Genomic DNA, 72,089 nt, shown 5'->3' on the forward strand with positions numbered 1-72,089 from the left:
AGGGAGAGCTCGGTTACTTTTAGCTGAATAAAATTGTAATTAATAATAATAGGCACATTGTTTTAATTTACTTTATATTTTGATACTAAGGATTAGACGAATTATAAAGTTATTGAAGTTTTCCGAACAAATGACTTGAAGAAATTCAGACCTTATAGACTATATATTGAGGAGAAAATCAACCTGCAGTTTAAGATTTCACTAGTTCCCCCTTCTTTTTGAATCAGTATACCTTTCACCCATATAATTCGTTGTTCTTGGATCATCAGTTTTTTGATGAGAAGGTGTGGCGTTGCGAGTGTGAAGCAGAGAAGCTAGTGAACAACTTTGACCTATCTGTTGATTTTCTTTTGATTTTACACAATACTTTTTCATTTCCGCAAATGCAGCTTCTAGTGGAATAGCAGAGTATTAGTGCAGAATAAAAGTCATATTCTACTAGTTGTGAGATATATATTTTTTTTCTTATCGCTAAAACAGTATTTTTGTATTCAAAATGGGGTTACTAGTTTCGAATTTTCTTAAGGGGAAAAAATTGTACCACTGATAAAATGCTTTCGTAATTTTGATTTTTCTGCTTCTTATGCATTGCTTGTCCAATTTCTTGATGGCTAGTATTAGCAAATGTGTGCATGCATCAGTTTGTATCCAGGATTCAAATATGAATGGCAATTTTTAATTTAATACTCTAGAAGACGAGAACCCATACGCTGGAGGATGGAACGTCACTTTCCGAAATTTAACGTATTTTTTTTTTCTTGAACCATATAGCTTAAGCAAATTCAGCCAACAAATATTCTCATACATTTAGGTGCTGATGACTCGTCAAGCTGAAGTAGTTGTTTGGGATTTGGCTCAAAACTCAATAGTTCAAAATCAGTCGTTTTGGATTTGTCCATTTGTTCAGAATTCAAATAGAATCAAAATGCTAGCTAAGCGTTTAAAATAGCTTTCAATCCAAGTTATCACATTCCGTCACGTTTAATATACTTTGGCAAAGAGAACTAGCAGATCCCTGCACAATCAATCGGACAATCAGCCGTATCAATATCCATTGCGACCGTAATGACAGCAAGCGTTCACGGACTGATGGGCAGATGTAAATTACTCAGGTCTCCAAAAAATACAGGAAGAGAGAACATGCAAATTCAAGTGTACACCCGTTCCATTAAATACTCGACCATGTCTGTGACATGATCGAGTATATTACGAACGAGACCATGTCTCGTTCGTAAGCTTCGGCTGCAACTACCGTCGATTGTGTCAGTGAAGCATCTGAAAATGCCATCACAGAGAGACCTCCCTGAGTCTACTGTTTGGAGAGTCATTGGAAAACTAGACAGGTCAGTCGCAATGCCAAGTTCGCCTTAGTGTGTCACAAACTATCAGCAGCAGATTGTGCAATCGTAAGAAACCCAGACGTAAACGTTCAAGTCAGGGTCATACAGCATCAACGACGCCAAGGAACGATTTGATGAGTGTCAACCCAAACAATCCGAAATCGCCTGCACAGACAGGGCGCGCGCTTGTGTGGAACACAGGGCCTTCAGAGTTATCATACTGTAATTCTCTGTGTTTTTATGCGCCTCATTTCTATTACAACAAGGTGGTCGATCCATGTGCTTCAAATCTCAATATTCCTTGTGGACAATTTCTCATAAAATATTCTTCGTAATTTTGTAAATAATTTAATTTAAAGAAATTTATCTTAACTTAATACCAACACTGTATTAAATTCATTAATGTAACTTCATGTTTTTAGTACAGGGATGAACACTTAAATAGAATGGGGTGCAAGAATATTCGCTAATGCTATCGAGGCAGTGCTAGATGGGTCGGAAAACTGATAGCTTTATACACATACTAATACATTAATCACAGCCGCAGGCAGAAGTGAATGTGATTCATGCAGGGCTTATATTGAAACATGCAGTAGTCTCGAGTACAAAGTGTCGGGGATTTCAAGCCCTGCTGTGGGTCTTCATGAAACAAGCAAATACATGGACTGTGTTAGAGTAACTAAGGGTAATGCTAGAAGCACATTAAATAAATTTAATGAATTTGAAGAACTGATTAAGTCATGTAATGCAGATATCGTGGGAATATCAGAGACGTGGTGTCATTCAGACATAAGGGATGGAGAATTTGAATATGGGGAGTACAATGGGTACAGAAAGAAAATGTATGTATGTATATATGTAGGTGTACCTTGTCTGTGGTGGCTCCCAGACTATTTTCACCTATTGTCACTGTGATGAAATACAGAAAATTGCATCCACTGAAGGTAGTGCAAAACCAGTGGAGACACTGACCCCGTATCCAGGTTTCCCAGTCCTGAATACCATACTGTCGTAACCACGGGCCTTTTCAATTTGTGCGAGATGCACAAATTTTGCTGGTATCCACAGTATACCTGTGGATGCCAGCAAAATCCTGCACCCAGGCTGCCCAAACCTGGGTACCTGCAAGAAGGGGGGGGGGACTATTGATATTATAACTTTATACCAAAACCATAAAACTAAAGACAAAAAAGCTATTTCCTACAATGAAAATAGCTATAAACTTTGTAACCATAATATATATACAACTATAAACAAATCAAAATATGCTAAAAGTAACCAAGGACCAAATACTCTCTCAGGTTACTGTCCAAGATTCCAGTCTATTCCAAAGTTAGCAATGCACTAGCATACATAGTTCAGCAATGCATTAACATCAACAAATTCTATTTCAACACACAAAACTTAATTATGTTCATTAGAAAAAATCACGATGTGCGTGCTATAAGAACAAGTCTCTTCTTGTAGAGCCATAACATTATTGGAGTCTTCAAGAAGCACACTAACATTGTTCTCACTAACTCCTGAAACAGAGATGAACAAGTCCCTTCTTTCTTCCTGATAGGCAGGACAGGACAACAAAACGTACCTCCAGTCTTCCCTATCTCCACAAAAACACAGGGGAAAGATCTCAAGGCCTAGTTTAACACAGCCCCAATCTACCAGGCTAAAGGGAAGAGACATGTGGCTCACGTCACTCAATCTAAGCGAGGAGTCCCCTCCCGCCCAGACCGAATAAACGAAGCTAGAAAGATGCACAAAGAAGACACTCCATGGCAGACACTACAATGAGCTCCATCAAGGCCACATAGATAAAATGGCTTCCAATGCATAGATTACGAGCAGGACGCTCTTCCCCGAGAATGCAGGATTCATGCTCGCCATCCAAGACCAGGTAATCAACACAAGGAACTACAGAAAATACAAGGAGCCCGGCGTGACAGATGACACATGTCGATGATGCCACCTGGCCTCAGAAACGATCCAACACATCAACTCAGGATGATCACCCAGACGGAGTGGACTTGTAGACCACGTAGCTAGGTTAACACATCAGAATCTTGCGAAGAAATACCAGTTAATCAAAGAAAGTGTACCGGATTACTAGTACGAACTCCAGGCCGTACTCAAGACTACAATCCAGAAGGGACCGCGCCATAATAACGGATAAGACAATCCCGCACAACAGACCGGATATTAACACTTGTAGATAAGAAACTAGGGCTAGCTACCTGATCAACATAGCGATGTATTACTTGTTGCAACACTGGAAATCTCCAGAAAACCCACGAGGAAAAGATTACGAAGTACACAGACCTAAGATAGGAGATCATAGAGGTGGCATATGCAACAATAACGACAATCCCGATCCTCGTCAACTACAGGTTGTCAATTATACAAGAGCTTAGCAGAAATAAGTCTCCCAGAGAACACCTACAAGGAACTCCAGAAAGTCGCAATCCTGAACACCTGTAGGATAGCCAGAGAATTCCTCGTCCAACAGAAATAGCCGGACATAACAACCACCATGTGCACTTCGTACCAATATCCTTCGTGGGGTGAGAATCCCCATCAGGGCGCCTGGGTAGCCAGGTTGGCAGGAACAGTAGTGCGTAGCACACTCTTCTTGAATAGACCGGGGTTCAAGCCCGTGACCACCAAATACGGAGGATGCGGAGAGGTCAGGGAATGACCACCGCATATCCCCCGAGCAATATGGCCTTAGTGCTAATGCTCCAAACAACAACAACATTTGTTGTTAATCCCCATCAGGGAGAAACAACAACAATAATAATAATGCAATCCTGTTGTAACCCTACAATTGCCAATTTCATTTCTTTCACATTTTAACTTCTCCTACAGGCCTATGGACGGAATTCAGTTGAGCTTCGAAACGTCGGCAAAGTATTAAGTGTTAATTGATGTGATTCACTTCAACAAACATTTAAAAGTCTACAATGTGATGCAACAGTGTTTTTAATTTCCTTTAAATTATAGTTAATGGCAACGAATCGTCCTTCCCCCGCCCCCTTACACAATTGACATTTTATCATTTTTCATAATTCATGTTCATTTATAAAACTTCCATAATCTCTTCCAAAAAAAACATTCTATAATTGTTTCTAATGCCTTCTCAAATTTTGAAAATTTTGCCTTTTCATTTATGAAATGTAAAAAAAAAAAATAATAATAAATAAATAAAATAAATAATTAGACAGTCTGAATAAAAAAAAAAAAAAAAAAGAAAGAAAGAAAGAGTAAAGGTTAATGTTCAAGTAAATCAGTTCGGAAAATAACAGACGAGAAATGACACAAAGCTAAGAAATCAGTTTTCGTTTAAAGTGGTTTCCCGCTTTACAATGATCGCCTATCGTCTGTAAAATTAAAGGAAAATTCCTTCTTTGACCTTTAGCATTAGACAGTAAACCTCAACAGATGAATTACGGTAGATCTGACAGCAGAATTGATGAGGTCGGAACTTTTTTAATTGAAACTTGATTTTCTCTGGCTGATTTTATTTTCTAAGTAATTTTAGGTAGAATTACTTTATGACTTTACTTTATGGGAAAATAATGACTTTCTTACTTTACTTTATGGGAAAATAATTTAATACTTAAATGAATTTAAGTATTAAATTATTTTTCCCATGACTCAGAAATTTGTTCAATAATAACAAAATTATACTTCGCATTACAGCAACTTCAAAAGTTGAAAAAGCCAAATTAGAAGGTACTCTCTAATGCCAGAATTGAAAGCACAGCTTGATTTTGGATGAATGCTCACACTGATGCGCAACAATGTTTTAGATTTGGTAATAAATTATAAAAATCGGTCAACTACTGAGCGCCGGGCATACAGGATGAAGGGTCCGTAGTCACGAATGGTCATCAGTGTAGTATCTAAAATATAGAGCTATATGGTAACTGAAAAAAAGTTTCTAGTACCCCCGCTTGGCCTAAAACTGAGGAACTAACAAAAACGTTGTCTATTTGTGTCTTTCCAGTTATTGTGAATGACAAGGGTGGGAGAAGCAACTCCGACTTCTTCCTGGAGAAGCGATTAAAGTATCGGGGGAACAGCGACTGGCAGGTGAGGACCGTGCAAGACTCAACGCAGGCGCCTCCCCACCACCGCAACACTGGCTCTCTGTGATTGCCGGGACAACTCCAGCTTCGAAAATTGTTAAAAAACAGTTCTCGTCGCAAAATTTATAAATGACCTTTAGAGAATTATTAACTAACCATTTAGCAACATTTTTGTCACCAAAAGGAGAGTTACTTAGTACAAAGAAGCGCGCTATGGAAGTGAAATAATTTTTTTATTTTTTTTTTTATTTTAACACAAAGAGTAAATGACAGATTTCAATCGGAATAGTTTTCCCTTCATAAACATCGAATAACGCATAACTAATGTGATTTTTAAATTTTTAGATCCATTAGAGATGGAAATAGGGGAGGACACACATTTTTCTGTCTGGCGCCGCCATTTTTAATTAAAAAAAATATTTAAAATTATATTTTAAACCTACTCGTTGAGTCTTTCCAACGGTGTATAATAAGCTACAGGTTGTCGACAACATTTTACTCAGCCCCCCATTTCTCGGAATAAATTTTTGTCAACAACGATCAATATGGCGTTATGTTGATCCACCTGATGTACAAACCCACGCAAAATTTCAAGTCAATAGGTTGAGTGGTTCTAGAGATACAATGCTGTGACATACGGACAGACAGACAACCGGAGTGACATTATAAGAGTCCTTCGTTAGACTACGGACCCTAATATGAATTTCGCTGAGTGAAACAAAAATCAAATACACATTATAATACACTGCAGAGAAAAGCAGTATAAATTAGAAAAGAAAACAGCTAAAGTTCTCTCTCTCAGGTCCGACTCAGCCAAGTGATCAAGCGCGATTGATAAGTACGGGTTAACGATTGTGTTCATTGTGAAAATGATTAATTCTCCGACTTACTGGTCGTTTCCTAGTACTGATAGTAAATACTGTATACTGCAGAACAATAGAATATTACTCAGGAGAATTTACTGCATTGTTAATTAGACCGATTTTTCTACAAGGGAGCTCTCCAGTGCTCTTGACAAAGTAAAATATGGTGAGACCCCTGAGCTAGACGTTCTGGAAGATTCAGTTATTAAAAGGATGTTTAGACTAAGTAATTCTGGATATGTACAACTCTAACTTACGTAAGAATATGCACCGAGTCTGCTTTGCATTAGCAACGCCTACCTAATACTTCGTGGCGCTACCCTTTTGCTCATAACATAGCCTGCACACGTATTGGCATGGACTCCACAAGGTATTACACGGTGTCCTATGGTAGTGCTATCCATGCGTTGCGCAATGTGGCCAGTAATGCCAGCACATTGCCAGGTGGATGGTCGTAGCGTCGAATGTCCTTTTCCAGTAGGTCCCAAGTATGCTCAATTGGGTTGAGCTCGGCATAGGGCGGCCATGGAAGGATGAAGATTGCAAATGTCATGTTCCTGAAACCAATTAGCCAATTGTCAGACATTAACGGTAATTAGTGGATCCGGGGAATGCTCCATCCTACCCAATACCAACAATGCATCCGGGTACCCTCTCTGTTGCTTTCTCCAAATGTGGTTACACCCATCAGCATAACAGAGTTGGATAAGAGATTCACCAAGAGACAGAGTTCCACATGTCGGTGGTTCACTGTTGCTGCTGACGGACCCATGCAAGGTGCAAGTTCTTGTGTCTCGCAAATGAACAGGGGTAATCAGTGACGGCCGTCAACTACCATAGCCTATACCAGCTAATGTCCGGCTCATAGTCAATGTGAATATTGACTGGTCTTGCTATTACTACGTTGTACTGGATTGTTGGTTGGGCGACTGTGCTGCGTCACTGACGTGTTATGAGACGAGACAGACAACGGTCACCACGGGCGTAGAACACACGTGGTTGTCCCACCTGTGACCTTTGGCTGGGTGTTCGAACACTTACGCAAGTCAAAACAAACTCGTGACACCACAGAACGGGAGCACTTAACCATGTTGGCTGTTGTCAACTGGCACCTGCACGTCTCGTTCCATAATCATTCCACATTCGAAAAGATCTCGACTCCGATCAATTCTTCCTGGCAGATACTCAAAAACCGATCACCAGTGTGCGAACTACAATGTCATATCAGCCGTTCCCGATTCTGAGCCTTACCAGGCGTTGCAGACCAGTCCATTCCAAAACAAGAGGGTGTTGCTAATACGAAGACAATTCAGTATACTTGCAATCAGTGAAACACTGCCTTATTAAAAATTATCTTAAATAGCCTTGATGGATCTCCAATCGGCCCCTGGTTCATTCTGCCAATCACTCTTCTCCCTGTTATGGCAAAAATCTATGAAATGTGTATTGATAATTTCGTAATTAGACATAATCGTATGAATTGAGATTTGGATAAGAAGTATAGATTTAGGCCAAATACATCCAAGCATTCCACATGCATGGTACTGAATTATGTTGAGGAGTGCTGGTGGTTAAGGTTGTTTGAGGCGATTTTGATTTGATATTGTGGGAGGCAGTTTTAAAAAAGGAAAGAAGCCGAATGCTCTAAGAATTTATAATTAGTACTTCGTTACTATTTTGTGAAAGAAGAATGTACAAAAGGAACAGATTTACGGAACTTATTAGGAATATTTAAAGGATTTCCCACAGAGTTCAGCTCTAGGACCCTTTTGCCTGGAACATAGCACCGGATGAGTTTCTGCAAATTAAATTAGATGGGGCAAATTGTGGCATTTGATGGTGATCTTGCGGTTGTAGTGTGTGGAAATCGAAAAATCACATGGAAGCAACTACTTCTAACGTTTTAGATAAAATGTTAACATTGTGTAATAAATTAGAAATATCCGAAAGGCAGACTTTGCACATGCTACTTAGATTCAGGCTGAACCGTCATCCTGTAGTAATTACTGTTGGGGTTTGAACCTAGAGGAGCGTCTCTTTTACTGAGCATGTTAAAATTTTAAAGTCTAAAATAAAAGTTTATACTGTATATTAAGCCCCAAAGAGTTAGAAGGATTGAGTGGAGCATAAAGGGACGCTCTTTAAATCTGTTATATAACTGCCTATTTGTCCTAACACCCGCTTATGTTTCTGGAGCTTGGATTTTAAGAGCAGGTCATTCTATTATTGAAAACGTTGGCATTCGAGGTGCGTGGACGCGCTTAGACAGGGCTCCTCAGTTAAGTGGTTTACTTTTGGACAGTGCTTTTAAATATTTGATTTATTTAGATATTGTTGGATTATTTTGTTATAGGTTTTCCTGTAACTGTTTGATTTTAATAATATTATAGATATAATTTTTTAAAGTTACTTTCATTGATATTTATTTAATTTTATAATGGTAGTTACGAGATCTGCCTTAAACACGTCACAGGGTATCGTGACTCGCACGGAAATAGCAGATGGCGATTTACGGGTGAGTAATGATTTAATCCGTTGTGGAACCTGTGGAATGTTTTCCAAGGTAGACCTGGTGACTAATCCTACCTCACCTGGGGATTCTTTTCTTTGTGATCGATGTAAGGAGTGCACCGATCTTATATTACAATTTGGTGCACTGATGGAACAATTTGAGTCCCTGAAAAAACGAGTGCTTGCCCTCGAAAATAATGCATCTGGGAACTCGTCAGGGACTCAAAACTCCAGCAATCTACCAAGTGATGCACACCCGATTCGAGCCTCAAAACAGAAAAACCAAGTGCAAACTACTCTGGTTAAAAAGGACATTGTTTTATTAGGAGATTCCATTGTCAGGGAAACGGGGAATATTTTTTGTAATAAGGATAGGTGGAGCAGAACCAGGGTATGTCTGCCGGGAGCAACTACTGATGATGTCACTAACAGATTGTCAGATTTTAAAGGGGGTAAAGAAAATATGATTATTCATGTGGGGACAAATGATATTACACGTACACGATCTGACGATTTGTTGGAAAAATACAGGACCATGCTGAGGAAATGTCGCGAGCTAGGCCATAATGTCCATGTGTCTGCAATTCTGCCCAGACACGATAGGAGGGATTATATGTTAAGAGCCTTGTGGATTAACTCAAGACTTGAAGGAATCTGCAAGGCTTTAGGGGGTAAATTTCTATCAGCATGGCCCACACTTGTAGGTAGAAGGAATTTGTTTTGTAGAGACGGGATACACTTAAACAAAGGTGGTGCAAAAGTTTTTGCCAGTATTATTGAGGATACCTTAAAGGTTCAGGGAAACTGCTAGTTAGGGGGGGGGATGTGGGTAATACTGACACGCGTTTATCTGATAATATTGGTCAATGTAATGCTCTTGCACATACCTTAAGAGTTCTTATCTGTTACCCCAACTGGACGTATTATCTAGATGTTCTGGGGGCAAACACTACTAGAATAATTTCAATCATACTAAATTTATGTAATTATAAACAGAAATAAACAGTTTATTTATTTTGATAAGTAGTAAAGATTCAACTAATAACTAAATTTAATTCAATGTCTAAACAAAGCAACTGTCTTGAATACCTACAAGACTAGTTGTTAAAAGGGAATGAGTCCCTGATGACGCGCTTTTAACAAAAACCAAGAATTTCAATGCTTGATTTTTCATGAAAAATAGTTTTGACTGATGCTTTAAAAAAAAAACAAAAAACAAATTGATAGAGTTACTTCATATTTAAATAAAACTAAATAAAATCAAAAGTAGCCTGAAAAATGATTGATATATACACATCCAGTTTCACTTTTAAGGTTACCGCACAACATGTATACTTTCTCACTGCCTTCCTGATCATTTTTTGGATATCATAACGGATGGATTATGGTTACGACGATATAAATAAACTTGCTCAACCTGTGCGAAGAAGTACTTCTGATAGTCACTTTTGTAAATACAGTGTTTTACAACTTTTTAAAAATGTTTTTCAAATTAATTTTGATTGATATTTATAAATTGTTGCCGGCTGAATATTATTGTTTCTATTTAATGCATTTTAGTTATGTTTATTTACTTAATTCCGAGTCTCTTTGATACTTGATAGGTAAGTCAATCATTTATCCTTTTTGTTTCATACATGGTTTTTTAAAGTGTGACATGAGCTTCCCGGTTGGATGGGTGCCTGACAGCTGGGATTTTATTGTATTATGCTTGTAGTTATAAACATAACAGGTCTGTTTGTTGTAGAATTTTAGCCGCATAAACAACTTAGGCCATATTGTGCCGTATATATGTCTATAAATTGCATGTTCTGTTGTCGATTTGTTTACTGGACGAAAAACCAGAGTTTCCGGTAAACAAAACCATGCCACCACCAACACCAGAGCCCCACTATACTAACTCAGCCACGTTGTGAGAAAGGCCCATAAACGTTCCTGGTGTCATTGACGATTCAAACTCAGATCTTTTCCATACAGTGTGAGGAGGACGATGATTATATCAACTGTGCTACCCACGAGGAGTGTCGGTAGGTATTCTCATGATTTTGCCGCCTGTAGATTTTGTAATTACAGGAGTTTCTTTGGATTTATTCTAATATGAGTGAAATATTGGAGAGCAGGGGCGGCAAATGTTCGATCGTGATCGCAAAGCTTATTTTGGTCGCTAGTGGGGCATGAAAATATAAATACACTGGCTGATCATTTAATTCGCAGAATGATTGCGCCACCGTACAACAGTGAAGTTTCAGAGAACCACTGAGAAATGGTAAGAGAATGTGTGTTTATTTTAAACTAAAATTAAATACCTGCTGTATAAACTGGAAGAAACTGAAGTTACTGGTAAGACTACCCTGAACTGCATGTTGGATAAATCATAGGAGACAGAGGGTTGTCATAATGGTCATTCTTCAGGGTGGGTCAGAATAAGTGGAGTTCCTCAGGAATCAATGTTGGATACCCTATTTATAATTTTCATTAATGATAGTGATGTGGAAAATATGCACTTTAGTCAAGGCTTAAATAAAACCGGCACTCACCTCATGATCCGTTTAGTTTCACAAAATTAAGTTTCATGAATTAAAAAAAAAAAAAAAAAGAATTAACTCAACGTTAATTCATGCAACTAAACGGATCATGTGGCGAGTGCCGGTTTTATTTAAGCCGCCTTGACTAAAGTGCATATTTTCCGTCTTAACTTTCGGAATTTTAAGCTCTTGCTATTTTCAACTGTAGTGATAGTGATGTGGGTAATCCAGATAAGCTGCCATTATTTGCTGCTTATTTTAAGGTGGAAAAGGTGGTTAACAATACGAGCCAGGCCATATTGCTTCAAAAAGATTTCGATCGGTTGCATATACAGTCCGAAAAATGGCAACTAAAGTTTAATGCTTCTAAATGTAAGGTTATGTATCTGGGGAACAGAAACACTGTTGTCACGTAGAGAGAGTATCCAAATGTTCGTATCCTGACCTAGATAATAAATCACTAGAAAGATACCGTTTTTAATATAAGTTGTCTACATATTCAAGAACTAACGTGTGAGTTACACCTTGGCGCACCTCGACTGCGACGCAGTCGGAAACGATTCTGCGGGGATGCCGCAGTGCATTCGTGTACTGTTGCGAATGACGAAGTTACTCAACGTCGATGTAGTCGGAGGATACGTCTAGCAGTGCCTACAACCTATCGCACTATGTGCATCGCCAATCTGGTCTTCTGCCCCAAATTCGTACATAAAAAGATTCCTGGCAGTCGAGTACTGGGTAATGCGATGGATGAACAGAGTCACGGGCAACGCATTCACCATCTCCAGGGCTGTTTTATATACCAATTAAAATATTACTCCCTGGAGAGTTCACATTGCATCCAGGAATATTCTTCTTCTCTCTCAGATGCTTACCGATGTGATTGACGCCCCAGTCTTCGAGGACTTATCTCTACTGCACGTGCTGGACGCAGTAATGACAACCCCTACCTACCGTTACATTCTATACTGTCCGTTACATTCTATGCTGTCTGAAGAAATTCTTCGCTAACAACGTAGTCAACCTTTTCCATTCATTGGCAACAGACCCTGTGAAATACTCCGAAAGCAAGCAGTACAGAGCGAAAAGCCTCTCTGAAGCGCACAGCTTCATCATCATCATCATCAGCCATTTTCAATCCACTGCAGGATGAAGGCCTCTCCAGCAACTTTCCAGTTCCTTCTGTTTTGAGCACTGGCCATCCATTTACTACTCAAAAACTCATGAATTTCATCTATCCATCCCCGCCTTTGTCTTCCAGGTTTTCTTCTAGCTCCTCTTGGGTACCATTCTGTTATTTTCTTAGTCCATCTGTCATCATGTCTTCGAGCTATGTGTCCTGCCCAAGACCATTTTAGTTCATTAGTTTTAATAAGAATGTCCTTTACTTGAGTTTGCTGCCTAATCCATGTGTTTCTCTTCTTATCTAACAGTCTGATTCCCAATATAATTCGTTCCATTCTTCGCTGTGTAGTTTTTAGCTTCTCTTCCATTCTTTTGGTGAGTGCCCAAGTTTCACTTCCATAAGTCATGGTGGGGAGTATACATTGATTCATTATTTTACGTTTCAGACAAACTGGGATATTGCTCTTCAGTATGTGACTATATTTCCTGAATGCTATCCATCCAAAATTTATTCTTCTCTTGACTTCCAGCCATTTATCATTATTACAGCTAATAACCTGTCCCAGATAAGTATTCCACCTTTTCAATTACTGCTCCTTCAATCATTATTTCCCTTTCAGTGGCATACTTGTTCATCATTACTTTTGTTTTAGCCATATTCATCTTTAGTCCAAAATCCTTACTAACTGTGCATAACTGATTAAGATTTTCCTCTAATTCTTTTGGGATCGTGGCTTATGACCACAATGTCATCTGCAAATCGTAAATGGTTTAGGTACTCTCCGTTCACATTGACTCCTTTCTGCGACCAGTCTAATCTTCTGAAAGCTTCCTCAAGGGCAGCAGTAAACAGCTTTGGAGATATTGTGTCTCCTTGTCGAACTCCTTTCTCGATTTTAAATTTGCTACTGTCTTTGTCTAGTCTAATAAAGGATGTAGCACTCTCATATATTTTCTTCAAAATCATACTATATGGAGTATCTATGCCTTGTCTTTCCAGTGCCCGAAACATTGCCTTATGCTGTATGGAGTCAAATGCCTTTTCATAATCCACAAATGCCAGGCATAATGGTGTTTTATATTCATTTGCTTTCTCCATTAGCTGTGATATTACGTGAAGGTGATCCGTAGTTGAGAATCCTGTCCTAAAGCCAGCTTGCTCTTTCGGTTGTTTCTCATGAAGTATTCTTTCTAATCTGTTAGTAATGACCCTTGTGAACAACTTGTAGATATGGGATAACAAGCTAATTGGTCTATAATTTCCAATTTCTGATTTATCTCCTTTCTTATGCAGCAAAACTATGATTGCATTATTCCATTCCTTAGGTGTTACTCCTTTTCTAATGCACTTTGTGAAGAGCCTTGCCAGTTTTTATGTTATGTCTCTTCCTCACAATTTTAACAACTCTACAGTAACTTCATCTTCCCCCGGGGCTTTCCGATTCTTCATTTTCTTCAATGCATGTTCTACCTCATCAGGAGGAATATCGGGTATGTCGTATGTGTTGCTACTTTGAAATCCATGTTCCCCACTGCTGGTATCATTCCCTCGCTCCTTGTATAATTCTCTATAGTAGTCTTCTGCTATTTGAATTATGCCTTCTCTGCTGTTTATAAGTACACCATCACTATTCTTCAGTTTCAGTATCATTTGTCTTTCTGTATTACTGCTCATGGCTGCTGATTTAAATCCTTTGTTTTCCCTTAATGCTTGTTCTACTTTTCTTGTGTTAAATCTTCTTATGTCCTCTCTGAGTCTCTTTCTAATGGCTTTGCATAACTCAGTATACTCAATTTTCTCCCTGTCAATGTTTTTCTTGCTCTTCATTTGTCGTCTTTGGTTCATCATGACAAGTGTTTCTTGACTAATTTTTTCTTTTTTGGATTTCTGTTTCCCTATTGGTTTCTTGGGCTTTATCACTTTCAGAAAGTTGTAATATTCCTCGTCGATATCTTGGTCCTGAGCAGTCTGCAGAAGCTCAAACTTGTTCTTAAGTTCCAGTACATACTGCTTTTTCTCCTCCTCTGTTATTTCAAAGACCTTTGTATTATTTACTCGAGTCAGTTTTTTCCTTTCCTTTCCTACATCTATATCAAGTGTACATCTTACCATTCTGTGATCACTTCCAACATTTACCTTATTCAGGACGGTAACATCATTCACAATATATCTTCTGTTAGTGAGGATGAAGTCGATTTCATTAGTTGTTAATCCATTTGGACTCTTCCATGTCTACTTTCTGTTCACCCTTTTCTTGAAAAAAGTGTTCATTACTGAAAGTCCTTGAGATTCTGCAAATTCCACAAGTCTTTTGTCTCTTTCATTTCTTTCACCAATTCCAAAATTTCCTATAGTTCCTCTTTCTGCGCTGTTTTGCCTTTTTCAGCCTTAGCATTGAAGTGCCCCATAATAATAGTGTAGTGGGTTTTCTGCTCATCTAGAAGACTCTCAATTTCAGTGTACATTTCTTCAACCTCTTCATCATCATGGCTCGATGTTGGTGCATAAATCATTATAATCTTTAGCTTGTACCTCTTAGAAATCTTGAATATTAGTCTTGACACCCTTGGTGATGTACTTTTGAATTCCAAAATGTTGTTTTTAAAATCTTTATGGACCAGAAACCCAACTCCACCTTCACTCCTTTCACTGTTTCCATTGGTGTACAGCAGATTTCCACTTGATAAACTTATAAGTGATTCATTTCTTCTTCTTGTTTCAGCCAAACCGATGATATTCCAATTCACATTTTCTAATTCCTTTTCCAGCTCTAATATCCTGTCTTCACCGATGAGTGATCGTACGTTATAACAGGCCAAGTTCAGTTTTCGTGCATGGCAGCCTGGTCGTACCCAGAGATTCTTAGCACCCTCTGCTTCCACTCTGATCCTCTCGCTGCCGTAAGAGGGAGAGTGAAAGCTGCTGGGGACTGAGGGCCATTTGTATTGTTGTGCTCTCATTGCTGGAGGGTTTGGTCTTTTCCTCTTCACGCTGACCAAGCGTCTTGAAGAGAACCACTCTACACGTTCGTTGCCACCTAAGTGACGTAACGGGGCTTACCATCGAGAAGGTGTGCATGAGTGGATTTTAGGGAGGCAGGCCAACCGGACTTCTCCTAAATCTTCTGTAATAGAGAGATATTGGATCCATCAGTGTTTTAGGCTGAGTGTCTGATAACACACAGGATACCTGTTCCCCTCTAAGCGGACAGCTTACTTCAACTATAATCTTGTCAATAATTGCATTTTGTAAACAATATTGTAAATATACGCACTATGTAAATATTGTAAATCTTGCATTTTTGTACACTCTTCTTATATTGTAAATAATTGTAATTGTTACATTTTTGTACACCCTTCTAGCCGGTCGGCTAGAAGGGTGTACAAAAGAAGGGTGTTTATAAGGAGTGAAAGCAAACACGTGCTACTTTAATAAACGGATTTAATAATAAAAAATTTACTCCCGTATTTGATCATACACCAGAGTTGGAGCCCGGAATCTGAGGAAGGACGCTATGGTTGACAAAATGGAGTATAGAGCAGTGATCAAGTTCATGCATTTGCAGAGAAAGAAAGCTCAGGAAATTGACGAAGAAATAAAAGCTGTGTATGGGCAGAATTTTCTATCCTATGACACTGTAAAAAAATAGAAACGGGAGTTCCAGTGCGGTCGTACAAGTGTCTTTGACGAGCCAAGAAATGGAAGGCCATCACAACATCCACAGACAGTGAGACGGTTGCAAAGGTTGAGCAGCTGGTGCTGAGTGACAGACGTGTGACAATTCATTTCATCGCAAATGCAGTGGAAATTAGTTATGGGTCTGCTCACAGCATTTTAAATAACCATCTGCACATGTCTAAGGTCTCCGCACGATGGGTTCCAAGATCACTGACACCTTTGCAGAAGCCGTTGCCACCACCAGCTTTGTTGCCCAGTGCAGCTTCGAACTACTGCTGAACCCACCCGATTCCCTGACCTCACCGTCAGACTTCTTGTTCGAGAAATGAAGAAACCATTGCGTGTACGCCGCTTTCATTCGTTTCAGGCAGGAAGTCATCAATGAAGTGGAATCGTGGTTACGAGCAAAAAGTGCGCACTTCTATGATCAAGGCATTAAAAAATTGATTCACAGTCGGAAGAAATGTGTTACTCTACATGGAGAGTAAATAGAAAAGGATTAAAGTTCCTGTGAAGTTTCATCTTTCTAGGGCCATTATTTCTAGGTAAGGGTACGAACTCTTTGATATCCCCCTCGTATAAGCTATAAGTAGCGGAGCTAAAAGTGGTGTTATGATTCAAACCGACATGAAATTTCCATACAGTGTAAACAGGCGGCTAGGAAGGCACGTGGTGTCCTGTCAATGATGTAATGAAACTTTGTTTTTAGGGAGAAGGAGATCATTCTCTCATTACAAGGCGATATATAGTTAGACTGCATTTGGAATTTTGTATTTAGGTGTGGTTAAATAATGAGGTTAAAAAAACCTCATAATTTAACCAACCCATTATGAGGTAAAAACAACCTCTGGTACTGATGTAAATTAAATGGAGAGCCTTTTACACACGGCGGGAAAAAACAGCGGTTGCTCTTACACTATTAGGTAATATCATATTATAACTACATGCAGCAAAGCTTTTATTTATTTATCAGAATAGAACAGGATTTTCACCCCCAGGACAGCAATTTTGCTAGAAGGGTGTTCATTCTCTAACAAATTTTCAGTTATGCAATATACTATTTACTATAATGCCCAAAATTACATATCAATATATATACAAAATTTATATGCAGGTTGTTAGAAAATACCTCTTCATATATTGACAGTTCATAGGAAATAATCTGAAGACACTCAGAGAAAGAGAAAGGTTAATCAATCAAGCAAGCTGTTTAAGTTATAACTGGCAGATTCGCTGGATATAATCAACGGGAAGTCTAGAGTTGTATAAATTGATATACTATACTTCCTGCAGCATTGACGTCCTGTATTTTCTGTCAGAACAAAAACTCCTGGGATCAATTATATTACCATCCTCTCAAATCACGTGTAAATGTTCTGGGTTCGAAACTTTTCAGTGGAGCGAGGAACTTTCATGGGATTTTTCTGCACTATATCGTACTTGGTCTCTTCTGGGCGAAGGTACCATGGATTTTGGGTTTTGTTTCTAGAAACTCGGATAATTCGTGCAGAGATACAGACAAGCGATCATAAAATAAAATGACAGGTAGTACAATACACTGCTGATATGTGAGCTTTGGCTCGGGGAACTCATATAGGCAAAACGTGTGTTATATATATATATATATATATATATATATATCAATGAATACTCTCTAATCATAATCTCTAGCCACACAAATGTCACAGCTTTCATCATGTGAACCTTCACCCATCATTTCATCAATTGACCTTCGCGCATGGGTGTTAGATAATAACGCCCATTTGAGTGAAGGTTAATTGTTATTTTCTTCCTTTTACAATCTGCTGCTCTAATTCACTCAGCTTGTCTTCACCTAATTTTCTGTGAACCTTACATATACCTGTTGGCATGATTTGATTCTTAACTTTTCAACGTTACGTAACCGTTTTGAGGCCACGCGTTCTTCTGTGAAAAAAAGAAGGGCATCCACTTCTCTAAAAACAAATTAGCTCCCTATTTGCTTTCTTCTTTATGGACATGACATGTGGCACTCGTCAAAGAGGAACACAAGAATTGCGAAGCCTGCTGCTCTTACTTATTAAGGAGATGGGGAGTGGATTCAAGCTCTCGCGGTTGCACCATACACAAGCATACAGTGTACACAAAATGTCAACGCTCAGACAGTACCGTTATGAATTTATACAAAGAAAGCAGTAACAGATCATCGTATTAGCCACATAAATATGTGCAATATTAATAAATCAAGTCAAATCTTTTTGAAAAGTTTCAGATTCCATTATTTATATATCATGGATTATGTATTGTTTATACAGGATTTAATACGAAGTGCAATCCTCAAAAAAAAAAAAAAATAATAATAATAATAATAAATTCACACGTTAATTCAAACATCAAATATAACTTTGAGAACCCCAAAGCATCACGAAACGTATTCATCTTTTGGGCGATCGTTTATCTTGGTTGGAAGTGAAAGAAAATTTCCTTGCTTCTGGTCCCAAGATTAATGACTCAATTCCAAAACAGCTCTACTGCCTGAACATTCTTATCTGAAATAAATGACTACAAGAACTTATATAATGCTAAATTATTTTTAAAGTTGGAATTACTGAAATGCTACTCAACTACAATTGTAACGCCGTTTTTGTCCAATTCGACCCTACTTACATCGTTTCAGATACGGAAATTTTGGAATCTCGATTCGACTTGGTTACAACGCCAACATATATGTTACGCACTGTAGATAACCCAGAGGGCGTTTTAGGGGACTTTTTTTTTTTTTTTTTTGGCTCGCTTGAAAATGCGTAAAGCATATATTAGCTTCAGCGTCTATCTGTCGACATGTAAAAACTCGGCTTTCAATGAATGGATTTTCACGAAATTTTTCTTTGCTTATTTTTAGAAATTTGTATAATTTTAATGAAATTACGAATTTCATTAAAACTCGACAAATATAAATGAACCATTTTTTTCATATATATATATATATATCTCAAGTTATATACCTTATACAGTAAAGTATAGAGATAACTTATTTCCATACTCAATGCATTGCGCACTGCAATCAGATATATGCGTAATAATGGATGGATAAGCAAACCATGCTTGCCCACTCCTGTTGCGCTTATAGCTGCTCCTATTATGGGACCAACTTCGACACAAAATGGGACTTGTGTACAGGACACGCGCCCGGTAACAGCAGGTTCTCGGACAATCTCAAAGCATATAACTTGCTTTCTACATCAACCTTTAAGGGATTCTAACAGGCATCATTATTCTTCACCTACTAAAGAGTCATCCCACCTTATAAAGAGCCATCTACCACTAAAATCTTTAGTGGTAGATGGAGTCTACCTTAGTGGTAGTTTAGTGGTAAGGAGCCACTAGTCGACACGACCATAACATTCATTGTTTCACCATCTGTTTTTTTGTTCACGATCTGTTTATTCTCCATAGGTTCACCTCCCCCACTCGTACGGCCAGTGAGCTAGTAGGATGTACAAATATTTGATTATTTAAAATTATAACATTTTATATAAAAATTATAAAACAATCACAATAATACATTGATATAGAAATATATATGGATTGATGTTGTTGTAGTAGTAAGGTTTTAGGAGCATTAGCGAATAAGGCCATATTGTTTCGTGTATATTGTCTGTAAATTGCGCGCGTTCTGAGGACGATTTTCTGTTTTGCTGGACGAAAAACCTGAGTTTCCGGGAGAAAAAAACATGCTAACCTCGCCGGAGACCGACTAACTCAGCCACGTTGTGGAAAAGACCCATAAAAATTCCTCACGTCACCAACGACCAACGGGACTAGAACTCAGGTGTTTTCCCCTGGTGTGTGAAGGAAGGAGATCCTACCAAATGCTACCCAGGAGGGCAGGGATTGAGGCAAACAATTCTTTGAAATTGACATTACTATAACATACATGGAAATTTGGAGGTTATTTAAGTAGACAGAAACCGATTACATTTACATTTTTAATATTTAATGACAATTCTGGTGAAGTGATCCAAATTTGATCCAGAATATGGCTCTATATACAGTGAAACTTCTCCTAACGGACACCTTTCGTTAACGGACATCTCTCTACAACGGACATTTTCAAATTCCCCAACTCACCTCCATTGGTTTTAACGTGTTTGCAGCTTCTGTCTAGCGAATATTCTCTGTAACGGACGCGGACAGGCAATCTGCACTGTTTCGTTTAGATTAGCACTTAATTTGATCTCCCCATAAGGGACTGCGGGAGAGCTCACGGCCCTTTTTCTAGGAACTTTTCTTCCACGTATTGCCTCAATCGTGTGTTTATTTTCTATTTCCGATTCTCTGAATTTCATCAAGGTTTACGTCGCGGTTCTAAACCCTTTTTCAAGAATTTTAAGGCACGTGTAAAACTTCTGATGAATTCGGTGTGTGCAGGGGGGGGGGTTTGTCAGTCTTTCGTCTTTTCAGTTTTCAATTTTGTTCAGTGTCGTGTGAAGTGCACAGTGTCTTCTCGTAAACATTTAACTTTAAAAGATAAAGTCGAACTCATTAATGCGTATGACCGGCAAAAAAATAGTGTTCGTAATCTCGCTGCAAAATTCAAAATCGGGAAGACGCAGGTAAGCGACATCCTAAAGAAAAAAATGAACTGCTCAAACAATTTTGGCAACACGGAAATGATCAGGTTCAAAAATCATTCCCGAAAACTGTTGGACTTCAAATTGACAATGTTACGTATGAGTGGTTTTGTCGCGAACGTGCTAAAAAAATTCCCATTAATGGGCCTATTATTAGGGAAAAGGCTTTGGAGGTTGCGAAATCTATGGGAGTAAATGAGTTCAAAGCTTCTGTGGGATGGCTAGACAAGTTCAAAACTCGGCATAAAATTTCTTTGAAAACCGTAAGTTGTGAAGGTGGATCTGTTGATACTGGGGTTGTAACAGAGTGGACCGTCAAATTGGAAGATTTATGTCGTGATTTTGAAGCTAAGGATATTTACAACTGTGACGAAACAGGGTTGTTTTTTAAAGCTCTTCCTGAAAAAACAGAGTCTAAAAAACGAAAAGTGCCAGAGCGGAAAAATTTCTAAAGAATGCCTGACTGTACTATTGTGTACAAATATGCTGGGAGACTTTGAACAACCTCTTGTTATCGGAAAACCACAAAATCCTCGTTGTTTCAAGGGCATAAAGTTGAATCTTTTGAATATTGACTGGAAGTCTAATAAAAAAGTCTGGATGACACGAGATATCATGAGCGAATGGACAAGTCACTTTAACCAAAACATGATTCGTCAAAACAGAAAAATTATTCTTTTCATGGATAATGCTGCATCTCACCCGCACATTGAATTGTCCAACATTCAAATCGTTTTTCTGACACCAAACACATCTGCAGAGTGTAGCCCTTGGATCAAGGGATAATAAAAAAATTTAAACTTCACTATAGAAAACGTGTTTTAAGACATCTCATTGCAAACATGAACGATGTAAAATGTGCGAGTGACCTTGCAAAGAAAATCAGCATCCTAGATGCGATTCAATGGATTTCCTCTTCAGTAAACGCAATTAGAAAACAAACAGTCGTGAACTGTTTTGTAAAGTCTGGCTTCTGAAACGCAAAAATTGAAGTTGTGAACAGCAATGTGGAGCACCAAGAAGAACAAGAACTTCAACATCTATTGATAATGTATGATACTTCAGCTACAAGTGACCCTGGCTACAAAGATATACACTCGAACCTCACTACAGAAGATGGTGCTATAGATATCAACGACATTATCATCGATATTTTTCAAGAAGTTCCTCGTGAGGATGAAGAAATGGAAGGAGGTCATTCTGTCGAAGAACATATTAACGACGAACCACCGATGAAAATAGAAGAAGCGCTCATACAAATCAATCGTTTAAAAATGTTTTTCGCCGCTGAAGAAGATACTGAAGGACTTTCAATGGTTTCTTCACTCCAAACAAATGTTGAAAACAAAATTATCAGCCGGAAGAAGGTGCAGAAGAAAATAAGTGATTACTGTATGTATTTTTCTTAAGATAAAGTCATAATATGCATAGCACAATTGTATGTATATTATTTACAAAAATATTGTGCAAAATCTGTATATAATTTAATTTAATTTTACATTAAACGTTTAACGATTTTTCTTTCTTTCTTTCTTTCTTTTTTTTTTTTTTTTTCTCCCTCAGACTTCTTGTTAGCGGACACTTCTCTCTAACAGACACATTTTCGTTCCCCATGGCTGTCCGTTAAAGGGAAGTTTCACTGTATTTTATTGTCTTCGAACTTATCTCGTTCGACCTGTAAGATAATCAAATGCTGGATAATACTGCATGGAAACATCCCTCTTAATGAGTCCAGTTTGGTGAGTATTATCGGCAGTGGAAGATACTGATAAGTTTCGACATTGGGATCCAAGGAACGTTGTTTCCCAACGTTTCCCAAGATACATTGGGAAACAAGTTTCGACACTGTAGGATCCAAGGAACTTACAGTTCTTAGATAAAAGGTAGAGTTTTGAGTTTTTCTTGTAGGGGAATATATATTAGCCGTAGAAATAATGAGAATTCAATTCATTAACTGAAAAAGTTATATAAAAAACTGAAATTCCTAAGGCAAGGGGCAGTCAATAAGATTTTACCCTCACCTAGAAATATTTGAGTTAGCTATTTGATATATTATATAGTAGCTTTTACTCGAATGTATTGAATGATGCTGGCCTTTGATTGCATACTATTTTCAGTGTATCCTCATTAATTTTAGTGTGTGTGTGTGTGTGTGTGTGAGTGAGTGTGAGAGAGAGAGAGAGAGAGAGAGAGAGAGAGAGAACACACACAAAAGAATAAAAACAAATAATAATAATAATAAGGGAGAGAGAGGAGTAAGTAAGTAAAAAGAGAAAAAGGGAAGAAATAGGTAAAAAAGGAGAACGGAGGATATGGAAAAAACATATAATCAATTTAGTTAAGAAAGAATGCTGAGGACGCGGCTGAACAAATCACAACCCCTGTCTTCGTGTGTCAGCCGGAACTGCAAGAAATAACAGCAACGTCATGTTATTTCTTGCAATTCCGGCGGTTGACACACGATGAAGCCTAATTTCATCTGCCTGATTTTTCTATATTTTCATGAAGGTACACTGCTGCAACGAGGTCTAGAAAAATTAGGTAGCTGGACAGAGAAATGGCAATTGAAGTTTAACCTTGGCAAATTCAAGGTACTGCATATGGGTAGCAGTAGGATCAGTATAACGCAACAACTGTGTTGTTGTCGTTGATGGTGGTGGTTGGGTTTTAGGAGCAGCGGCAACTAAGGCCATGTTTCTCTGTGTATGTTGTCCGTAAATTGCGTGTGTGTGCTGAGGTCGATTTTCTGTTTGCTGAACGAAAGACCCCAGTTTCCTGGAGATAAAAACCATGCTACCCTCGCCTGACACCGACTAACTCATCCACGTTGTGAAAAAGACCCATAAAAATTCCTCCAGTCATCGACGGAATTCGAACTGAGGTCTTTTCACCCAGTGTGGGGAGGACGGCCATTCTACCAACCGTGTTACCCACAAGGGCTGCATCAACTGTGTGGTACTACATTCAGGGTGGTAGAAAATAAAAAGGATCTGGGGTAATTGTACAGTCTGATATAAAGTTCTCTGAACAATGCAAACAGGCGGCGAGGTCAGTGATATACAGGAATTTTCTAGCAGGGATAAGGAGGTGATCATCCCATTGTACAATACAAGGCAATAGTCAGGCCACATCTTGAGTACTGCATAAATGTCTGGAGGCCTCATTTTAAGAAGGTTGTAGAGCTGCTGAAACAGGTACGGAGAAGAGCAACGAAATTGACGAGGGAAACAAAGGGGATGCTCTTATCAAGAAAGGCTTTAGTTCTGCAAATTGCACGCCTGGAGACCAGCCACCTGCGAGGTGTTTAAGGCTGTGAATGGCTTGAACAAACTTAATGCTGATGGGATTCTTCCTCTTGCTCAGACAATTCACATGAGGGGGCATACATTCAAATTGAGGAAAGACAATTGTTGAATAGATGTGTGGAAATTTGCCTTCAGCCAAAGAGTGGCTGCTTGCTGGAACAAGCTTCCATCCGTTGTTGTGGAAGTGAATAGCTTTCTTGAGTCATTTGCAACTATTAATAGTAATCCTAACGCCACACAGCACGGCAGATGAATTTAATTATTCGGGTGGCCTAAAAATAATAGTTTGGATTTTGCCACCTGCACGTTTGCCTTCCCCCCTCCCCCCACAATCATTCCACGTTCGTAGTCGGAAAGATATCGAAGCCTACCCATTCTTCTTCGCAGGCACTCAAAAACTGAATGCCAAGTGTGCGAACTGTAATGTCATATCAGCCTTCATCAGCGTCAAGGACCACTCCATTTTCCTAAACAAGGAGGTTTTGCTTTGGCAAAGCCAATTCAGTGTGTGTATATATATATACATATACACTGAATGATTACTGAATGATGACCACCTACCTAATACTTCGTAGGTCCTCCTTTTGCCCTAAGTACAGCAGCTATCCAACGTGGCTTTGATTCAACAAGACGTCGGAAGCGTTCAGGAGGTATGGCCAACCAAGCTGTGGGTAATGCAGTCAGCAATGCAGGTATGGAGGTGATTGGTGTATCCAGACGCATGATATGAACTCCCCGATATCAACCCCTTAGAGCACTTGTGTTCCACAAGTGCTCTAAGGGGTTGATATCGGGGAGTTCGGAGGCCAATCGATATGCTGGAAGTCAGAACTGTGTTCCTCACACCATTCCTGCGCAACAAGTGCCCGATGGCTCAGCGCATTGTCATCTTGGATGACACCGTCGCCATTCGGGAAAATGTGTAACATAGCAGAGACTACACAGTCAGCAAGCAGTTGACGATAGCGGAGACCACTGATATGTTGTTCCACATGCACCAGGGGTCTAAAGTTCCTGCCAGTGAAATATGCCCCACACCATACAACCGCCTCCACGGCCTGCAATTTTGATGCCATGCATGGTGGATGAAGAGCCTCATGTTGTTGACGCCAAATCCGTACACGACCATCCACGGTGTGGAGTAAATAACGTGACTCATCCGACCATCACTCCTTCTTCCACTCTTCTAATGTCCAACTTGCATGTTCCTTGACGAGAAGACGGCGTCTTTTACGCCGTCTTTTTGGGTAGTCAACTCTTCAACACACTGTTGAAGAGTGCTGCCCTGTTCGTACAGGCGAACAGTGCTGCACCTGTTCGAGTCGTCGGACCCGGCGCTTACCTACATCAACCTTTCGCTGACCTTTGCAGTTTTGACGTCGGGTCGTTGTTTTGAAGCCAGTCCTGGCACACTTTAACTATGGCGGCTCTCGAACACCCCACCAGTTCAGCCGTTTGGGAAATCGAGGCACTTGCTCGTCGAGCACCCACAATCTGTCCTTTATCAAAATCCGATAATCCATCACGCTCGGAATTTTACTGCCTACTGAACCACTGACACCTTATCTGTGCTACGTAGGTAGACTAACTCCACACTCTCATATCTCATGTGGTCAACGGGTTGCATTCAGTTTTCATAGGGGTGTTGATAATTCAGTGATCACTCGGTGTATATACGCAGGCACGCGCACGCACGCAAGCACACACACACACAATATTAAATTCCATAAGTTAAAGTATATTTATGTGATTTTACAGATCTGTCTGTTACTGAACTAAAGCCAAGAATAGGAAGAGGCTATATGCTGTAGAATGATAAGGTATGGTCAGCTGTACAATTTTTCCGTTTGAAGGCAAAGCAGCAAAACAAATCAATGAGAAGGTGAAAGCTTTTTACAGGGATGACTGCCCATCACACGAGACTTAAATTGGAAAAGACAGTTCAATATGTGGGCAAAGAGAAGGAAAACCACACACTATGCCATTATGAATAAAGTGGAATAGCTAGTCCTTGAAAACTGATGTGTGACTATAAATTTAACAACAAATGAAGCGCACATTAGCCATGATCTCTTTGCACCATAATGCATAATACCCTGCACATGTCTAAGGTGGCAGCCCGATGGGTTCAGAAACTGTTGACATCTTCCCAAAACCACAGGGAAGAAGAGTGTTCCGCACAAGTGTGTTTGTAGAGAGAATGTTTCTGAATTTTGACCGGATTATAAACAATAAGTCATTTATCGTTCTTTAAAACTTCTCAATGGCTTTGTGCTCGACAGGTTGTTTCAAATAGCTGTATCTCCGTATTCATTGAGAACTGGTCACGTGTTTATAGGAACTTGGTTTACTCAGAATAATTGATACACTGTACTATAACCTCCCAAAATATTTACTATTCCTCCTGAATCGCACCCTGTATATATTCATTGCTTTACACTTCAGTTTTAATAGGCGTACCTCATGGGTTAAAAACTTCTATATTGTTCAGTACACACTTTTTGAGTACAATATAGAAGTTTTTCTTCCTTCCTGTGGATCCTACCTCACCACGATGGGTAGCCGTGAGGTCGGATCTATCTAACAGTTCTTTTTCAAATAGGGAAGGGAGACTCATTCACAGAGGATATGGGTTAACCCATCGAAATGAAGTTGGTAGAAAGGTCTAGAAGAATATTCTAAATAAGTCCTGAAAATATGAAAAACCACCCCATGAACCAACAAGTTTTGTTTATTCCTGGAGAGATTTTAATAAGTGTTTGACTTTTCCTGTGAAAATGCTCATGGGAAAGAGCTCTGCTCACAGCGCAACATTCCTCCTCTGCTGCGCTGAAGGTATTGCCACAGCTATACACAAGCCAATGGGATACTGCATACACTGTGCGGCAACAAAGTAATGAGACTGAATTCACAAAAACCAAAATATGGATGAGAAAAATACTTTCTTACTCGTCTCCCTCAAAACAAGACAACCGAATCCAGAATACTGTTCTTACAGCGTTCGTACATGCTTTGTAAAACTCGCTCGCTGTGATGGTATCACATTCTTCTAAATGTCATATCACTATCAAAGAATTGGTGCACTTTGTCCACCAATTCGGGGACGCAGGTCGTCTTCGGTCGTCCACTTCGAGGACTACATCCTCTCTGCCCTCTTTAAAACGCACACTTAAACTATCGAAATGTTTGTGATCAAGCCAGAGTCTGATCCCCATAAGCTACTAATAACATTTCGTTTGTTTCAGTGAGACTTTTCCCCAGCTTTACACAAAACTTGACGTTGATCCGTCATTCTATTCTCTGGTTTCTGGCGGTGCCGTCAGACATGACGCAGAAAGAATATCCGTACAAAAAAGCAACTTAAGGTGAACTACTTTGGGCTGGCGGGACTGTCAAGGTCACACTTTTATGCTTCTCTAGCATCCTTTCTCGAAGCAATACTCGCATTAGATTTTTTTTTTTTTTTTTTCCCCCAACTCAGTTTCATTACATTATGGCCTGAGAGATTTCTGTCTATCCAAATGCTAACTAAGGTACAATTACTGGACCTGAATCAGTTTGATAAAAATCCTACGGAAGGCACATAATTCTCCCCTTATCCAATACTGTGATGAACTAAATACACGGATGGAAAGACTTACTGTAAAACGAGGTAATACTGAAATATGCTATGTGATAATTTTGTAATGGGTTATCTTTCAACTACAGTACTAAATATGAAATATCTACTTGTGACAGCTATTCCTAATTTGTACAAGTATCTCTCTGTCATAACTGTTAAACCATTAATTAATCAGTGGGCGGTACATTTACGACCATTTTGTAAGACTGTGAATCATTGAACTCTACATCTAAATTACAGAGCAATTCTAAATGTATAGAGGTTTCGGCTCGTATGTTTAGCTACTTTTTAATATATGTGAAATACCTGACAATACGTGTGAAATACCTGGAAATACGCCTTTTTAATATATGTGAAATCCCTGGCAATATAGCTACCACGGCAATACACGGTGGTAGCTATATTGTTCCGTATTCCGTAAAAGACAATAAAGAGTATTTATTTAATTTTGATCCAATTATTGCTCGAAAAGGAAAAGTCAGACCGACTTTTCATTCGGAACAGTATATAATATGTCCAGTCAAAATATTATGGCCATCCCTGCTTTAGCAATCGGACGTTCCTCCCAGCCTGGTGGCACACGTGTTGCGGTAAGAACCGGCAAATGTGATACGGCAGGTTCGTGGAATCCGGTCCTTACGAAGTTCTTGATCTACATGGGCAAGGGGCATACTTAAATCATGATCTGACGGCTTCGAAAAAGGTCGATTGTCCAGAACCAGCTGAAGGGTGGTAGGATTACGTAAACTGCGACTTGTGGGCTGTTCGCGAAGTGCTACCGTTAAGGTGTTCCAAGAGTGGACGGACAGTGGGCAGAGCAGGCGTCGCCGGGCCAGTGGTGAGTTCCGGCTGTCCCGGCATGTGCGAACCAGACGGAAAAACGGTAGAATGGCTGATCATAGAATTTAGTCTGCGTCAATGACGCGAGGAACTTTCATGGGCTTTGTTTTTCACAGCTGATCGATCTCAGGCGTGGATAGCAAGTTACGTCCCCCGGAAACGAAACTCAGGTTGTTCGTCCAGCAAAACAGGACAATCAACCATAGAACACACGCAACTTATGGACGTAATACGCATGTACTTATAAGTTCAGACTTGGGTGGCCCTAATAACGGTTTTTTTTTTTAGCATGGAATCTAAAAGGGAAACGACCACGAACCTTCTTCAGTATGGGCCTCTGAAGTAGGCACCTGGTCAAGGTACCCATGCTTACGGCCACCCACTGCGAACGAGAACTACGGTTTGCATCTGAACGGAGTCATTGGACCATTGACCACTGAGAGAGAGATGAGACGCAGACAGGTTGCCTATTAAAATTCCCCAACATTACTGCCATCTATGAACACGTGTGAATATTATTATTTGCAAGTACTGTATACAAAAGATCAGTGTCATTGTTTATTTCTTGTTTATTCTCCGGAAGGACTACTAGGTTAACTCAAACTCAAACTCAAAACTTGCGCCCCTGACTACTCGGCTACGTCTTCCCTAAATTGTAGTAAGATATACGTATTATGGATAAATACAAAGTCCTATATACGAGTATGTAGAAATTGCGTGTGAAATATTAAGAATTATTTCCGAAATTTATGCATAAAAATTGAACCTGCAAACAGCTGATATATTAGTGGAGATAAAATAACGTTGGCTAGTGTTATTCATTTATTTAATATTATAGATTTCTGTAGTGGAGGCTGGGGAATTTTTATAATTAATCCTAAAATCTTCCGAGAGACTAAAAGAACACACTGAAAATTTGGTGTCAACCTGATTTTTCCATATAGAATAATGCAATATCTGAAATATGCTGCCATTTGCATAAAATGGCAGCATAAAAAGAGATAACTCGAAATTTTATGAAAGAAAAATACTTCTATAGTCCAATTTTAATGTAATTTGAAACAGCTTCATAAATCTTTCTAAAAGAACTAAATATAAAATTTCATGAAAATACGTCCGCTGGAAGTCGCGTTGTTACATGTGGATGAACAAACATAGTAAACACAACAGACGCTTTACGCATATGCGAACACGCCTAAAACCATTTTGGCAATAAAGGTGCCATTTCGCCAATAAAGAAAAGAGTTTTTTTTTTGTTTTTTTTTTTACCTTTATAGGGAAAAAAATATATTCAAGTCAGAGGTCTAGACTTGAATAGAACATTTTAGCGAAAAATTTCTTTAGTCGCTTAGATTCACAATTGTATGCAGTTACGTTTTGGAAAACTTGTATATAGCTCTCTCTTTATCTACAGAAAATATCTACTAAAATCCTAGGTGGTGGCAAAGATACAGTGTTCGATCAGATGTTTAGAACATCTTGGGTTTGGTTCACTTCGAGATCTGGAAATTGTGAGGGCGTGTTCTTCCGTCTTATGCGGCCAAATATATGCTTCTATCTGTAGAACATTCATTTAGCTGTGAGAAGTTCTGCCAACGTCAGAACATCCCCACAACTATTACCTGCTTCCACAAAGCAACAAAATGAAATGAGGAGGGGGGGGGTGGCACTGCTTTTGAGCTTTGAATTATACTGGTTGAGTTCCAGCGATCCACTTCACTCACTGGAAACACCGACTGTGAAGCCGCAGGAACTTCTCAATTTCGAGCAAGAAGACCAAACTGTTGAGGTATATAATAAAACTAAAGGATAGACACGCCTCTGAATATATAAAATGACAATTCTGTTAATGAACTATACCGGTCTGCAATTTAGGAAAATCTCTCTGATGTTTTACAGCTGACAGGCGATCTGAATAATATTTTAAATGGAAATTTCGAAAATTATTTGAAATTTGCTCTAATCACGTCAGAATTTTTTTACAAATAAAAACAACACGAAAATATTGATGACGGTACTGGTTTATTTTGCAGTTTTACAGATTTTACAAACACATTTAACTCCACAAAAGTTCATAACTGCAGGTATATATATATATAATTGAGCTTTCTTCTAAAAGATGAGGAATTCTTTTTCACGATATCTATACCATAAAAAAAAGACTATTCCTGGGCCAGCAGATTCTTCAGTTTCAGTCTTGACTCTAAAATTTCCGCAGATCCTCTCTTATAAGATAGTTGAGTTCACTTTGTGTAAACAGCTGTTGTGCAGAGTTGTGAATTTCTTCGTCACAATAGTTTATATCATCCTCTAGATCACAAATGTGAGATTCAGGATCTGAAGGCATATATGTCCAAGAACAACTAGTTGAGATAGTACTGATCCACAGTATACTGGCTTTACAGCTGAAGTAATGTTGTTGGGGTACGCAATGCTCTACTTTTTCTTCGCGTTATAACCTGCTATCCATTTACGGAACAAAAGTAGCAGTCAAAAGTACGATCCTGAGGCCCTCCACACCATGATATTTGCCATTTGTGGAAATGGCAAAATATAATGGCTTTATTTTTACCACATTTCCACAATTGCAAACCATCCACACTTGAACGGCATACTTCATGAGGATGGATGCACAACCTTTATATTGGTCATCTAATTTAATTCCAAAATATGCGGCATATACATTTTTCACAAATGATTCTATATCTTGTCTTTGTTTCACCACAACTTCGTTACCGCAAATGTAACAAAATGTATATTTGGATTGTTCACACAGCCACGAGTTGTCATTGTCAAACGGCACAGAATATTAAAATTACGTTAGAAACAGATATTAGTTAGCAGAACTGCACCAAAAACAACGTGCATAGATATATATAAACCTGCGAAAATGCAGAAGAAACACTTCTCAGGTTTATATATCTATGCGCGTCTATACCGACAGTCACAAAGGAAATAGTACGCATATTGCGTATACATGAAATGTGTATCTAAGAAAAGTTTTTACTGTTCGTAAAAAAACCGCACGCGATAGGTAAAAACAGATTGTTACATTTAGCACTAAAAGTGCATCCAGAAACAACATATTGAAAAACAACAAAATCTATGGAGATCAGTGTGATGGAATGAAAAATTTTAGATATACTATTCAACTGGATTACTGGTATGTAATTTTTAACGTAAAGCGGAGGATTTTGCTTATGAATATAAATTGCACTATATAAGCCAATTTAAAGAATGAGAAAATACCTTAGGGATTTATTGAAAATAAAAAGGCGATTAGAAAGAGCACCTGTAACAGCAGTTTCCCAAGAGCTAAAACAGCTAAGCGACAGGCACGCTATGACTTAGATCGACTGCAAGTATTGCGACTGATGAAAGAATCGATCCGATGTTTAGGTAGAGTGGGAGAAGTAGGAGTAGGGAAACTCAGGCCTTAAAATGCTTATCGCTCTTTAACTCTTGAGAAGTGGATGAAAAAAAAAAAAAAAAACGGAAAACCAAAATAGTGAAATTCACAAGTACGAATAAGGTGGGACGATATTGTAGCATTTTACAGCATTGCTCTCCTATGAAGCCCAGTAAACCAAGAATTTAAAACGAAGAGAAAGGAAAAATATAATTACAAAAGAAACGAAAATAAATATACATATTAAATGGGAAGGCCATCAATTCGCTACGTGACGAAGTGGTGACCGTATCCTATGAATATAGAGTATTGCGTAATCTAGTTTCCTTCTAATCACATACCAATATAGTGTTCTCCAGGCAACCAAGTCGGCAAGATAATTTGCTGCCTGCTACTCCTTTAGCGAAGTCTAGGTTCAGTCCCGTCGAAGACTGGAGGAATTTCTAAAGTCCTCTTCAATCGAGGCTGTAGTTAATAATAACAAATATTATTATTCATTTTAATAGTCTCCGACCATGCTATATCCGTGTATGCATATTGTGTGTTCACAGGCACATTTTCTTGTGGTGTGTGTGCTGAAAACCCGGAATAACTCATGGGGGGAACCATACTCCCTCTACTTGAGATCGGCTAACAACAACCTCGACTGAAGAAGAACAGAAATTTTTCCAGTCGTCCACAGGACTCGAAACAAGTGACACGTGGTAAAACCACTACAAGTCACGGATAAGGCTGTAGTTGACCATCTCAGACGGATGAAGTAGGATTTTTCGGCGTGAGTTATGCCAGGGTTTTTACAGCCCGCACAACATGCAAATCGGCCTCCGAACATACGCTTCCACGCATAACACACACACACACGTAGCCCATTAGGAGGAGATATGTCATGGTCATAGAAATTCCACAGAGTGACGTGAAAGAGGGCGCCTCCGTAGCCAGGTGGGAAGGAGCAGCAGCGCGTAGCACACGCTTCTTGATTAGACCGGGGTTCGAGCCCGTCACCACCAAATACGGAGGATGCGGAAAGGTCAGGGAATGATCACCGCATATCCAGGAGCAATATGGCCTTAGTTGCTAATGCTCCTAAAAGCCAAATAATAATAACAGTAACGTGACAGATTCCTGAAAACTCAGAAACAGCACACTTACTAAATTAAATAATTAAGTTTGTTAATGTACATTATTCTCTCCCTCAATCCCTTTCAGAAATGCTGTTTCATGTTATGCATATAATATGAAACGCTGATTCATATTATACATATATACTTATATAATAAAAGCTAAGGGTGCAACGGAACTTACAATTTGGTTAAAATACATTAATATACCCAAAAAATTAGAGAACCATCCTTGACAGATGCTATCTCACATTAATGATTAGGGATTCAATACATCTGCATTGACTCTACAGTGCGTATACAAAAAAAAAAAAAAAAAAAAAACACGTAGGCACTGTTTCCCAAAAATGATCCCACCCCGTGTGCTTTTCGATGCAAAGGATACACAGGGAAAACAGGGACTGCAAGCAGTGGTAACGGCCATTCACCATAAACAGCATGTGTAGAGCAAATGATATATTACCAGAAAGCAATCTCAAGGTCTATTATGCAAAAAATAATAATCATTCATTGTTTAAATTCTTTTTTTTTTTTTTAATGTAAACCCCAAACACGAGAGGAATTAGAACCGATTGTGCTTAGTATTGTGCTTGGGTTGGAGGTTGGGAAGACGAAAGAAGATATTTATTGACATTAGACTTGTTTGTTGTTGTTTTTGTTACTTGGTTTTTAGGAGCATTAGCAACTAAGGCCATATTGCTCCGGACATTAGACTTGAAGTTCTGTAGACTGTAATTTCAGGAAATACGTATGAACGAAGGTTGTTCCATAAAACGGCGGTTGAATGGATAAAGGAGGAAGATGAAAAGGTACTGTGAGTTTGAAGTTGGACATTAAATGGATGTTAGCTGGTGGCGGCACGTGTTCGGACTGTTTTGAAAGAGAGAGCGGGAATTATAGAAGCCAATTCAGAAGAACAGTGCCCATGGAAATATCTGTAGAAGAGGCATGCAGCAGAAACAGAACTTCTATGAGACAGTGAGTGGAGAGACTCTGTTAGAGATGAATCATTAATTAACCTAACTGCCCTCTTCTGAACGGAATCAAGAAGCCTGAGAGAGGTTTTGGGGGCACCACCCCAGATTTGGGAACTATATTCCCTGGTAGGGCGCGAATTTGGGATTTGTACAGAGTGAGCAGCTGCTTTGAAGGAAAGTAACGCCGAGAGCGAAAGAGAAAACCAAGTTTTTTAGATGCAGAGGAAGCAATATTTGTAATGTGCTTGTGCCAAGAGAGATTAGAAGTCAGGGTAATCCCCAAAAGAGATATATCATTTTGCCTAGAAATCGGAGTGTCACTAAAGATAAGCATAGGAGCGGAAAAATCCTTTTTGCGAGATATAAGACAAGACTGAGCTTTAGAAGGATTGAAATCAAAAAGTTGTCTTTTCCCCAGTGGGGAATTACCTGGAGATCGGCATTTAAGGAATTGGTAGCAGATTTTCGAGAAGTTGAAGCTGATTGAGTAAGGCAAGGTTTCTCAAAATGGAGAGTGTGGAATGCAATGTGCTCTCATCGGCAAAACTATGGATAGGATTTCCAGTCAATGGAAGAAGGTCATTACTATACAAGAGGAAAAGAGTGGGGGGAAAGAACTGAACCTTGGGGGACACCGGCATTAGTAGAGAAGTTAGAAGACAGAGAGCCATCTACCATCACCCTCAGTGAGCGATCAGAGAGAAAACTGGATAACCAATTACAAAAAACAGTTGGCAAACCATACGATGGAAGCTTGTTTAGGAAACCTTTATGACAAACGCGATCGAAAGTCATTGAGATGTCAAGAGCAACTGCTTGTGTTTCACCGAACTTTTCCATTGAATTAGTCCATAAATGGGTAACATAAGCCAGAATATCACCAGTGGATCGACAATGACGGAATACATACTGGCGATCGTTGATCAGACGGAAGGTTTCTAGGTAGTTTAAGATTTGGCAGTTAATTGATTTTTCCATTACTTTAGAAAGAGTAGAAGTAATTGCAATCGGACGATAATTGGATGGGAGGGATTTGTCACCCTTTTTAGGAACTGGCTGGATATGAGCAAATTTCCAAGCAGATGGAAAAACACCTTTCGAATAAGAAAGGGAAAAAGGCGGCAAAGAATAGGAGTAATTTCAGGAGAACAGGTTTAAAAAAATAAGAACAAGTGGAGAAATACCATCGGGGGCCTGGGGCTTTCTTAGCATCAAGATTCGTCAAAATTCTTCTGACATCCTTTTGACGGAAGACCACAAGAAGCATTGGATGGAGCATGCTGTGAATGGTGGGAGGTGTTTTACAAAGATCATTAATACATGAGTTGGAAGAATAATGGGATGCTAGCAGGTCAGCTTTATCCTTGGCTGAAGTGACAACAGAACCATCTGGCCAGGTCGGCAAGAGCAGCAGTGCTTAGCACATGCTTCTTAATTGGACCGGGATTCGAGCCCGTGCCCACCAAATACGGATGATGCGGAAAGGTCAGGGAATGACCACCGTATATCCCCGGAGCAATATGGCCTTAGTTGCTAATGCTCTTAAAAACCAAATAACAAACAAGAACCATCTGGTTTGGACAGAGGTGAGAGCAGAGAAGTGCAAAAGTTGCAGCCAATAGCTTTGGCAAGAGACCAGAATGCTGGGCTACCATTAGGGCAAGAAGCAAGTTTTTTTTTACTCTTATCCTGTTCACACTCTAGTTTGGACTGATTAATAACTGCTTTATAATTGTTGCAAGCTTTAGTGGGCGCCTCCGTACTCAGGTGGGCTGGAGCAGCAGGTGCGTGGCACATGCTTCTTGATTACACTGGGGTTCGAGCCCGTGAGCCACCAAATACGGAGGATGCGGAAAAGGTCAGGGAATGACCACCGCATATGCCCGGAGCAATATGGCCTTAGTTGCTGATGCTCCTAAAACCAAATAACAACAACAACAACAACAACAGCGAGCTTTGGTGTAGGCAGAAGATGATACTGAAGATTTAGAAACTAGCCAATTACGATATGCAACGTTCTTTTCTTGAACAGCCTTAGCACATTTATTGGAAAATCAAGGTTTAGATAAAGGAAGAGATTTTAAAGTGGAGTGTGAGATAAAGGATTCCATTCCTACAAGAATAATTTCACTGACACGATCTGAGCAAACGTTGACATCAAAAGTTTTGAAACAGTAATCCGACCAAGGAAAAGAAGAAAAGAAATCTCGCAGGTCATCCCATTTTGCATTCTTGTAATGCCAAACAATAGGAGGTTGGGAATAGCCATTAGATGATAAAGGCTCCATTGGAGAAGACACAATCACCAAGTTGTGATCTGAGGTGCCTAAAGACCCACTCATTTCGACCGTGTACTTAGAAGAGTTTTTTGTGAGAAAAAGATCAAGCATGTTGGCTGAATGGTTAGGATTGTCCGGTATTCTTGTAGGTAAATAAACAATCTGTGCAAGGTCATTAGTAATTGCAAAAGCCTCAGCATGTCTACCAGCTGAGTCGGTGTGAATAGAAAACGGAAGCTAGCTGGAGTTGTGAACATTAAAATCACCAAGGAAAATTACCTCACTGTTAGGGAAGTTGGACTGGAGAAAGTCAAGTTGCAAAGAGAGGAAGTCAAAGAGCTCCAAGTGATTAGTGTAGTTCGGAGAACGGTAGAGAACAACAGTTGAATTTGTCACAATGAGATAGAGAGATTTTAAGACAGAGAAGACCGAAAAGAGGAGATTCCAAATTACCAAGTCTCTGACAGGGAATATCGGAACGGACATATGCACAAGTACTACCTTTGAGGCGAAAGGAATCATACAGCGAATAATTTGGCCAACTGAGATGAGCAGTAGTTGAATCAACCGATAACTGAGATTCTGTCAGAAAAAGTACATGGGGTTTGGCAGACTGCAAGTGGAAATGGACATCGTTGGGATCAGAATTGAGATCACGTATATTTGTGAAATGAACTAGGAAGTGTTTGTGAGGTTTAAATCTTTCGCGGATAAGCTTACTCTATTAGTTTGACATTCATGGTGTATTCAATAGTAAGAAAAAGTGGGTGGGACATACTGTATGAAGTAATGAAAATTTTGGATATGGCGTACACATGGTAAGAATATACCAAAATTCTGGACATAACGTGGCCTCGACAATGTCCTCGCATGCACTCTACTCGGACTTCCTCCAGTCACTATCTGGACACCCACTGGTATTGCACTACATCCAGTGGGTGCGGGATTTCGTGCACTTTGGCATGTAAAAGGTTTAAAAAAAAAAAAAACCAGGCCTGGCTACTCGCGCCTGGGGACAGGCACCAGACAGCAGCTGCACAGGTATTGGCTGCTCCTTTGCAGAGGTCCTACATTCAATACAGATCCACTAGGTGGAGATGGGCTATGCCTAGGGGCCACCCTAGATACCAGGACACACACACACGTGTTTTGTACTGTGTTTCCTCAACTGTATTGTGAACAAAAAATATATATATATGCTAGGGTAATTATATATATGAGAATGAAAATGTACATAAAATTGTATATAGATTATTGTTTATGTTTCTTGAAATTGTACATAATATTTGGGTGTGTAAATAAATGGAAAAAAAAAAAAAAAAATGAGTCACTATCTGGCAGAGTAGAGGTAGCAACATTATACACTAGCTGATCCGGATGCCTCCTAAAGAGTTACCAATAGTTTCGGTCCGGTGTAGTAACTAGCGGCCGGCCTGCGAACACGGTTATAGAGCTGTACCAGATATCAAGTTAAACGCTCACATAATAATCACTTGTTATTATGTGTGTCTAAGTTCAGAATTGACGTTTAAAAATGTTCGTGTTTGTATTCTCACGATCGCCAAGTAAGAGAAGTTTACAGTAAATCACGAATACAATCATTTCATTTATCGTAATTAGCAGTTACGGATGTTTGAACCAACGTCAATTCAAGGAGCGTGTGCTACTAGACTCTTGCCGATGATCAGTCGTCTACATCAGGCATTGAATCAATACAAACTCAATCCATTCGCTGATTAGCCCATGCATTTGTATCGTACGGGAATGAATTTTTATGCTGTCTTTATGATGATTTCAGTTGTCATTGTAATAAAAATATTCCTTGAATTTATGTTTATAATGGTTCATTTAAAAAAAAAAATACACACACACAGCAATAAGTCGTTATGCTAATCGAAGCAACTGAAGATGAACTACGGCGCGTGGGCGGGTCGGGACACTATAAAAAAAACACCTGATACTGAGCTCCGTTAATCAGTGTTACTCTTGTTCTTCAGATGGGAAAGTCAGCAGGCTTAAGCGAGTTTGACAAAGGCCAAATCGTAATGGCCAGACGACTGCGTCAGAGCACATCCGAAACGGCACGGTTGGTGCGATGCTCACGGTAAGCTGTGATTAGTACCTACCGAAAGTGATCCGAGAAAGGAAAACACACAAACCACCGGCGAGATGTTGGACGACCAAGGCTCAATGCTCGAGGTGTGCAAAGGCTCTCCCGGATGGTACGTGGCAATAGAATGGCGACTGTGGCGCAACTAGTCTGTAATTGGAATGCTGGTGACAGGAGTATTGCAGCTCCGAGTGTCCATGCTAACCACGGTTCACCAGCGACAGCGTCTACAATGGGCACGCGAGCATCGAATCTGGACCTTGAGTGATTGGAAGAAGGTCGTCTGGACCACGTTTCCTGTGGTCCAGGAATCACGTTTCCTGTTGCACCATGTTGAAGGCCGGGTACGTGTGCGTCGTTTACCTGGGGAAGGATTGGCGCCTGGATGCACCGTGGGATGAAAACAAGCAGGTGGCGGCAGTGTAATGCTTTGGGCGATGTTCTGCTGGGATACCCAGGGTCCAATCATCCTTGTGCAGGGCACAAACAGAGTACTTACGAGCCCTTGAAATGACAAGACAAAGGACCGTGGATAGATTGGCTGAATACTAATCTTCCCCAGCCACAACAGAGATCCTTGCTCTCCCTCCAACCAACCATCCAGACTCAACCCCATGGATTTAATTTGGGAGCCTTCCTCACAGAAAGAAGAAACTCAAGCAGAAGGCCAAGCCCCACTCTGAAGATAATGCAAATAAATGGCCATAGTTCCAGGGTAGTGGCCGACGAAATCCGTCGTGCAGCAGATCATAACATTGACATCAATCCATCCAGGAACCCTTCATCACCAATGAACAGTTTCATTCCAAAGACAGAATTACAGGATACTCCATCCGCACTAGCGTCATCTAACCCACTTTTCTCCAACCGAAAATCTACATTGTGGTCCTTAACCAGGACATTGATATTCTGGTCATACATAAACTCTGAAACAAACTGAGATTCCACGGGGTTCGCCACGTGTATACAGGTCACCTATTACTCCCTAACCTTCTTCTTGATGTCTCTATACTGTTCTCCCTTTCAGGACATACAAGACTCTCTCTCTCTCTCTCTCTCTCTCTCCCTCTCTCTCTCTCTCTCTCCCCCCAATATCTAGAACTTGCACTGGACACCCTACGGCGCAATGCAATTTTAATTACATCTGACATTAATGCCAAATCCCACAGCGGACTCTAGGGAACTTCTTCTGGAAGAACTAATCTTGGCACGTAATCTTACCACATACAATAAACCCAACCAATATAATATACAACATACTCTAGAAGCACAGGTCAATCAAATACAGATATCACTGCCCCCTCCAAGGACCTCAGAAACCAGATTAGCGATTGGACTGTCATACCGAACTGGAACTTGAGTGACCACAGAGTCAGTTATTTCCAAATCAATCTGCACCACACCCGGCAAACCATACCCCGCACTCCAGAATTTGCCAGGTTCTAAACAAATCTGGGGGATGGGACATCTTTGACAATCATATCAACAGCCAATACAGTACCAGTGATCCTCTTACCCCGAGAAGGATGGCTGCAGCTGAATTTGGGGAACGTATACAAAATACCATCCTGCCCGCGGCCTATCGTTCTGCAAGGAAGAAAAGGACACCCCCCCCATGTGCTTGGTGGACAATGGAGCTAGTGCATTACGCCAAGGAGCCCACAAGGCGAGAAAAGACTACCAAAGACATAGAGACTGGCCTCATGATGAGGTAGCAAGACTGCACGCAATATATCTAGCTAAAAAGAACCTGTTCACCAAAGCTGTTGCTACGCAGAAGAAAAAAACATGAGCTGGATTCGTAAAGGAATCTGGAGACTCGGAAGTTTTTTTTTTCCCCTTCCTCCTCGCGTTCTGCTCTGGGATCGGACCTCTTTAAGGTCCCGAAGTAGCAATAGCACTCTCCTCCTACTATTTCCCTCTCGCTCATGCGGTATGAAAAACTTTTTTTTAATTACTATTTTATTTAGTTATTTATTTTATTATTATTATTTATATATTTTATCGCGATCTGCTCTGGACTGGGGTTGCTCAGCCCATGGTAGCCTATTCATTCCCTCACTCATTTCTTCCATCTGTACTGGATTGGGACTTCTCTGGGCCAAGGAAGTCCTACTCCTCTATCTCCCTTCTTTCTTCGAGCGATTTCATATCCTCTCGAGGAAATTCTTCTTTCCTCTGGGAGGAGGGCAAGCGGATAGTTAGGGATGGGTAACGGGAAGCGGTCCTCCAGGTGATAGCAGCTTCCAGGTAGTCAAAAGGCCAAAACATAACACTACACTACAAACACACTTAAGCTCACAAATACTTGTATATATATATTTTTTTCTACCGTGCGGGAGGAAAAACTTTTTTATTATTACTATTTTTATTTCTCTCTCCTTCCTATCCATCTAATTTTTTTACTTTATTTATTTAATTATTATTTATTTATTTATTTATTTATTATTATTTTATTTATTTTTTTACAGTACATACATACACTGTGCTGCTACTTTATTAGGTACACCTACCTACTAGGTGTACCTAATAAAGTGTTGAGCCTCCTTTAGCCTTCAAAACAGCCTGAATTCGTCTAGGCATGGATTGAACAAGACGCTGAAAACGTTGTGCAGGAATGGAGTACCATGCAGACATAAGTGTGTCACGCAGTTCCTTGAGATTCGACGGAGGTGTAGGCCTGCAGCGAACAGCCCGTTCCAGCTCATCCCAAAGATGTTCAATAGGATTGAGATCCTCGGACTGAGCGGGCCACTGCAACAAAGAAAGGTCATTGTCATGTTCCTGGAACCATTCCATAGTGATTCGAGCTTTGTGCACCGTCGCATTATTCTGCTGGAAGTAACCATCTGACTGAGGATAAACTGTCAACATTAACGGATGTACTTGGTCAGCAACGATGTTTAGGTACGATGTGTCATTCAGACGTGAATCTATGGGTATCAATGGACCCAACGTGTGCCAAGAAAACATTCCCCACACCATAACACTGCCCCCACCACCTTGCACAGTATTCGTCAGACATGACGGGACCATAGATTCATGTTTATGCCAAATTTTTAGCCTTCCATCAACGTGATTTACCAGGAACTTGGACTCGTCAGACCAAGCAACTGTTTTCCAATCCTCGATAGTCCAGTGCTGGTGTTGCTGTGCCCACAGGAGGCGTGCTCTCGTGTTCTTCATTGATAACAAAGGTACGCGATGGGGCCGTCGGCTGTTGCATGCCATTCGCGACAAAGTGTGACTAGTCGTCCATTGCGATATTTTGTTCTGCGCACCAAGGTTGTATTCTGACGTGATTTGCGTCATTGTGGCCCATCTGTTTACTTGCACAATTCTAGCCATCTTCCTCTGACCTCTCTCATTAACAAGCGATTTTATTCCACAGGAGTGCCATTGAGAGGATGTTTTCTGTTCGTTGCACATTTGAAATTTCTGTTCGATACACCCTTAAAACTGTGGTGCGTGAAATGTTCCGGCGAACTGCCATTTCAGAGATGCTTTGTCCAGCACGTCTTGAACCTACTACCATACCACATTCGGAGTCCGTTAGATCACTCGTTTTCCCCATTATTAGTACGGTTTGTAAGCTTAACTGATACTAGAAAGGTTGTTCTGCTGCATTTATATCCACAACTGTGATCACGTGACTTGCAATGTTGTGGGACTGACCATTTGTGTGCACAGCAGGGGTGTATCTAATAAAGTGGCAGCTCAATGTATGGCCTTACCCTGGCAGAGTCTGTAAAAACTGAACAGAGCAATGCGGTGGAGATGAACTTATGTTCGAGGAGCCGCCCATACATACATACCTACCTAAGCATCAAAGCCTACCTAAACATCAACACCTACCTAAACATCAACACCTACCTAAACATCAACACCCACCTAATCATTAAAGCCGACCTGTGCAAATTGCAAAAGCTACCAGCAGCAGAGCACTCAATTAGGGAAAGCGAATGTTCAGTGTACTGTAAAGCAAAGAGCACTTTCCAAATGAGACTAGTTTATGGCCAGATGCCCTAAATTCTGTGACATCAACAGGGTAAAATTCATACAACTGAACGCACATTGGTCCAAAACAGTAAGGGTGCAGCCCACAAAGAAAGCGAACGAGGCAAATCTTAACATATTCCTCATCCAGGAGAGGCGCCTCCGTAGCCAGGTGGGAAGGAGCAGCAGTGCGTAGCACATGCTTCTTGATTAGACCGGGGTTCGAGCCCGTCACCACCAAATACAGAGGATGCGGAAAGGTCAGCGAATGACCACCGCATATCCCGGAGCAATATGGCCTTAGTTGCAAATGCTCCAAATAACAAACAAACAAACAAACAAACAAACAATCATCCAGGAGCCATACGCGTATTGGAAGGAGGTCAAGGGATCCCCCTGGCATATTAGATAGAGCAGGATACCAGAGAAACACCCTGAGCCTTTATATTGATTCGGAATCAAAATATAACAGCAACAAAACTAACCAACTATTGCACATCTTGGGCTGAAAGTGCCCATATTATCGCGCCCCTGGGTGAATTTTATGCGGTATCTCTATACTGTCACCCAGGCGAAGATATACTACCAACGACCAGATATCTGAGGAGCTTCAAGATGGACTTCCCAAACAGTAAGATTGTCGTGGGAGCCCACGTGAATTGCAGGTCCCCGGCGTGGTTCAGCGAGATCCTGAATAGATGTGAGGCACAGAACGGGCAAGGACTTGAAGATTACTTAGCGAATAGTCCGTACACAGTCCTCAACCCACCAAACAATCTGGCAAAATTCTCTAGTTTGATGTGGGAGACCACAGTCGATGTCGCTCTGACTACCAGATCCCTCGCTGGCCACCTAACATCATGAACCGTCCAAGAAAGTTGGACCACGTCGGACCAAAGGGCCATCACGTTTGAGCTCCAACGCTCCCTTAGTCGAAACCAAGCAGTGAGGCAGGCACGGCCAAGATATGCCATAGGTCCAATGATGTTTAGAGATTGGACCACAGCAGCCCAATCTCTAAACATCATTGGACTCAGCCCGGATCAACACCAGATGACGGTCGCTGGTCTCATCACTGAGGCCACCAACACCTCTATTAAAAAGAAACACCGAACCCAGGGGCTGTACCCGGGTGGTCTCCGGAGCTACAGAGGCTTAGGCAGGAGGCGCACAGGAGAAGGAAACTCTTCCAGTAGGCAAGCCGCTCCAGGCCGGCAGCAGAAGTGCAGGCACTAAGGCAGAACTTCCGGGAAGCAACGAACCTGTACACTGCAACTATACTGCAACTATACTCCAGCGTAAGATGCGTAGTTGGGAACACCTTGTTTCTACCACAGGAAATTATAACCCCTGGGGTGTAGTTTGCAGAGTAACCACACACAAACTCCCCAGGGATGAGTTTGTTTGTGGCCATACTTGCAACAAGGACACGGCAGGGTACTTATACCCGGACCTGGCAGGAAACAATTATTAACATCATGGATACTACGTTTCACGACCGTTTTGCCCCCATTACCCAAGAGCAGATTACTCTCTGTGCGGACAATGAAACCTACTGCACGACTGCAACAGAAGTACCTCTCACTAAACTTGAACTGCAACAGCTGCCTGGAGAATTAGGAACAAAACATCTCTTGGCTCTGATCTCTTGGAGCCACAGATTGTCAAGAAAACCGTCGAAACCATTCCAGAGGTGCTTCTTAACGTATACAACCACTGCCTCAAAGAAGGCTTGTTCCATCAGGCCTGTAAAAATGAAAACTTGTGCCTCGTCCCCAAAAGTTTCCAACAAAGAACTGGACCTTCCGGGATTGTACAGACCATAGCACTCTTATCAGTCCTGAGCAAGCTCTTTGAGAAACTATTAAGAAACAGAATAGGAATCCACTACACTGCAGCCAGCCTCTAGTCACCCGGGCAATATGGATTTAGGAAGGGATGCTCAACCATGGATGACCGGGAAAATATTACTGATATTGCAACTACCACAGATCGGAAATACTTTCCGGTCATAGCAATACACTTTGCCGAGTTGTTTGACACTATATTGTGAGCAAGCGTCCTCGCCCGACTCCGGAGGGCCAACCTACCGTCAAATATGTATCAAATCATGAAATCCTACTTATCGGATAGGTTTGTGACAGTCAGGGCACCGTACTCTTCACTAACAAGAGAAGTATTCAGAGGATGCCCACAGGGCTCAGTCCACTCCTATGACACCTGGTTTTAGACGACTTTTTGAACTTGGAACTCGACGACGACGTCATCCCCTTGCCTACGTGGACGACTTGCTCCAGATGCTGCCTGGGGGGGGGTCTAGAGCGCAATTGGAGAACACCGCCACCAGAGAAATAGAAACTCTAGAGGGCTGGGCTAACAGCAATAACTTGAAGATCTCATCCTCGAAGACAAGATCTATATTATTAAAAGAAACACTAGATACCAGACGACCCCCTCAAATCAAGATACCAGGCAACACAGTAAGCTTACTACCGAATTAAAGCACCCTGGAGTCGTGTAAGACAAGAACCTTAGCTTTACACCACATATAGGGCACTCATGGAAGAAAATTAGGGGATACTCTGCGCTCTTTTTGCGCAAATCACACGCTAGGAATTGGGCTTGAGGAGAAAAACCCTCAGCCTCTATTATAAAGCTATTTTCCTGCCAGCGATTACATATGCTGCTGGAATATGGTATCGCAAGGCCACCACTGCAGTGAACCGGAAAAACTGGAGACTACACAGCGACACATACTCATAACCATCTCGAGAGAATATAACACTGTCAGTACCCGCGCACTCCAGGCCCTAACGGGATCCCTCCCTCTGGACCTGGAGATTGTTAAGCTTGGGCTACTCTATCCCAAGGGCTACTCTATCCCTTGGGCTACTCTATCAACTGACCAAAGGCAGAACGGCAACATTCCTCGACTACACCACAGATCTGACAAATGATCCCAAAGTAGAAAGGAACCATCTGTCTGCTTACCTTCAACCAACTTGGCAGGCCCGCTGGGAGACCTCCAGCAAAGGTGCAATAACTAGAATATTTCTACCCAACATACGGCTGGTATATCCGGATTATCCATCATGGCTCTTACCAGGACTCTACACCGCCTACTGCGGACGGGACATGGGGCCATTAGAGGCAAACTACAAGGATTTGGACTGAGTGAAACGTCGTTTTGCCACTGTGGTGAACGTGAAACGTGGGAGCACCTAATGTACAGTTGCCCACTATATGAGGACCTCTATTGCAGGTTCATCACTAGAACACATCTTAACTTCCATAATCAAGAATACCTCGCCATAGCTGAAGTCGACACATACAAGGCGTTCGCGCCGTTGGCCCAAGACCTCTTCCCAAGAAGGACGCTCCCACAGCCTCAGTAGTAAACAACCATGCCGTGCAGACCAGCAGAAAGTCTATACAACCACGGAAACCTACCCATACGATGAACCGGACATGACCAAAGTGAAATAATCTGAAGTGACAATCTCTATGACAACCTGACGTGACAACCCCATCACAGCTGCATCCACCTGACGTGACAAACTCATTCAACACATGAACATGATATGGATAAGATAACTGGACCTGACCTGGATGTGACCAACTAAAAAAAAAAAAAAAAAAAAAAAATGAGGGAAGAAGAAAAGAGGGGCGGGGTAATCACACTGTGACAACCCGATTAGACAACCTCATCTAGCACAGGAATTTGATAACTTGATCAAAACAACAAGACTACCATGCAAGGACTCGAAGAAATGACAGCATCACATTGCTGCCACCTAGCCATGCCGCGATCTGGGCTCGACACCTCGACCAGCCTACTTTCACTCCTATTCCTTGGCAGGGGGTTGGCAGACGGCTCGTTGTCTTCTCCCCATCCTGCCACCCCGCTCTTTCCCTCTGGTGGGGCATGGGCATGCCCCACTGACTGCAGGGGACATCTACCCTATCGGCCCCTTAGTTCTCTTTCTTCCCCTCAGCCTTCAGTCTCCCTACCCTTCTCTTGACTATACTACTCGAAAGCCCCACACATCCAAATTTAAATTGACACCAAAATTAATGCCCGACCCATTAGGCCTCTAGAACTTATCATCTTAGCGTACAACCCCAAGGTCATTTCAGCGAACAAACCCCCATATACTGTTTCTTAAGAGCGATCTGGAAAACATAATGTGGACTGGAAAACATAATGTGGAAATTCATATCAATTTCTGAGAGTCCACAGAATTTATCTGAAGAGAACCGGCAACGTCATGTACATAACAATGACATGAAACAAGAAACAGGTCTCCTAACCAATCAAGTGCGTCAACTAGCAACCTTATTTATGTCCAATGAAAACAGTACACCCAGCAACGTCGAACTCAATGTGACTCAGGGAACCTCAGAAAACAAGCCACAAGAAGTAGAATTGATACATGATTCCAAGGTTCAAAGTATTTTCCCCAAATTATGTATTATAATGCAACGGCTCATATGCCCGTCACCCTTAGTCTAATGACAGCTGGAATGCAACGAGATAAGAATCAGCTCAATAGCAAAGATGCAGGTCTCAATGACTCTCAGGTGGCCCTCTATTCATACTGGAAACGCTGCATCAAAACCCACATTTGCAGACGTAGTCACCGACCAAAAAGATGCTGAGAATAACCAAAGGATACCACCAACAAAGGTGGAGATGGATAGAAGAAATTCATGAGTTTTTGGGTATTAAATGGATGGCCAGTGCTCAAAACAGAAGGAACTGGAAAGTTGCTGGAGAGGCCTTCATCCTGCAGTGGATTGAAAATGGCTGATGATGATGACCACCAACACGGCTTATAGGCAGCATCTACTCCCTGCCCAAGGCATCTCTCGCCGATCAGCAGGTTCAGTCAAAAGAAACCCGGATGATATATTCAACATATAAAAAAATGGAACATGGAAGACAACAGGGCAATAGACATGCCACAAAACTTTCCTCGAAGGGAACTCATTCTAATTCTTACAACATCACAGCGGTTCAGACTCTTGGATAAATCTTTGTATCTCGAGTGGAACCGACTACTAAACCAGACAACATTAAGGCCATGTTTGCAGATGTACACGGGATGAATACTGATGTGAGACAGAGAAGATCCAGGTATCAAACCTACGCCTCTCATCCTTACCTGCCACACAGAGAAGATGAACTTCGTGCTGGATCCAAAGCTATGGCCCCCCTCGAACCCTCGTCAAACCCTTCCTAGATCAGAACCTAGGAAGAACCAAGAACCGCAATAAACCACCGACCTCAACATCAAACGAAATAGCAATTAAAGCTACCAAGGTCCCAAGCCAACAAAAAGCATGAGAAATCAGATAACTTCACTGAGATCAAACTTACTATAAGAAACTAACTGTACACATATCATTCAATCCAACTCTCAGCAGATTACAATGACAATCCCCAGGGCTCCAGACCTGTGATGTGTTCGTTGTACACATAACAACGAACAGTAGACCAGTGCGAACCTTAAAAAAAGACTTGCCACCTGTACTGCAGTTACTGACTACGACCATTCGAATTGCCTATCAAAATGCAAGGAATATTTGTAACAAGCTAGACACTGTCTAACAGCTTCTTGTCTCTAAAACCTTTAATATCCTCTGCATTGCCGAAACGTGGCTTGGGAATGGGCAGGACTCCCTTGTCTGCACTCCTCAGGCCGGGTACCAGATGCTCTGTTCCTTTAGAGAGGATCGTAGAGAGGGGAGTCGCAATTCTCTACAATACCACTATCTTCTCATCAGAAACCTGATGACCGCTCTCCCAGATCACAGAAGGGACGAACTGATGACACCAAAATATTCAGCCAAGTCCAAGGATGGCACTCAATGAAACTGGATAATTGAACTTGTGCCCGCAGCATGGAAAGTATTAAACACCCAGAACTGAGTATATGTAAACTGGGGCAGCCACCGTTTCCTTTCCGTGAACATGTGGCTTTACCAATGCTTCATTTGCTGGAAATCATACATCGCACACATGCACTCAGACTGACCACACATGCGCCCATTGCTCAGTAAAAGACCATACTTACAGGGATTGCCCAAACAAGAGTACTGACCCAATATGCGCCAACTGCAAGAGTCTGAAGCTAGACTGCACCCACTCTCAATCAGGGATAACAAGTGCCCCACCTACCTGAAACTTAAGAGCTTGTTCCAATCCAGGCTGGATTATGGGGGACGCACCTTAGAGGATGCAACACTACAGAGGTAAAATTTCTGCAGATCAACGCACAGAGGGCCAGGGCAGTAGTGAATTAGATCCGTATCAAGGCTGAAGAGGAGAATGTAGATGTCATGATAATACAAGAGCCATACTCACACATGAAGATAGTCAGGGGATACCCCCTGACTTACAAGATAGTACAATTCGAGGATGACACCCCATGGGCCGCAGTCGCGGTCAGAAATTCGGATAATACCGTGACAAAAATCACACAGCTTTGCACAAACTGGGCTGCATGTGCCCACCTCACCACAGCTCTTCAATGGTGGCATTTTATGTTATTTCTCTCTACTGTGGTCCGGGCGAAGACATCGCCTTCACCACAAGATACGTCCAACTGGCTGCTGACACCCTTCACAACGCTAAAATTATAGTTGGTGCAGATGTGAACTAGATTGAAAGAGTTCCTTGCAAATTCAATGTTGATAGTGTTAAACCAATCAAACAATTTACCCACATTCAGTAATACACTGTGAGAGGCCACCATAGTTATCTCCTTGGCTTCCAGGAACTTCGCTAATAATACTACCGACTGGTCCGTCAAAGAGGCTTGGACAACGTCCGATCATCGAGCCATTACGTTCCAACTCAACAGATCACTGACTAGGGTACTTGCAGCTAGACAAACCACTCACAGAAATGCCATTTCCAAAGCAAATTGGGAACTCTTCCAAACTACCTTAAAAACCAGCATACAACAGAGACAGAGGGAGCTTGAACATCTCGAAGATCCAGATCACCTCCAAAACAAGATAACAGAGATCATAACGCATGCAAGTGACATGGCTATTAAAAAGAAAAATCCAACCCCTGGGGTTGTGCCCTGATGGAACCTAGAACTGCAGCGACTCCAGAAAGAAGCACAAACCAGAAGAAAGGATTTTCAGCGGGCCAGGCGCTCCTGGCCAACGGCAGAAGTCGAAGTACTCCGACAACGCTATAAAGAAGCAAGGAACACTTACACAGCCCAAATCAGAAGCTGTAAACAGCAACCTTGGGAGTGCGTGGTCTCCACTATGGGAAACTTTCAACGATCATTCAACAGGGCCTCACACACCACCTGGACAAGGATATCCCACAGACATGTTTGGGATTCACCACCCCCGACATCACCAATAGCAAGACTGGAGAAGAAAAAGCTGCATGCTCACCTGCTGGAGGTGTGGCAGGACAGATGGGCCACCTCGCAAAAAGGCGAAATCACCAGAAAGTTTCTGCCCAACATTGGCTGGGTTTTTCCGAACTCTCCACCCTGGTTTTCCCTGGGCCTACAAGTAACATACCTTCTGACAGGACATTGAGCTTTGAATGAAAAGCTATCTCTACTCGGAATACAGGAAGACCCCACCTGACCCTGCGGGGGGCTGGAGAGGTGGCAGCACCTCATACATGATTGCCAGCTCTATGACGACCTCTGCAGTGCATTCATCACCAAAATACAATATCTACCATACGGCCAGGAGCACCACATCTTGGACACCAGGGAAGAACATCAGGCTTTCTCCAACTGTGCACTGGCTCTGTTCACAAGACGGAGAGCTCTTATCACAGCAAACCGCAACCAACCACTGACACGATAAGGAAATGAACAAACCTCGAAGGCAATCGTCCCACAGAACACGCCTGGAACCCAATGGCTTCCGGTGATCAAGGCACTAAACCCTGAAGTGGATCTAAAGTCAAATCAATGAGAAATGACTAAAAACAACAGTGACGCAAATACCATATGGATGGGAAATGACACAAGAAAGACCCCACAAACGCCGACAAGCAAACCCGGACGGGAACCATCCCATGAACGATCACGCTTCGGTCCGATCTCTGCTGGGAACGGACTAGGACCACCAGTAGCTCCGCTGCCAAATGCTATATGGTAAGCTGAATGGCGGTATCCTAACCCTATTTATCTTTAATGCCCTGTCTCCGGCAGGAGGGAGAGGAGACATGCTCTGTTTTCTCCCTCCCCTGCCGACCCATCTCCTCACCTGGTGAGACATCGGCATGCCTCACTGACCACCTGGGGTGGCCTTCTCTATCGTCCCCATACTTCTGCCTTTCACCCCAGTCTTCAGCCTCCCCCACTCTACCGGTATACCCTATCCATGGCAGGGGGGATAGGTTTTCTTCGTCTCCCCCACCTAGCATCCAAACTTCCCTCTGGTGCAGCATGGGCATGCCACACTGCCTAGCAGGGGTCATCTCCTCTATCGACCCCTTACTTCTCCTTCTAACCCCCAGTCTTCAACCTCCCCTCCCTCCCACTATTATCTTTCAACTAGCATATAGCCCACACGTCTAAATTTAATAACATCAAAATTTTGTGTCCGACCTATTAGGCCTTTTAACACATCTCTCTAGCGTTCAACCCCAACTAGGTATTTCCTAACAGCAATCTCATTATAAGAATTAACGTCAAACGCGCGGGATTTTTTTTTTTTTTTTTAAGTCCTGGCCACTGAAATCCCAGGAACTTAGGTGGCAGGACCTGCCAGAAAAACGTGTCATGATTCTGGACACACTCGAACACATGCGGAGATGGGAGAAATCCCAGGTGCCATCTGACACGAACATAACTTATATATCTTCTCATGGGGGGGGGAGATAGTGAATTGGTAATTGTCATTGAGTTACAGTTTGATTGATTAAATTAAATTTTAGTTGATTGTTACCATTTTGCTGTTTTTCTATTGTTGCACGAGTTGTGACCGATTAGCTGCCCTACGTCCTCGACGTCTGGGGTGGGCGGTTAGGGGGTTATCCCTAGCCGGCTGAAGGGGTGCTTTGAGGTGGTTGGAGCAGGGTAATCAGGAAGTTAATTTTTCATTTCCGTGCCCTCAAGTTTGTGTTTAAAAGTTTCTGGGACCCTCACTCGTTTCACTTGAGTGGGGAAGATTTTAAATTGGTTTTGGATAGATTTCCAGAGTTCTGTTGTGAGTTTAAAATTTTGAGTTCGGGTCTGTTTAAAAATTGGCCGTCTGACTCCTTGTTTAAGAGTTGTATATAGTTGGTTTTATTGCCTTTTAAAAGTTTTATAATGTCTGGGAAGTCGAGTGCTGGCTCTCTTCCCAACAAAAGAATTGAAATTGAATTGGATTCAAGAAGTGAATCAACTGATTCAGATAATGATAGTTCTGATTATGAAGTTGATGGAATGACCTTAACTGAGGTTGAGCAAATGGTTTTGGATGATGTTAAATTGGCAGAAAATAGTAAAGGGAAGCCAAAGGATTCTGTTTCTAAAAGGAAAAGGCAAGTCAAGAAAAGAAATACAACTAAAAGTAAGAAGGCAAAGAGTAGTCAAGTGGCAGAGCCATCAGGCGAAGATGAGACTGAGAAAAAATCTAAGATGTCCCCAGATCTAAATTGAGAAATATTGTTTTTCATGGAGAAAATCGAATATCAAGTAAAGTTTCAGCCCAAATTTTGGAAATAATGGGACGATCTATAAATGGCAATTCTAGAGCTTGAAATTGATCTCCAAATATGCAGGGCAAAAAAGAATATTCAAGAAATTCCCAGGCAATATGCAACAGTTGTTAAAGGAAAAGGGTTCAATAAGCCTAAGGTTGCTATTGTTACCACCAAGAATGGGAAACATAAAAGCAGTGAAGACGTGAAAACAGATCTTATAAAGAAGGTAAGACCAGTACTTCAGGATGTTAAAGTGAGAAATTTAAAGGCTGTTCGTAATAAAAAAGTTGTTATTGAAGTGGAGGTCGGAAAAAGATATTGAGTCAATAACAAAATGTGCAAAGTTCAAAGAATTAAAGTTGTGTGTCGACAAAGTGAAGAAACAGAATCCTAAGATTTTGATATATGACGTTGAATAAGAAGTTGATAAGAAAGAACTGTTAGAACAACTATGACTGAAAAACTTGAAAGTTTATGGAATAGACGAAGGTCTTTTTCGGGAAAATTTAACAGTTATATCTGTTAACAAAGCCAAGAACAAGAATGTTAATAATTGGATACTTAAGGTTGCCAGCCCGATTCACAAGCAGTTAGTAAGCGTGGGAAGAATATTTGTGCATTGGACGGCCTGTCGAGTTCGTGACATTGTCACAGTAATTCAATGTTATAGATGCATGGCTTATGGCCATATTGCTAAATTCTGTAAAAATGGGGCATTCTGTGGCCATTGTGCGACAAATGGGCATTCTTATAAAGATTGCTCAAATAAGGATAAAGTCCCTTGTTGCATAAATTGTAAGCGCAAGAAAATAAGTGACCATGCCGCAGTAGATCATGCGTGTCCTGAGTATAGTAAAGCAATGGACCTAAATCGAAAGCGCACTGATTATGACTAAAACTGCTGGTATTATTATTTTGTCGATAATGTACATGAACGTATTGTTTTTGAGGTGCTGTGACTAGTGTCATGGGCTCGTCAGAGTTGGCCTTAATGTGCAGATGGCTGAAGTGTTGGGGAGAAACCCAGTATGAGACTTGAGTCTCTCCAGTGAAAATCGCTCTATCGCAGTAACAACAAGTGACAATCGCTCTATCGTCTTCCTGCTGGGATCAACTCTTCCTCTTCAACAACCTCTTCGTAATCTCATTCGTTACTCTCTTAGAAACATAAAATGGGAACGTTTTAATCGTTCCGTTCTCTCTCACTTGCCTGAAGACAACCTAGAAAATTCTAATTCTCTTACCACTGAACAACTAGCACTGCAGATTCAAAACATTATCATTACTGCAATTCAGAAATCTACGCATAAAAAGAAACTAAAAACTAACTGCACACCTTGGTGGAATAACGAACTTTCCTCTACTCGGAAACTTGTACATAAAGCCAGAAGAAATTTTCAGTGCAAACGGCGTACTTTGCCTCAAGAAGAAGTCAACAGATTACACGAAGAATACAAAACTCTCAAAAGAAGATACGTAAAATTGATTTATGAAAGCAAATTGCAATCCTGGCACAATTTTGTCCGTACGTCTGGGTTTAATAATAATCCTTGGGGCGTCATCTATAAAATTGCTAAAAATAAAATGATCTTGGGTGAAATTTTTAACTCCATTACCTCCAACAGTATGGAAACTCTTACACTAACAGACTCCATAAATGCCATCTTGGACCAATTGCTGCCTAATGATGATCTCACTATTGACACTTCACACCATCTACCTATTCGAGATTTAAACCAAAAAAATCTTCCTTTAGAAGAACCAAGTCCATTCACTGCAGAACTTACTTCAATCTTGAATAAAATTCAGTCAAACAAATGTCCTGACGATGACAATATATTTATCAAACACTTTTATAATCTAAGGCCCAAAGTTCTACTTAAATTTTTTAACAACTGCTTAAATACTGGAACGTTCCCAAACCACGGAAACACGCCATTCTTAAGATTTTACATAAACCTGGTAAGCCACTAGATAATGCCAGATCCTACCGTCCCATAGCCTTGCTCTCTCACCTGGGAAAAGTGTTAGAGAGATTAATTGCCAACAAAATAACCACACTGCAGGGAGCCGCAAGCTCCACATCCTCTCTTCAATACGGATTTAGGCAAGGGCTTGGATGCGAAGACGCCTTATTAGAACTCCACCACCTCCTCATTGACAGCTCCACTTCCAAGTACGTTGTGGCAATCTTTATCGATTTTGAGGGCGCTTTTGATACTTTATGGCGGGAGAGTGCCTCAGTAGACTCCGTTCCAATCACTGCTCTCTTCAGCTTTATAAACTTGTTAGAAACTACTTTGCCGATCGCACTGTCACCGCCATCACTAAAAGCACGAAGATTCACAGATCTGTCTCCCGTGGTTGCCCCCAAGGATCAGTTTTGGGTCCCTTGATTTGGAACCTAGTTCTCGATGATTGGCTGCTTAGGACGACTGAATTTAAAAATGTGCTGCCTCGTCGTCCTGATGACGTCATATACAAAATTGTTGTGGTTTTCAAGAACACGCAGATGCTGCACTTTTCTGACTCATCCTTTATCAAGACTCTCTACAACTAAATCCTTCCTCTGCTCAGTGATACCGTCATCGACCAAAGACTTCTGACATCACCCAGATTAACAGAATTCAGAATTATATATAGAACTTGTTCCTGCCAATCATGTTTGAATGACATTACTACTTCTGTTTGACAGTACACCTTTTCTCTTTGCTGACTACTTCGGGCAGCACTGCATAAAGACGTGGGCAAAGACATGGATAAAGATTTTATTTATTTTTATTTTATTATTATTTTTATTATTATTATTTTTTTTAATTTATGCTATTCTCATCCTTATTTCTTCGTCTTCTGCTGTCATGTCTCCTGGGAGAGAGAAAGTGTGTGTGTGTGTGTGTGTGTGTGTGTGTGTGTGTGTGTGTGTGTGTGTGTGTGTGTGTGTGTGTTGGCACGGGGTTCTTTTGAATGGCTCCAAAACTATCTTTGGACATTCAGTGCGTGACTCTTGAGGTTGGCCATGGTTCATGCGCAGTTGTGGCCTACCTCCCTGTGGTTTAGACGGACACTGGACAGGCTTTCCAGGTGATCGCCTGCCTGGTGACAAAACAGCCAGAAACAACTAAACAACAGAACACACACACACACACTGCACGAACATACCGTTAGACACATTTCTGGCCTGTTACAGTGCCCTGTAACCATCACAGTGTACAAAGACGGAGTTGAACTTTCGTTCAGGTGCTGTCCTACATAAGATACTATACATGTCTACACACATGGGCAGTATAATAATGCCCAATACAGGGAGTTTCAAAAGTGATGGTCAATAATTTAAAGGTAAACTGTACAGACTACAATACGCAAAAAAAAAGCCTAGTAAACATGGGTCTTTATGTGAATCGTTTTCTCGAGATATTGCACATTTCTAGTTAGGATCCTCCACTGACAAGGTGAACTGCGCAGAGTTGGGATACACCACTGACTTGTTTGTTTAGGTTAGGTTATGTTATGCTCATCTCTCCCTTTCTCTATGCTCTGAGATGTAGCAGGCATAATAGTGCTTGTCAAGATAGTCAATATGGAAAGAGGTTACAGCAACGAAGAGTATGCGGACATGCACTTCATGTATGGTAAAGCCAATGGCAGTGCAATCGAGACTGCACGTTTGTACCAAGAAGCATTTCCGAGCCGAAGGCAGCCCAACAGGAGCACATTCATCAGGGTACATCAACGCCTTAGAGAACATGGGCGCTTCGCACTTGGAGTACGAGCAGGTAGGCCCAAAAGCATAACACCTGATGTTGAGGAAACGATAGAAAGAATATTATTATTATATTTAGGCCACCCGAATAATTAAATTCATCTGCCGTGCTGTGGCTTATGACTTCACTGCGTGTGTTCTATGGTCGATTTGTCTGTTTGCTGGACGAAAAACCCTCGTTTCTGGGAAAAAATCTTGCTATCTACGCCTGAGACCAAATAACCCAGCCACGGAGTGAAAAAGCCCATTAAAGTTCCTCGCGTCATCGACAGGATTCGAACCCGGGCCTTTTCCACTCGGTGTGGGGAGGACGGTGACGATACCACTGTGCTACACACGCAGACATGTTAGAAAGAATAGAATAAAATCCAGGAATTTCGACAAGGAGGGTTGCTCTGCAAGACCGTGTACTGAGTCATAGCAGTGTGTGGCGAATTTTACAACGTCAATCACTATACCCCCACCATATCCAGCGTGTACAAGGTCTCAGCAATACAGACTACCCTCCCAGAGTGCTGCCATAATCAGTGGCGGATCTTAACAGAAAATGTGCATTATATCCAAAACGGTTCATTTGCGGCCCGATGTTCACTGGGACTTTTTTGCTTATTTTAGTTTGTACTTTTCACCTTTAAATTATTGATCATCATTTTTGAAACACCCTGTATATTGCAAATAATGTGCAATGCACGATGTCTTTATGAATGTGTTGTGAATAAAGTCAAAAATATATGAATATAAATATTAATATGAATATCTTTATTAATACATTGTAAATACTGTCAAAAGCCTAATATTCTGTAAATAAGCTGACACTGATTCTACTGTTGGCTCTGGGGGATGAGTCCTAACCTGGATGTGCGCCCCGTCCCTCAAAGGCTATTGTACAGCAGCCAATGTAAAACCCCTGGCATTGCTGCTGTGAAGGGTGTATTGTATATTTCACTTTTGTATACAATAAAGATTATATATTATACTCGTATCTTGCAAAAATACTACCGCGATTATCTTTTTTTTTTTTTCCTCTCTCTCTCTCTCTCTCTCTCTCTCTCTTTTAGGATCCAGCTGCTGAAATCCCAGGAAATTAGGCGACGGGACCAGCCAGAGTACAATGAATTACAGGCTACACCTGGCCAGCCTTTTCGTTGGCATAGTACGGAGAACGTCGGGTCCCACCAGGAGCCCGACGACCAATAAGCCAGAAGAACAATGGGCACAACACACTTAAATCTCAGGCCTTGATAGAGTACTACCCCTCAATACGGAGAACACTCGCGGAGATGGGGGATTTCCTGGTGCCGTTTGCCTCTCAACACACTTTGTACTTTGTACCTAAACATCATTGCTGACCAGGTACACCCTTTCATGGCAACAGTCTTCCCCTGTGGCGGTGCAGTCATTTCCGCAGGATAATGTGCCATGCCACACCTCCCGGATTGTTCGAGACTGGTTCGCAGAACATGAGGAAGACTTTCAGGCATTGCCCTGGACTCCTTCCCCAGACATCAATCCCATCGAGCATCTGTGGTTTGTGTTGGAACGGCAACTCCGATCTGCGGCGTCTCAACCACGGACTTTACAGGAGTTAAAAGGATCTGCTGGTTACGTGTTGGTACCAGATATCACAAGACACATTTAGAAATCTTGTAGCGTCCATGTCTCGCCGGGTACGAGCTGTTTTGGCTGCACGTGGAGGACCAACACCATATTAGGTAGGTGGTCAATGTTTTAGCTAATCGGTGTATATGTTATAGAATGACTATTATCATGAATTTATACTTTAAAATGTTTCTAAATAATTTTATTTTTGTATAAGATCGTAAAACTTGTATATACATTGTACTTTGATTTTCTTAACCTCTTTATTCATTTGTTCGTGCTTCCTTATTTATTCCAGAGAGGGCGTGGCTATAGAATATTTTACGTTTAGTTGGTGCATTATTTCTCTTAATGTCCTGGGCGTATCGGGACAACCACTGATATTTGGCTGGGACAGCAATGATTGAAATACGACCCCTTTTTGGAGTTAACACGTACTGATGTCCTTTGAAAAGATAGTGCTTGTTTTTTTTTTTGATTTGGTAGTTGTTGGCGCATCGGCTGCTGTGGCCATATTGCACCTCCCAAGGTTTTTGCAGTACTTTGATCCAAGCCCGAGGCGGGAATCGAACCCGCGACCTTTGGGTTGCCGGGCAGGTACTTTTACCCACTCGGCTAGCCCGGTCGGCTATAGTGCTTGTGGACTCTGTTTTTGTGTGGTATTTTTGTGTTGTTATTTTAGTAGCGTTCGTTCTTTGGGGGGTGTGATGGGCGAGGAGCAGTGCGTTGACTACTCCGAGAATGAATGTTGGTCCTTCTCATTTCTTTTTGTATTCTTAATCTTCTTTTTATGTTTATTTTATTTTCTTTATTTATTTTTGTCTTGATATAGGGGTGCTTAGGTTCATAGGGGCAGAATAGCTTTGCCTTACTTTGCCCTATTAATAGTACTAATTAATTTGCTGTATTTATTTTGTGGTTCAAGTGTTTCCTAAGTTGATTTTAATAATGATATAACCATGTAACCATGTTTTCTTTCAACTCAACAATTTACATAATAAATTGTTGACTTAGAACTGGACGGAATTTTTCCCAACTACCTTTAGAGGGCACGAAACTTTCACTTCTGGAAAAATTCAGACATGTTTCTTAAAAATGTGATTTAGAAAAAGAAATTAATGTTCAGCGTACAAATTTGCAATTTCATGGAACTGGCTTCTACACCTTCCAATACAATAACGCCCCGTGTCACAAAGCATAAGGCGTCGTTTGTGAATAGTATCAGGATAAAGTCTTGGCCATTACAGGGTTCTACTCTGAATCCAATAGTATGATTGTGTGTGATTAATTAGAATCAGATGGGACTGGAGAGCTCCAAGAAGGACATCTGCATTGCATTGCTGTAATTCATTGGTGCTTTGAAGGAGGAATGGTGAACAACATACAACAGGCTTTTTACAATGCATTCACGCAATTATTAAGGCCAAACACGGTCGGTCGACTTGGTATTAAATGCATGCTTTGTTCTGAATTAAGTGTCGTATTGGCGAAACTATTATAGTGCCAAGTCTGCTATCATGGGGGGGGGGGAAGACGTGGACTTGACGGCTGGTTTGGTACAACCATTAAAGATCACGTAGGGCCCGTTCGGCAATCTGTCGGGGGGAGTCCCAGAATTTACAATTACGCCTCTGACATGTCCCATTACATTTTATAGAGCAAAGTACGTTTAAAACGAGAGTCTGTCCTATAAACCACAATATATCCTTTTTTTTTTTTTTTTTTTTTTTTTTTCCTGGGATCACCAATGGAATGCATCGTTTCAGATCGGCGCAAGAAAATTTAGACTACAGCGTTATTGCTGAATTTAAAAAGCATAGTGAAAACTTAGGTTAGAAACACAGTGAAACGTTTATTTAAAAATTTTGAAGAAACAAGGTTTTTCCTTACGTTTCCACAGATGTTCTGTAAACGGAAGGGAAAGGGATTTTTTTGACCACTGGACATACTGATTGCATGTGACAAGCATCCGAAGTTGGGAAAGGGAAAAAAAAAAACAATAATTAGGAAACAGCAATAGCTCTAGAGATGCATTTGCCGAAGGAGAGAATAATTCAGTTTAGCTGATCAGGCACTGGAAATGATCTTAATCAGTTAGTGAGCATCGTTTCTGAACCGCTGTTCAAGCCTTTCATATGGTGACAATAAGGAACATTGATTAAAAAGGAAACGTAGCTTCCATCATGCACAACCAATGGATGTTATCTGCTCCCAGTGGGCAGAAGCGCAAAGTACACCCCTTCGCCTTGTTTTCTTGCGCCGCACCCTACATCTATTTGCCAAATCACAATGAAGCTAATCTGGAACGCGCTTTGATGCTTCGGTCTTACGACAGAAGGGAAAATGGGGGAGAATTATTTCTTTCTTTTTATAAAGGGTACACCGTCATAACGTAAGACAGGTAGGGTCGTGGGAAGGTTACGCACTCGTGAATGAAACGCACGTGTCGTGATTGGGCGGAATAACTCGGAAGTGAGGAACGTTAAGTTGCAGCTTCGCCTCCTAATCATATTTATAAACACGAGCGGGACGATTGCTCAAGGTGCGTATAGGAGAGAGAGAGAGACAGTTTATAGTACACATGCAAACGTAAGTTATATATATAGGTGTATGTGCGCGTGCTAGATAACAGCCACTGATTGTGTTACGACACAAAATACTGTTGGTTAGATGCTAGTCCAAAGGTCAGTCTCTAGAAGCTGTAAATCATGAATGAAGTTGCACGGCTGAAGCTGTCAAACAAAGCCAGAAATTGTTTAATCTTCCAATACTGTATACATCATAAATAATGTTTCTGAATATCCATACGAACCATTAAAAACAAACAAGTTAGAAATCGTAGCTTATAATTTAAATACAGTACAAATTAAAATTTACTGATCCATATAAAAGAAAATTCTGTAACAGGTACATAATATGTTCTGCCGCTAGCATATTTAACGTGTTTTACATTTAAGAGTGATCGACAGGCGTTAAAATTTTCAGATATTAATAAAATTCATCATAATATAACAATCTTTTTATTTTATTAATAATAATTACATATCAGTTACTGAAAGTATTGGTTTGTGATGACGAAATTAGGATACAGTATATAATTTTTAAATTGAAGAGTTCACGACTAAATACACCATCTATAATTGTTCAATTACGGGTATTTATCGAAAGATCTGATGACATGTCCAAGTTGAAGAATGTTTTCATAAACGTGCAGAACTCTTTTCCAGCCTCAGAGTTTAATTGTAAAGAAAAAAAAAAAAAAATTACAATTAATCTGAAAACACCAAGTGACTTGAAACCAGATGCGTTTTCGTATTAACGCATTTCTCAGTTTCCGAAAGGTTTTTTTTTTTTTTTTTTTTTTTTTTTGTGTCTTAAAACCTTAATATTTCTGTTTCTAAATTCCTTAGCTTTCCACCGATATGCTATATGTCCACATTATCCCGTTTATTACTCGATAAAATTTCCTTGATCACATGTTCATATTTTCCACTATCCTGGAAAAACTACTGCAATTTTCAGAGGTTTGAAAATTTTTCCTCTAGTATAAAGCTAAGATGAAGCTCCGTGCAAAATTTCATTAAATGTAGTCCAGTAGAAGATAAATTATTGTTGCCATCATACAAGTATGATAGCAACAATACAAGTTACAATAATTCGCTTCTGGCGGGAGCTGAAGATGACGTCAGTTCCGTAACTCTTTTCGCATGACGGTTTTTCGTTACAAAATTTTTTGGAACAACGCCAGTAAAAAAAAAAAAAAAAAAAAAACGTTTTTAACGTCAAAATCATTCTGGTGATTTAAGTCTTACATTTTGGTGTGCTTCACTGAATTCAGATACTGCTGCCATGGTGCAGGTATTTTTAAGTCTTAGGAACAAAGTATTTCGGTAAAAAAAAAAGATGAGCCACAATGTTATGAACGTGCATTTCATAGGAAATTAGCTAATTATAATCGATGAATTCTCATCCAAATTCTCTTTTTTCAGACGCACTAACTTTTCTTTACGCCACCACTGTAAAATTAATATATGAAATACGAAACACTAAAATATTTATGAAAAAAAAATTACGAAATAAAACAAATATAATTAAATATCATGTTAATAATAAATATTCAAAAATGCATACAGCCAAAAGAACCGTACATAAAAAAAATAAGATACAACGTGCTTGGATGAAAACTTAAGACTTAGAATGAAGTACCTTCGACTAACTGGTATTCCCTCCTTATCACTGGTCGAATAAATAATTAAGACAGTATAAGGGAGGGCATTACAAGATACCTTGTTAATGGATGAAAAATGCGAGTTTCTGAGACTTACAAAAAAAAAAAAAAAAAAATTGTACTCTCACTCGAGAATAATTTACTCTACTACTGAGTGGAAAAAAACGCATATAGGTTCTTCCCGCCTCAATAGGAAGCGTTTTCCAATTTCGGCTCGCGACATGAATCGAACCTAAGGTACTCTCCACACAGTGCGAGGGTACAAAGATGCTATCGACTGTGCTAGCTAAGGGGCTATCGAAGATGGAACCAACGTTATTCTCTTCTGAAAGACAGATATTAGCATTCTAGTGCTGAGACAAGAGAGAAAAAAGAATAGCAAGCATAAAAAGTTTTCTCACAATGGAAATATACAAACGTCTATACCAATCGGTCACAATTGGTCATATAAAATAATCTTTAGCGAATATGGGGCTTCTCTTAAGAAAAGTACAGTACGATAAATAAAAGTAGCACATCTGCGGAGATTTCAGAGTTAATCGGATCCTTTTAGGTCTACAATCTGATTATACAAAATATATATATTTTTTATTTTATTTTATTATTATTTTTTTGTGCGAGTGAGACAGTTGAGCCAAAACCATTCATGAATCTTGTACGTGGAAAGGAAAATGTCATTAGCCACTAGTTGATTAAATAACCATATTTTTACCATTGCTTCACATAAACTTAGGTCTAGTGACAAATTTCGTAAAAGCTATGACAGGAATAAAATGTCTTTCAATATTTAACACTAAAGTTTCCACACATCACGATGCCAAAATCGAAGGTGCATTCTTCGTTCTGCAGAACATTTCGAAAGTCTTAAATTCTTTATAATTGGAAACTTCGCAATCCTTCATGAAAGTCCGAACATTTTTTAAAAAAGTAGAGAAGACAACTATAAAATCTTGATCGAGAATTTATTGCAAGCCTACCAAAATCATTGTTGCAACATGTCACTAAAAATTTACTTCCTCCAATATCATTTAGACTTTTTCCCCAGATAACCCTGGAAACAGTGTGAACACACACGGTGAACGTTTCGCATGTTACTGCTACCATGGAGAAACGTTACCAAGGAAGATGGATGCCCAATTATGCTGGCAGAACTATTGCTGGACATTGATTACAGCGGCTCCTGATCAATACGAAAGAAAAAAAAGTAAACAAAAAATGAACTGACTATTTTTTACGCCGTTTATTCCAATACTTGTTAAAATTTCTTTAAAAATTCCAATAAGCGTTACTTGCATCCTCCTAAATCTGTGGGCGCGAATCACTATCTGACTTCAAATTGCGATCAGCTCATCAAAATCCATAAGACGTGTCATATTTCGAGAGGGAAAAAATCAAAAGTGAAAATTTAATGTACAGTGTAATTAATTTACATAAAAACCTTTCTGTTTTACGCAATAGCGATCAGATCCTTGAACCTTAAATAAAAATTTACATTATTCATATATTGTAATCTTCCAATCTACGTATTATTTTCCGAAGTAGCAAGCAAATATCCTATGTTTAAAATAGGGAAATCAAAACATTGTACGTGAATTAGTTTTCAAGCAACAAGTACAAAAACCTTGTTTTTACTGACATCCTACTGTTTAGAGACTGATTGTTCCTCGCCTATACTCTTGAAATACAACTTTTATTGATCCGTTAGAAATAAAAAAAAAAATCCGTTAAAAAATATTTTAGTTAGTGTATTTAAGATATTCATAATAATTGCACAATCATACACCAACCGTTATTAAAAATATAAATAGTGTTATGTTATATTAAAATAATGATGTACATAAATGAAATAAATAGAATGATAAAATTTCGCCGGATAAAACTGATACAAAAGTTAACTGTCTGTACAATAAAATACGAAATTTTAAACTGGAAAGAATTATTTACAATAAAACAATGTAGATAAAACACAGGATGATAAAAGCCCTAAAACACCGTAGCTTTCAGAGGCATCCGCCTCCTTTTTCAACGGTGAGGTTTATCGTACGGCACATCCTTAAATATCAGCAGGTTCACGGTTCTCAGCACGTGGTTCTACAGGAGCATGGGCAGCATTCTTCTCATGTGCACTGGAAACGGAAATGGCTCGGGAGCGTGCCAGGCGGAACCGCTCATCCCGTCCAAGAACCATCGCCTCGAAGAGGGGATGAATGCGGATTCCCCTGTCTCTATTAATGGTATTGCTCTCAGAGGAACAAATCCGCAAGCTCTCGAGCCATTTGCGGTCCCAAAATCTATGTGCCCGGTCGACGATAACAGCTTCGTCTGGGGAGATTTGATGGTGATCCTCCCAAAAATGTTCTGCCACAGCAGACTTCCCATAATCCGCGGTCTTTATCGCGTTCACATGGTCCCCCAGACGATCTCTGAACCGACGTTTCGTTTTATCAACATAAGATTTTATTTAAGATGTATTTAAGATTTTAAGTTTCGCAATAATTTTTCCCATTATTAATGCAAGAATTTAAAATAAATAAAATAATAATAAAAAAAAAAAATATATATATATATATATATATATATATATATATACCAGCAGACTCTCGATTAACCGGGATCGGATTAACCGGGACACTTCAAGACTCCAAATAAAAAAATAATAATAAAAAATCCCAGAAATAAAAAAAAAATCAAGTAATAACCAGAATAGGTATATAAACAGATATTTTGCAAGTCGTAAATAAGCGGCATTATAAGTCGTCATTGGGAGATTAGTGTACTTATTATCTTGCAATCCCCGCTGTCTTCACACCCGCCGCTCAAAAAAAAAAAAAGAAAAGAAAAGAAAAGAGAGAGAGAGAGACCAAATGTTTCGTTTGTTTTAGTGCGTCGCGTCGATTGTAAAATCCGTTGCAGCGCAAAAGGACAAATTTTGTTTCGTTATTTATGTCAGGGATGTCGGATTTTTTTTTTTTTTTTGTTTAGAAATCGCGAAAATGATGGGTAAACGCAAAAGAGTTGCGCTTTCAGTTAAACAAAAACTTGGAATTATTCAAAAGTTTGAAAACGGTGCATCTGTTAAATCTCTAAGGAATCATTATAATAAAGATGTATCAAAATGGCCAAATATTAACAAGTATTGCGCAAAATTCAGATTTGTCAATAATAATATAGTAGCAATATGTTATTAGTCATTCCCGAGTTACGCAAAACTCGATGAAGTAAAAGTCCTGGAACGTATCTCTTACGTATATCAGGGACTTTTTTATTTTTGGATTAACCGGGAAATCGATTATCCGGGATTTGTTTTTTACCATCTATCCCGGAAAATCGAGAGTCTACTGTGTATATAAATATATATATATTTTTTTAATATATATTTAAATATATAATAGGAAACATTAACATTTGCGCGGTGCTGTCGTTCCCACTACGTTTCCCGCGCTCTTGTCAACTAAGTTAATATCCAGGTTCAACAGTTCTATTACGCAATCTTTTCTTCAGTCTCTGTATTTCTTCTTTTATAATCTTTCACAGATCATTCTTTTCTCCATACATGTTACTAGGCAAATCGCTATCATAAGACTAGTTAGTTCAATATGTGAACTGAAAAGCGCTTACCTACTCCAATCGAAGCTTCGGCGTGTGCGATCAATCATTTAAGACTCATTCTGTTACCTAAATTAAAACACTAATTGTGGGAAGGACAATAAAGGTTATCGTAACCTAGATAATTTTAATTGTGCCACATCTTAGTCGAATGATCAATACACTGCTGTGATGTCAAGTAAAAAAAAAAGTAGATTACGGAACTTTAGATTTCAGTTTGACCTCAATTCTACATGCAGGAAACATTAACATTTGCGCGGTACTGTCGTTCCCACTCCGTTTCCCGCGCTCTTGTCTACTCAAGTTAATATCCAGGTCCAACAGTTCTATTACGCAATCTTTTCTTCAGTCTCTGTCTTTCTTCTTTTCTAATCTTTTATAGATCATTCTTTTCTCCTCCCCATCTACACTCATCACTTTTTGTTAATACTGATAAATTATTTACGATGATGAAAAAAAAAGTTTCACAGATACTACTATGCACTCTATAATGAACACCGACAAACAGAAAGATAAAAAGAGCATTGGAGATAACAGGACCCCCAACAGCGCAAAGATAATAAATATGCTTTGGTTCTAAGTAGAAAGCTGAAAAGCAATCCTTCAATATTACGCACCGCAGCCTCTGTCTTGTGTTAAACATCACTGTGACACATCGTTCACCGGCATTCACGCAGTGACAGGCTGCATGCTATCACTCACATTCTCCTACAGGCGGCCAACTCCATTTCTATCACCCAGAACCATTGTTGCGTGTAATTTGCCTCTAGTCATCTAACAAAGCCTACAAATTGATAAATAATTTAGTGAATGGGACAAAAAGTCTACTGCCTGTGCGTGCGCTATCAATGTAAAAACAGCGATAGAGAGAGTCTGCAGGGTATGTGTAAATGGGAAAGTATATTCTTCTAACTTATAACCAACACAGGCTCCATCCATGTGTGGCCGAAGTATACTCTGTACAAAAGACATTTTTTAATTATACTCTATAATAAAACTGTTTATATTTAACTGTTTCTTATACGTATTCTCTCTGTTGAATCCAACAATGTCATTAGTTTTTTCTCGTCAAGATTTTGACACTAGAGAAAAACTAATTTTGGCAAATTTTATATTTATGCCTTTAAATTTAAGATTTAACCCCTGGCCGTGAAGGGTTTGTAAAGGTAGGGTACCTGGGTGTATACGAACCTTACAATAAAAGATCATATTTATTTACATAAGTGCATACCTCTACTGTGATATGTAAGAAACTGAAGTGTGTGTGTGTGTGTGTGTGTGTGTGTGCGTGTGCGTGCGCTATCAATGTAAAAACAGCGATAGAGAGAGTCTGCAGGGTATGTGTAAATGGGAAAGTATATTCTTCTAACTTATAACCAACACAGGCTCCATCCATGTGTGGCCGAAGTATACTCTGTACAAAAGACATTTTTTAATTATACTCTATAATAAAACTGTTTATATTTAACTGTTTCTTATACGTATTCTCTCTGTTGAATCCAACAATGTCATTAGTTTTTTCTCGTCAAGATTTTGACACTAGAGAAAAACTAATTTTGGCAAATTTTATATTTATGCCTTTAAATTTAAGATTTAACCCCTGGCCGTGAAGGGTTTGTAAAGGTAGGGTACCTGGGTGTATACGAACCTTACAATAAAAGATCATATTTATTTACATAAGTGCATACCTCTACTGTGATATGTAAGAAACTGAAGTGTGTGTGTGTGTGTGTGTGTGTGTGTGTGCGTGCGTGTGCGTGCGCGCGCGGGGGGGAGATATTTTTTGCAGGGCCACCAAACGAAGGTTTAAGTAACCCTCTGACTCGATATGCTGTTTGTGGGTAGGTGAAGGTGAAACATAACTCTGTTGGTGGCACCAAGTTATATACTACACGCAAAACCTATTTTGAAATTCTTATGGGTGATCAAGGCAAGCCAAGTTGTGGGCAGCGCATGTCATCTGTGGTAGTTGCAAATCAATATCACATATGATCTCGTGGTAGTCGTAAGTGTAAATTACGCCTTTTGCTATATCTCAAATGCGGAGAGGGAGGGGGAAGAGAGAGCTCACAAACCATCATGACGACTGCTACTTTTGTATGGTAGATATTTGATGCTCAAAATATTGCGTCACCTCATTTTTTAAGTTCTTTGTCTTATATTGGCGGCTAATCTTTTAGAAAGAGCTAACAGAACACAAATAAGTAATAATAAAGACATATGAACCTATTAATTGCAAAAAAAAAAAAAAACTTTTATATCTTATGGGTAAATATACAATGAAATAAGTACTTTTCTCCAAAATAACAGCGTGTTACTTATGGTTCATATAATAACAAAAATTCTATGAAAGCAGTAATTTTTTACCATTACTTTTCTCGTACTAGCACAGGCATTTATATAACCAAAAAATACAACAACGTGCACACTAATATTTTGTTGATCTACCACTTGCTTTGATGATTGCTGCATATCATCGTGGGCATCGACTAGATAAGGTTGTCCTGAATGTATTCTGGGAGGGCTCATCGTTTAATGATTAATGTCGTCTTCTGCAGCTCTCTAAGTGTTTTGGTTTCTTCTGCATTACTGAAACTCCCATTTTGTTCCTGCGATTTTCAACTGGATTGAGGCCTGAACTGTTCCCAGGCCATGTTATTGTGCGAATTAATTTATCCTCAACCACTTTTGCACCTGTGGACAATAAAGGCAGTAAAATAAATTACATTTATTTAAGCAAGAGCGCGACGTTTCATAAATTTAAACCTTTTGCTAATTTTATGAAGTAGTATTTACGGTTACTTTCCATGGCATGGAGCAGAATCGTCCTGTAAAATGCAACTGGTAGCATCCCCATATGATCTCCAATTCTGAGAAGTAATTTTGTCTCAAAAACCTGTACACCTCAGCAATCACTGTACCCGTCACAAATTCAAAATGACCAACTCGTCCATGTGAAATACAGCCCCATACCATTTCAGGTGCAGAATGTTTCACTGTGGAGACAATACAGTCAGGATGAAATTCTCCGCTTCTTCGTCTAACAGTCTGCTGGTCATCTGAACCACACAAGTTGAATGTTGATTCATTAGTATTAGTAATGGCCGCATGGTGCAAGAAAGCCTATGGCTTATGCTGCACCAGCCAAAAGAAAAAGAAAAAAAAAACCGAATAAAACAATGATAAAAAACTAATAATTAATAAAATAAAAGGAAATTAAACCCATCATCCTATGCGTTTCCCTCACCCGAACGTACTATCCAGATGACCTTTGAATTTCCCCAAACTGTCAGCCTCTACCACCCATGTAGGAAACTTATTCCAGTACTGTAATTTATAACTCGCTGGCTAAAATAAAACTTCCTGCAGTCCAATCTAAATATCTCTCCCTGTAACTTGAATTTATGTCCCCTAGTTCTAGCATAATTTATAATCTTGAAAATTTCGTCCTCATTCATTTTACTGATGCCTCTCAGAGCCTTAAACACCTCAATCAAATCTCCTCTAAGGTGTATAGTTTCCAAACTCTGCAACCCACATATTCGAAGTCTTTCTTCATAAAGACGCTCTTTTGCCGATCTCACCACTTGATGCACCCTTTCAAGAAGCTCGATGTCTTTCTTTAGGTGCGGTCTCCATACTTGAACACAATATTCCAAGTGTGGTCTAACAAAAGCCTTATATAATGGGATTATCACATCCCTCTCTCTACTTGCAAAAGTTCAATAGATCATCGATAGGACGCCATGAGCCTTCCTTGCAACCTGTTTACAATGCTCAGAGAATTTCATGTCTGGCCGTGTCGTAACACCCAGGTCCCATTCCTCCAGTACTGTGTTTAGATGAACTCCACCAAGTGAATAAGTTATTTGGGGATTACTGTTTTCCCAGGTGTAATACCTTACACTTTGTTGGATTAAAGAATAGCTCCATTTTTCTGACCATTCCTGAAGTCTATCTGAGGATAAGGAATTCTTCACATACACAGGTGTTCAAAGAAAGTAGAGAAGATAACACATTTCCAATGATTACCAGATTAACTAGCATGCTATTTTGCACACTTTAGACATTGGGCTTTCATATTTTGAGTCAAAAGTGGCTTTTTTCTTGGGAGACCTGCAATTAAGCATTGCATGCGTATATAACATTAAAAATACTTCACGAGGAGAATTCCAAGTTTGATGAATAATGAAGACTACTTGAGCAAAAAAAGACAGCATTGAAAAGTTACAGAGCAATAAAAAGTACTGAAGCCTATAATAGCTACAAATTGATCTGTAATAATGCCACAGAAAAGGTTGGGCTGGTAAAGGCAGATTATGAGAAATCGCTGGCAAACAGAGCAAAGAGTGGGGATAAGGAATTCTTCACATACACTGGTGTTCAAAGAAAGTGCATCACCTAGGAATTTCACATTTCTAACCCTTTTTCGCGATGGTATGTTACATTAATGACTAGCAGCACAAATAGAAATATAAACAAAAGATATTTATTAATAGTTAAGGCAAAGCTAAGTAATATTTGACAGGTGCTCTAAAAATATTCCAAAATGAGCATTTGCAACCTTTATACAACAGTTTTGGTAAACATAACAATTATGGCTGAAATGTTATCAGAAGCCCTCAATTTGCTTCAGTTTATCATTTTAAATGGAAAACAAAATGAAAAGTTCACCAGGTGCAAACTAATATTTAGTTGAACCGCCTCGGGCCCTAATGAAAGCAGCACACCTTCGAGGCACTGCCAAGTTCAATTTCTGAAGATAATCAACCGATAGTTCGTGGTTCCAAACACGAATTATAGCTTCCTGAAGTTCACGAAGGGTCTTTGGTTTCTTTCTGGTAACTGCAGATTCCACATGATACCAACAGTTCTCTATAGGATTCAGGTCCGAGCTGTTTCCTGGCCAGCTAACAGTTGTAATGGACCGTTCTTACAACCATTTTTTCACCTGCAACAAATGTAAACACATGACTGTCGAACCTCTAACGCAGAAATGAAGGTAAAGTAAGTACACAAGTGGCTACTTACACTTTTCGCGCGATGACAAGGAGCAGAGTCGTCCTAAAAGATGCAGTTATTTGGCAGGTTGAAATGGTTGGCAGCAATTTGCCTTCCAATATAGCCAATTATCCATTGACATTACTCCGCGATACGAAATGCACCCCCATATCATTTGGCTGGTAGGGAATTTCACTGTAAACACCATACAGTCTGGATGGTATTCTTCACTATGTCTACGGCGAATCGTTTGTGTCCCATCAGAGCCATGCAGGTTGAATTTCTACTCATCCGAGAAAGTAACTGACTTCCACTGTTTGGGGGTCCATTTGACATGCTCTTTACACCAAAGTAATAGGGTCTTTTTCATTTTTTTGTGTGAGGAGGGGCTTCTTCTTCTTAGGATGATAGGCTATAAGTCCATTTTTGAAGAGGCGTCTTCTGACTGTTACTGAACTTGCCACCACTCCTGTATGTTCTTCCCATTCTCTTTTCTACTTAGACGAAAAAGCTTTACAGTTATTAAGGCATAAGCGCTTCAAAATGCGGTCCTGTTTTGGTGTAGACACTCGTTTGCATCTGGTTCCTTTTTTCCTATAAGCAGAACCAGTATTCTTGAGTTTGGAAAGAAATCTACTCACTGTCGACTGATTTCAAGACACTCTATAAGCAATATGACTGGAAGAACATCCTTCCTCACGGAAAGCAATAATAGCACTCTTTCTTTGTGGGGTCAACTGCACGTAATTCGCCATCCTGACACAAGCAAGGAATGGCTGAAACACTTGCACAGCGTGCTTATATAGCTGAAAGTAACAGCCGATGCAATATTACGTCATCACGTCATCACCTACGCGTGTCAATCTTATCTGATGCAATCTGTAAGAAATATTGCCATCTACTTACGTAATTCGGACGACAATTACAATTTTAAGGGGTGATGCACTGGTGTTCTTTGAACACCAGTGTATATAAATGCAAAGAAGAGCAGGGCAAATCAGATAAGATTCTTATGTAATGGATGTGGAATAGTATTAGATACTACAGCTGAATTTGCAGATGACCTAAACAGTTACTTTGCATCATATTTACAGAAGAAAAGCCTTTTATGTCAATGAAAAATTATGGGAGTGCAGTTGAAAAATATGTAATTAATGATGTTGAAATTTCACATGATTATTTAATGAAAAAAATTTTCGAGCCTACAGGCGAGTAAGGTTCCTGGCATATACCCTATAATTTTAACAGAAGCTGCAAGTGAGTGCATTGAACTATTGAGGATAATTAAGATAGCATCACTGGACTGAGGAGAGATTCCGTTGGATTGGAAAAGTGTCAATGTATCTCCAATACATAAGGGAGGTTCTAAGAGTATAGTGGGAAATTGCCGACGGGTCAGGATCATTTTGATAGAAATTCCATTTCTATCAAAATGATAAAAATGAAATTTGATAGAAATGGAATTTTCTATCCAAAGTTCTCCGAGCACTGTAAACAAGTAGCAAGGAAGGCCGATGGTGTCCTATCGATGATCAATCGAACATTTTCTAGTAGAGATAAGGACATCATAATCCCATTATATAAGGCTATTGTTAGACCACACTTGGAATACTGTGTTCAAGCGTGGAGACCGCACCTAAAAAAAAAAAAAAAAAGACATCGAGCTTCTTGAAAGGGGTTTAGGGACGGTTAACTCACCTGGTGAGATCGGCAAAAGGATGTTATTATGAGAAAGACTTCGGATATGCGGGTTGCACGCTTGGAAATTAGACACTTTAGAGGTGAATTGATTCAGGTGTTGAAGGCTCTGAGAGAC

Source organism: Mastigoproctus giganteus, chromosome 2, assembly GCF_048544385.1.
Source record: "Mastigoproctus giganteus isolate SK-2022 chromosome 2, ASM4854438v1, whole genome shotgun sequence".
Lineage (NCBI taxonomy): Eukaryota > Metazoa > Arthropoda > Arachnida > Uropygi > Thelyphonidae > Mastigoproctus > Mastigoproctus giganteus.